Source organism: Coregonus lavaretus, assembly GCF_964263955.1.
Source record: "Coregonus lavaretus genome assembly, chromosome: 4".
NCBI classification, from domain to species: Eukaryota; Metazoa; Chordata; class Actinopteri; order Salmoniformes; family Salmonidae; genus Coregonus; species Coregonus lavaretus.
In genome coordinates this window covers 11,501,747-11,565,725 of record NC_139991.1, presented here as the reverse complement: position 1 = coordinate 11,565,725, position 63,979 = coordinate 11,501,747, and the positions used below count along the sequence as shown (strand labels likewise).

General features: G+C 41.4%; 2 protein-coding genes across 2 annotated transcripts; both read left to right on the top strand.

The window, feature by feature from the left end:
* Positions 1-17,326: 17,326 nt before the first annotated feature.
* On the top strand, positions 17,327-50,888 carry LOC311128575 (mucin-5B-like; the record flags this gene model as incomplete). The annotated part of the gene is made up of 29 exons (XM_084160761.1): positions 17,327-17,351; positions 18,376-18,637; positions 18,911-18,992; positions 19,333-19,423; positions 19,520-19,626; positions 21,374-21,590; positions 21,682-21,807; positions 22,157-22,160; positions 22,429-22,567; positions 23,110-23,220; positions 23,361-23,430; positions 23,889-24,053; positions 24,170-24,264; positions 24,495-24,621; positions 24,732-24,987; positions 25,225-25,277; positions 25,560-25,660; positions 26,470-26,621; positions 26,700-26,838; positions 27,184-27,294; positions 27,530-27,709; positions 27,842-28,081; positions 28,162-28,318; positions 28,435-28,563; positions 30,010-30,160; positions 48,190-48,286; positions 50,298-50,469; positions 50,709-50,830; positions 50,862-50,888. 29 exons carry the CDS (start codon positions 17,327-17,329, stop codon positions 50,886-50,888), a joined length of 3,708 nt encoding a protein of 1,235 aa, XP_084016887.1.
* Positions 50,889-50,917: 29 nt separating this feature from the next.
* LOC311127694 (intestinal mucin-like protein) lies at positions 50,918-56,209 on the top strand (the record flags this gene model as incomplete). Its single annotated transcript, XM_084159564.1, has 16 exons — positions 50,918-50,956; positions 51,162-51,345; positions 51,601-51,793; positions 51,989-52,167; positions 52,261-52,330; positions 52,420-52,550; positions 53,093-53,127; positions 53,427-53,595; positions 53,744-53,842; positions 53,941-53,981; positions 54,286-54,408; positions 54,638-54,736; positions 54,941-55,069; positions 55,376-55,415; positions 55,566-55,689; positions 56,002-56,209. The coding sequence occupies 16 exons, from the start codon at positions 50,918-50,920 to the stop codon at positions 56,207-56,209; spliced, it is 1,863 nt and encodes a 620-aa protein (XP_084015690.1).
* Between the last annotated feature and the right edge of the window lie 7,770 nt (positions 56,210-63,979).

The following is a 63,979-nucleotide window of genomic DNA, read 5'->3' as shown; positions in this document are numbered from 1 at the left end:
TTCTGTTGGACATTCTTGCAGTCAGCATGCCAATTGCACATGCCAATTGCACACAATTGCGGCGTTGTGTGACAAAACTGCACATTTTAGAGTGGCCTTTTATTGTCCCCAGCACAAGGTATGCTTCTTGATATGCCACACCTGTCAGGTGGATGGATTATCTTGACAAAGGAGAAATGCTCACTAACAGGGATGTATAAATTTGTGGCCAAAATATGATGGAAATAAGCTTTTTGTGCTTATGGAACATTTCTGGGATATTTTATTTCAGCTGATGAAACATGGGACCAACACTTGTTGCGTTTATATGTTGCGTTTATATTTTTGTTCAGTATAGGTAATCCACCTAATTTTCGAACGCTGGAAGCCAAACGCTGAAACTATGGATACAACTTTTTTCGCCAGTGGTGGAGGCTGCCATGCAAATTTTGCCCGCCTACAGAGGTCTCTATTGGTCCGCTAAGACAGGAATAGTAAAAGGCCCAGTGCACTACTTTTTTTTAAACTACATGTATTTGAGTGGTTACCAGCATTTGTAACTTGAGTCTGACAATTATCTGTACAAAACAATTAATCTAATAATATTTGTGGAATATAAAAATACTTGCATATGCAACTTATTTCTATATAAAACTGAAATGGTCTACTAATTCATTTTACATTTTAGAAGACGCTATAAAAGCCAATTTGTGCTTGTTCCGAAAATGTGGTCGGAGGCGCGGTATGGATGGTGTGACGCAATAGTGGAGCCCAAACCTAGCTCCATACCGCATCACACCACCCAAATGTTGTTACAATTCGGAGGGCTCTGTATAGCTCCACATTGAAATGTTTGGTTGACGGTAGGTGGAGGCGGGTGTCCAGTATAAACACAAACTCACTTCCTTGACAACAGCTATAGATTCTGCAGAGGCCATATCCCAGTAAATGCTGTACAGCAGGGTTCTTCAATTCCGGTCCTGGAGGGCCGAAACACTTCTGTTTTTTATTTCTACCTGGTAGTTAATTGCACTCACCTGGTGTCCCAGGTCTGAATTAGCCCCTGATTAGAAGGAGAGGATGAAAAACAGAGGTGTTTCGGCCCTCCAGGACCGGAATTGAACCCTGCTGTACAGCCACTGCAGACATCAGATTGACCACCTTTTATCCAAAGCAACTTACATCATATCATCACAAACCACTTGATGTGTCAGTGTACTCAATTACTGTATTGTGCATTGTTTTTCTTAATGGTGATGGAAAGTCTCCAGGTATAAACCTATTTGACCAGCCTATGTACTATACAGTAATGTACATTTACATTAAGTGTTTTGTAAGGATGGTAAATTAACACTGCACATAAAGTGGTTATTGTCCATGTTATTTGATCAATAAATATTTAATTTGATGTGGATGTTTTGGGTCTTTGCCCATAACTTCACACCTTTTGATGTACATTTTTGAGGACAGGGTTTTGTTCTTTCTGGATTCTATTAGAATGATGATTGCAGAGAAAGGGAGAGAGCAACAACTTTTAAATATCCATCTATTGAATCCTGCAAGATCCTGTTCTTAATTATACAACTACCTTTTTTGCCAAAGCAGAGATGCTCTGATTTAATTTTTTTTCCCACGCTACAGACATCTACATTGATCGGCTAATACGGGACTAGTATGTGTTTTATTTTATTTTTTACAATTCCTATTTTTGCAGCACCTTCAGCAGCCCCAGCTTTTGACCGGTTATTCAAATGACATAGGCATATGTCCTGTTTTGTTTCATGCCGAAATAACTGCATAGGCCAACAGCCTGGGCCTGATTTTGCAACGTTTGGATCAGTTTGGGTGTATTCTCGACAGTTTAGAAAGGTACATTAGCAGGCCACTCATATGGTGTAGGCCTATTTTTTTCAGGATGTAGCCCAGGGGTTAAGATAGGCTACTGTAGGAAAATATGGGCTTCTCCTTCCAACTCCCCGCCCATTAATGCAGTAGCCTATTTTACATTCAGCAAGCAAGCCTCCAATAGGCTATTGGTAGGCTTAAGAAAATTATTCAAAATAAGTGTCAATATTTCCTCAACTTTTTTTTTGAACTTAGGCTATAGGCTACATCTCGAGCCTGTCTATCTTCATTGTTCTGTTGCTAAAGGCTAAAGAAAATTATTCAAAATAAGTGTCCAACAAGATTTTGTTGTCTGGCTTTTCCTGGGATTCAAGATTTAAAAGGAATATCTGTGGCAGCGGAGAGGCCAAGTGCACAAGTGCGCAACAGACCAATGAAGACAGACAGGCTCGAGATGTAGCCTATAACCCAAGTTCGAAAAAAAAGTCATAGATAGCCTACACTATGTGCGCTCCGGAGGCTATGCTGATTGCACTCCCTCCCAGTCCATGGGTACACAGCTGGAAAAGCTACCCTATTGTTTCAGTTTTTAGGGACAACAAATGTATCCTACCTAGGCCTCAACAACACAATGTAATACAACTCTAGTCTAGGCTGTAAACTGCAGTGAATGTGTGAGCGGTTTTTCAAATTAGCCTACATCACTGCAGTTTACAATAATTGTGTATTCACTTGATAAAATAATACATTCCTCATTGCACTGTGTTGTTGTAGCCCAGGTTTAATAATTGTATTGTCTAAAAACGTAGGCCTAATCAATAGTGGAGCTTTGAGCGCAGCCTGGAGGAACACACTACAGATTTGCCATTTCATAATCTGTTAACTGTTATTTTTCTTGGACTTTGACAGATAAATGTTTAGCCTATAGCCCTAATATTTAGCTAATCAATGGCCTAATATCTAAATAATATTTAGCTTCTTACTTTGGCTACACATACAGTGGGGAAAAAAAGTATTTAGTCAGCCACCAATTGTGCAAGTTCTCCCACTTAAAAAGATGAGAGATGCCTGTAATTTTCATCATAGGTACACGTCAACTATGACAGACAAATTGAGAAAAAAAATTCCGGAAAATCCCATTGTAGGATTTTTAATGAATTTATTTGCAAATTATGGTGGAAAATAAGTATTTGGTCACCTACAAACAAGCAAGATTTCTTGCTCTCACAGACCTGTAACTTCTTCTTTAAGAGGCTCCTCTGTCCTCCACTCGCTACCTGTATTAATGGCACCTGTTTGAACTTGTTATCAGTATAAAAGACACCTGTCCACAAACTCAAACAGTCACACTCCATACTCCACTATGGCCAAGACCAAAGAGCTGTCAAAGGACACCAGAAACAAAATTGTAGACCTGCACCAGGCTGGGAAGACTGAATCTGCAATAGGTAAGCAGCTTGGTTTGAAGAAATCAACTGTGGGAGCAATTATTAGGAAATGGAAGACGTACAAGACCACTGATAATCTCCCTTGATCTGGGGCTCCACGCAAGATCTCACCCTGTGGGGTCAAAATGATCACAAGAACGGTGAGGAAAAATCCCAGAACCACACGGGGGGACCTAGTGAATGACCTGCAGAGAGCTGGGACCAAAGTAACAAAGCCTACCATCAGTAACACAGTACGCCGCCAGGGACTCAAATCCTGTGTCCCCCTGCTGAAGCCAGTACATGTCCAGGCCCGTCTGAAGTTTGCTAGAGTGCATTTGGATGATCCAGAAGAGGATTGGGAGAATGTCATATGGTCAGATGAAACCAAAATATAACTTTTTGGTAAAAACTCAACTCGTCGTGTTTGGAGGACAAAGAATGCTGAGTTGCATCCAAAGAACACCATACCTACTATGAAGCATGGGGGTGGAAACATCATGCTTTGGGGCTGTTTTTCTGCAAAGGGACCAGGACGACTGATCCGTGTAAAGGAAAGAATGAATGGGGCCATGTATTGTGAGATTTTGAGTGAAAACCTCCTTCCATCAGCAAGGGCATTGCAGATGAAACGTGGCTGTGTCTTTCAGCATGATAATGATCCCAAACACACCGCCCGGGCAACGAAGGAGTGGCTTCGTAAGATGCATTCAAGGTCCTGGAGTGGCCTAGCCAGTCTCCAGATCTCAACCCCATAGAAAATCTTTGGAGGGAGTTGAAAGTCTATGTTGCCCAGTGACAGCCCCAAAACATCACTGCTCTAGAGGAGATCTGCATGGAGGAATGGGCCAAAATACCAGCAACAGTGTGTGAAAACCTTGTGAAGACTTACAGAAAACGTTTGACCTGTGTCATTGCCAACAAAGGGTATATAACAAAGTATTGAGAAACTTTTGTTATTGACCAAATACTTATTTTCCACCATAATTTGCAAATAAATTCATAAAAAATCCTACAATGTGATTTTCTGGATTTTTTTTCCTCATTTTGTCTGTCATAGTTGACGTGTACCTATGGTGAAAATTACAGGCCTCTCTCATCTTTTTAAGTGGGAGAACTTGCACAATTGGTGGCTGACTAAATACTTTTTTTCCCCACTGTAACTAGCCTCTCTCTTCCAACTGCTCCCGTGCGCAATAGGCTATAGGCTGTGCAAGCCTTTCCGCAATAGGCATTCCTCTTCTCGTGAAATCCCAGGAAGAGCTATAGGCTACAAAAGCTATAGGACATTTATTTTGATAATGTTTTATACTAGGCCTAATGGCCTATTTGGGGAAAGAAGCATGCTTGCTCTTGCTAATTGCTGAATGTGGCCTAGAGCATAGAAAATGCATGTTGGGGAAAGTTAAGAAGAGAAAGTGCATTGGTGTGATCACTTTTGTCCAGTTATGATAACATTGTTGCACTGATGCATTGCAAATATACTGAACAAAAATACAAACGCAACATGTGAAGTGTTGGTCCCATGTTTCATGAGCTGAAATAAACGATCCCAGAAATTGAGCATTTCTCCTTTGCCAAGATAATCTATCCACCTGACAGGTGTGTCATATCAATAAGCTGATTAAACAGCATGATCATTACACAGGTGCACCTTGTGCTGGGGCCAATTAAAGGCCACTCTAAAATGCGCAGTTTTGTCACACAATACAATGCCACCGATGTCTCAAGTTTTGAGGGAGCCTGCAATTGGCATGCTGACTGCAGGAATGTCCACCAGAGCTGTTGGCAGTGAATTGAATTTTAAGTTCTCTACCATAAGCCGCCTCCAACGTTGTTTTAGATAATTTGGCAGTACGTCCAACCGGCCCCACAACTGCAGACCACAATTAACCACGCCAGCCCTCCACATCCGGCTTCTTCACCTGCGGGAACGTCTAAGACCAGCCACCCCAGACAGCTGATGAAACTGTAGGTTTGCACAACCAAATAATTTCCACACAAACTCTTAGAAACCGTCTCAGGGAAGCTCATCTTTGTGCTCGACGTCCTCACCAAGGTCTTGACCTGACTTCAGTTCGGCGTCATAACCGACTTGAGTGGGCAAATGTTCACCTTCGATGGCCACTGGCACGCTGGAGAAGTGTGCTCTTCACGAATGAATCCCAATTTCAACTGTACGGGGCAGATGGCAGCAAATGGCAGACAGCGTGTATGCGAGAGCGGTTTGCTGATGTCAATGTTGTGAACAGAGTGCCCCATGGTGGCGGTGGGGTTATGGTATGGGCAGGCATAAGCTACGGACAACGAACACAGTTGCATGTTATCAATGTCAATTTGAATGCACAGAGATACCGTGATGACATCCTGAGGCCCATTGTCATGCCATTCATCCACTGCCATCACCTCATATTTCAGCATGATAATGAACAGCCCCATGTCGCAAGGATCTGTACACAATTCCTGGAATCTGAAAATGTCCCAGTTCTTCCATGGCCTGCATACTCACCAGACATGTCACCCATAGAGCATGTTTGGGATGCTCTGGATCGACGTGTACAACAGCGTGTTCCAGTTTCCGCCAATAACCAGCAACTTCGCACAGCCATTGAAGAGTATTGGGACAACATTCCACAGGCCACAATCAACAGCCTGATCAACTCTATGTCCTACCTTTCTTTCACGGTATCTGTGACCAACAGATGCATATCTGTATTCCCAGTAATTTGAAATCCATAGATTAGGACCTAATTAATTTGTTACATGTTGTGTTTTACATTTTTGTTCAGTCTATAATTTCCAATGTCCAATATCACTTGGTTGAAGCAGGTTATCATTGTTTGGTAATGCTGTAACCTGATGTTGTTCCAACTGAGCTTGAGAGAGAAAATCCCAGCATGATGCAAATTCCACATTTCCAAGCATCATAGAAAATAGTTCATTGTAGCAATGAGACATCTTTGACTTTTGCAAAGAAAAAGCCATATCTCAGACTGCCCATCTTAATATTTTCTTTTTATTGGCCAGTCTGAGATATGGCTTTTTCTTTGCAACTCTGCCTAGAAGGTCAGCATCCCAGAGTCGCCTCTTCACTGTTGACGTTGATACTGGTGTTTTACGGGTACTATTTAATGAAGCTGCCAGTTGAGGACCTGTGAGGCGCCTGTTTCTCTAACTAGACACTAATGTTTTTGTCCTCTTGCTCAGTTGTGCACCGGGGCCTCCCACTCCTCTTTCTATTCTGGTAAGCGCCAATTTGCGCTGTTCTGTGAAGGGAGTAGTACACAGCGTTGTACGAGATCTTCAGTTTCTTGGCAATTTCTTGCATGGAATAGCCTTCATTTCTCAGAACAAGTATAGACTGACGAGTTTCAGAAGAAAGTTATTTGTTTCTGGCCATTTTGAGGCTGTTATCGAACCCACAATTGTTGATGCTCCAGATACTCAACTAGTCTCAAGAAGGCCAGTTTTCAGCTGTGCTAACGTAATTGCAAAATAGAGTAGCATTGGATGAAGTGGGAATGACCATTTAATGGCAATTTTTTCAAGTGATTAATAAACTATGGGATTATTAGATTGCCACACCATTAAATTAAGAGGTTAGGGCATCAGTGCAGAGTCCAATTTCTCCGGTCTTATATAGCTAGATGGGCTGACATTTCTTTCTTTCTTTCTGATGAAATTAAAATGTTGATATAATTTCAAGATGAATTGAAAGCTGCAATACAATACATACAGCAAGACATGAAGCAAGATAGGCTTTATTAAAGGGGAAGTTCAGGATTTTACAACTTGTTAGATGGTTCCTTATACTAAAAGTAGTCTGTGGGCCAGGAGAAACTGTAATCCATTCTCTAAACAGCCACTATAAATGTCAGCTAACTTTATCCACCGCTAGCAAAACATTTATGGAAGTGATGGGGGCATGTGTGCAATTATCAAAATGTCACGGTCAAATAAACTGAAATGAATGTCATATTTGGTTTGATGTTACTAAAAGGGGATTTGGCTCATATCGAGGCTCAAACCCAGGACCTCCTGACGGCCCTCCTGAAGTGCATTACCAATCGGCGCCAATGCGAAAAGCTAGCTATAATCTAGTGCAAGTGGGGACACTTCAGGCTGAGGAGTAAGTTTCACACATCCCCATGTGCCTCACACATGTCCCTTCCATTGATTGTTAGCTAGTGGTGGCTAAAGTTAGCTGAAGGTTGTAGTGGCTGTTTAAAGAAAACCGAAGAATGGATTACATTTTCTCCTGGCCCATAGACTACTTTCAGGGTGAGGAACAATCTAACATCAAGTTGTAAAATCCTGAACTTCCGATGTGCAGGTTTGGACAACCCTAGGTTGCACTATTGGGACTATTCCATTGGTTCCATTATAACAGGCAAGTTAATCTAGTGCACCTCAAGTATTTAACACATGTATTTGACCCAGGTCTGGTATTTTTGTTGCTTCAAATTTGACCCAACTACCTTTGATGTATGGTATATGTACAGTACTGGATATCTGTACCGATGTCCCAAAATTATCATTAAGTGAATTATTGGCCATAGGGATATACGGCATAGAGCTCTCTGGTTGTTGTGTCCAGGTGTGAATGGCTCTTCCAGTGTGTAGGCTCCATGGCACTGTGCGCAAATTACTAAAACCAATTATTTTGCAACATGTTATGGAGAAATAATTCATTATTCTTATTGTGGCGTTAACCATGAATACTGGTATAATATACAATATGATTTATTTGGTAACACTTTACTTTAAGGTAGGCTACACATACAGTATTAACCACTTATTTGTAGTTTATAAGTGTGTATATAAGTAGCTAAAAGGCCTTTATTGTGTCTTATTAGCAATATATTAGGGCTTGTTTAAGTGTTTTCCTATTCAAACATTATAAGTCATGTGTTAGCCATAATAAATACATTATTATTTAATAAAGAGCAAGTTACACAAGAAACATACTTTTTGTAGACCTTCTCCAATTCCTCTCTTCCCTCATCAACTCATCCCACCCCTCTGACTTCAAAATGGCCCGAGTTGCTCCCGTCCTCAAGAAACCAACACTCGACTCATCTGACGTCAAAAACTATAGAGCTGTATCCCTTCTTTCTTTTCTTTCCAAAACACATGACCATGCTGTCTCTGATCAACTTTCTCGTTATCTCTCTCAGAATAATCTTCTTGACCCTAACCAGTCAGGCTTCAAGACGGGTCACTCAACCGAGACTGCTCTTCTCTGTGTCACGGAGGCTCTCCGCATTGCCAAAGCTGACTCTCTCGCCTCTGTTCTCATCCTACTAGATCTATCCGCCAGAGGTGGGACAAAGTCATTGTTATGCAAGTCACAAGTAAGTCTCAAGTCTTTGCCCTCGAGTCCCGAGTCAAGTCGAGTCAAAGATGAGGCAAGTCCCAAGTCGAGTCAAAAGTCAAAGCCATCAAGTCTCAAGTCGAGTCCAAAGTCCTACCATTTTAGTTTTGAGTCATTTCAAGTCCTCTTACCACAGAAATAAAATGTATACAAATCATGTATGTCTGTAAGATTTGTATTTATTTAAACCTTTTTATACAATAACATTAATCAAATACAGCAAAAAACATAACATTTAATTTTCACAAAAAAAATGCTTGTATTTGAACAGCATATTGCACTAGAACAATGCAGAGAGAGAGAGAGAGCGAGAGAGAGAGAGAGAGAGAGAGAGAGAGAGAGAGAGAGAGAGAGAGAGAGAGAGAGAGAGAGAGAGAGAGAGAGAGAGAAAATGGTTTACGGGGAAGGACAAACACCAAAGCTCTGGAAGTAAAAACAGTGTGGGAACCTGCACTGCAAATGAACAGATCTTACTCCATGTGAAACTCCTACCACAGGAGAGAGAGAGCTGTGTGGACAGGTGATGAGCAGAGAGTGAGTGTGTGTGCGCGCATGCGTGCTGTGGACAGGTGGAGGGAGGCCCCTATACTGCATTGCATTTGCAAAAGATCAAATTGGCCAAAAGTCTGTCAGTCATTTGTGCACGATGGGGACGCAGAATGATGCCACCATGGCTGAAAACTCGCTCCACTGGAGCACTAGAAGCAGGCACTGCCAAGACTCGGATGGCTACTTGAAAGAGTGAAGGAAGAGTCTTACTGTTCAGTGCCCAGAACAAAAGGGCATTCTGTCCTTCTGCCATGTCAATGTAGTGACTTAGCTGTACTGCTGGTGGGGTCCCAACATCCCTTTTCTGCCTCTTATGGTATGCAGCAAACAGCCCTTCTCCTTCCATGTCCTCTAGTTCTTCTTCAGCAGGCACCGGCACAGGCTGCTCTGTCTCTGCAGCAGCTTGCAGGATCTATTCTAAAAATAAAAATAAAAACGTGTCACAACAGCAGAAACAAAAGAGCCCTTATTTCTGATGTTGATGATACTGTTCAAGACTGAATTTTTTTATTATTGTTAAAGTCAGATTAATATCACATTAGATCCTATATCAGATTAAGATCAAATTATTGTACGTTGCATTTAAGTTGCATTGCAAGTCAATAATATTTACCTTTAACTCGTTGTGCCACCTCTGCCTTGATGTCACGGTTGACCAGCACATGGGGCTCAATCCACAGCAGACAAAAGGCTGGATCCAAGGCAGCTGCTTTCAGGTAGACTGTGTCTGAAAAGGGGGCAGTGATCCCTTCTTGAGACTGGGCCATTTTTACATTAATGAAGATCCCAAGAAATCTTTTTTTCAGGGATGCCTGCAGACCTCTGACCAGGCCACTCAGGAAACGAACTTGAGGCTTCAGCTTCTCAAGATGGTGATTGAGGGACAAGATGGATGGAACAACTGCACTGATTGTAATGACTTTCTCCCCCTGTGTCAAATCAGTTGCTTCTCCGAACGGTTTTAAGATGTCCACCAACTCCTTCAGCAGATTCCACTCTCGTGGTGTGAATGACAGTTCTTTATGCCCGGCCTTCTCAAGAACTGCGCAGAGCTTTTGCTGATCACAATGAAGGACTGCTTTTACCTGCCGCAGTGTGGAATTCCACCTCGTGCTCACTGCAGCAGGGATGCCTCTGTGCTCCCCAAATTCACCATCGAAGATGTTTTTAAACGTTGTGCTTGTGTGGAGCAGGGAGCTAAGTTTTGATAACTTGGAGAGAGAAGGACATGCCGCTTTTGTTTCTTTCAAACCGTCTCCCACAACCAGCTGCAATGTGTGTGCAAAACACTGCAGGCGCTGTTTCTTTGCCATAGCAGCATCGACGGTTTGCTGGTCTTCTTGGGTTAAGTCATGCCATAGCTCAGGATCATCAAGATTATCTCCAGCATCTTCATCTTCCTCCTGTTCGCTGGGGAAGCAGACTGTAAATGCCTTGCGCATGTTAGCAGCATTGTCACTAATTATATAGTCCAATTTAGCTTTGATGTTGTATTCATCACATATTGCCTCAAATTGGTCACAGATTCGCTCTGCTGTGTGAGAGCCTTTGAAGCGGTTGCAGGCCAAGAGATTAGTCTTTAGCTGTACCCTCTCTGCATCTCGCTCCATCCAGTGCACAGTGACACCAAGGAATCCCCTCATCTTTCGATCAGACCAAATGTCCACAGTGACTGAAACATGGTCAGTGTTGCTCAATTGAGTTTTTAACTTTGACCGTCTCTCCTCAGCAAGGCTCTCTGTTTTTGTGGTCAGCGTTCGGCGACATACTGGGGTATACTTGCTGTCCAGCACAGCCAGAAAGTGACGAAAGCTCTTATTTTCCACAATAGACAGAGGGAAATTGCAATCAATAATCAAGTCAGACAGTATCGCATTGGAGATGGCCTTCTGCTGTGGGTGGGTCAGGCTGTAACGCCCTACACGAGTGTCAAGGAATTGTGAGATTGAAGGCTGTTGTGGTTCATCTACGATGATTTTGTTCATCTGGTATTCTTCATACCTGTAACAGAGAAGAATATGAAACAGATGTCAGAAAATCCTTTACAGCCATACATGTTGTATTTGAAACTACTCTTTACTCATATCAATGTTGTTGTGTTAATATTCATTGCCTATTGTACACTACGGTTTACGATAATACATTTCAGTGTCAGTGTATGCAATATTAAGAATATTTTCACTGCTTCAAAATTCATAAGAAAGCCCTTTCCCTCAAGAAACTGAAGTCATATGCTTTATAGCAGTGGTTTTCAAAGTGGGGACGGGGACCCTTGGGTGCCGCGAGGGGGTTCTAGGGGGGCCATGGCAAGTTGGCATGAAAAGTATAGAAAAACAAAATAATTGAATAAATTAAATAACTAAAGTAAACCAAATTAAACCAAAAATAAGCTAAACAATATTCCCATTAGTTAAGAACTGCACTATAATAATCTATTGCATCTCTGAACATTACTACTATAATCGTTATTATTTTATTATATACTGTATATATCCCAGTGGTGCGCTGCCTCACAGACCTACTGTAGACTACGGTAGCACTCTGTCCATGCGCTGTCTGCTGTTTGGGCATGATATGAAAAGGGAAGGCTAATGGTGGATCTACTGTGACTGTGTTATCATTTTCCTCTTTACAATGTATACGTCTTACTATGTTTCCTGTTGTACTTGGATGGGTTTAGGGATGCACCAACTACATCCGAGTTGTGAAAGGGGGTGCATTCATTGTTTAATTGTGATATTTTGTCTTCAGCGACAGTTCAGCTTAGTTGTGATTAACCAAAATTACATAAACGACCTCAATGAGGCAGCACACCAGCAACTCTGAAACTGAATTCTAAAACGCTTAACGTGAAAAACGCTTAACGTTGCTTAATGCTTAATATACTAAGACAGTAATATTATAAGACCAAACTCTGCAAATATCATATTAATAAAGCATACTATGTACAAAACATCAGATGAGCCCAGAATACATAGTAGCCTACATAAGACATGTTAAGCCTTTTCTTATAATGGTTTTCTATGGGAGGAAAACACTTAACGTGTTGTTAAACGTGTTTGCGTTCATATTCTGGCCTCATCTGATGTTTTGTACATTTAGTATACTTTATTAATATGATATTTATAGTTTGGTCTTTTAATATTACTGTCTCAGTATATTAAGACACGTTAAGCCTTTTCTTATAATAGTTTTCTATGGGAGGAAAACGCAACGTGTTATTAAACGTGTTTGCGTTCATATTCTGGGCTCATCTGATGTTTTGTACATAGTATACTTTATTAATATGATATTTACAGAGTTTGGTCTTTTAATAACACTGTCTTAGTACATTAAAGAACGTTAAGCGTTTTTCACGAAAGCGTTTTAGAATGTCCATATAATAGCAGTTCAAAAATCCATATTTTTGTAAGCATGAACCAGCAAGGGAGACGTGCGTTTGTCTCGTTGATACAGTAAATATGCAGCAGCTAGCTAGTAAGTTACGGTACATCCGATAAGGTGCGTAGCATTCGTTCAAAACTTACCTTTCTTTGTGCAACTTCAGGTGTCGAACAAAGTTGGACGTTGTGGCAGCTCCGTCTGTAATCTTCGATCCGCATGTTTTGCAGATTGCAACTCGTTTTTTGTCGACTACCTCGTAATTTTTATAGCCAAACCAAACTATCTTCGGTATCATTTTGACAACTGGCGCGTTGTTGCTTGATGTGCTTCATTGGTTGTCTTGCAATGTGCCTGCTTAGATGCTGTCGAATCAAAACAACGTGGGACTACAGTGATTGGATAACGTGCAGGCAGCGCGCGCTCTCTGTATGCATACAGGTGGATGGTGCACATTTTTTTCACAGATGCAGATAAACGGAGAGCGGCGCGGCCGTGTGAATTTTTTTTTCCCCAGTTTTCATGGGAAGTAGCAAGTCTTCTCGAGTCATAAGGCGCAAGTCCAAGTGAAGTCACGAGTCATTGATGTTAAAGTCCAAGTCGAGTTGCAAGTCTTTGTACATTTTGTCGAGTCGAGTCTGAAGTCATCAAATTCATGACTCGAGTCTGACTCGAGTCCAAGTCACATGACTCGAGTCCACACCTCTGCTATCCGCTGCCTTCGACACTGTGAACCATCAGATCCTCCTCTCCACCCTCTCAGGGCTGGGGGTCTCAGGCTCTGCAGACTCTTGAATTGCATCCTACCTGGCAGGCCGCTCCTACCAGTTGACGTGGAGAGGATCTGTGTCTGCTCCACGTACTCATACTACTGGTGTCCCCCAGGGCTCGGTTCTAAGCCCTCTCCTCTTCTCTCTATACAAAAAGTCCCTCGTCTCTCCTATCATTTCTACACAGATGACACTCAACTACTTTTCTCATTCCCCCTTCTGACACCCAGGTGGCAGCACACATCTCTGCTTGCCTGGCAGATATTTCAACTTGGATGTCGGCCCACCACCTCAAGCTCAACCTCGACAAGACGGAACTCCACAGTGTCGCCCTCTCAGAGTGCAAAGAACCTAGGCATGACCCTGGTTCTCTGCAAACATCAAAGCAGTGACCCGCTCCTGCAGGATCATGCTCTACAACATCCGTAGAGTACGACCCTACCTAAGACATGAAGTGGCGCAGGTCCTAATCCAGGCACTTGTCCTCTCCCGTCTGGACTGCTGCAACTCGCTGTTGGCAGGGCTCCACGCTTGTGCCATCAAACCCCTGCAACTTATCCAGAACACTGCAGCCCACCTGGTTTTCAACCTTCCCAAGATCTCTCATCACCCCGCTTTTCCGCACACTCCACTCGCTTCCAGTCAAAGCTTGCATCCACTACAAGACCATGGTGCTTACCTATGGAACAGCAAGAGGAACTTCCCCTCCCTACCTTCAGGCTATGCTCAAACCCTACACCCCAACCCGAGCACTCCGTTCTGCCACCTCAGGTCTCTTAGCCCTCCCACCCCTACGGGAGGGCAGCTCCCGCTCAGACCAGTCCACGCTCTTCTTTGTCCTGGCACCCCAATGGTGGAACCAGCTTCCCCCTGAAGCTACTGTAGGACAGTAGAGCCCCCCCCCTACTGATAGCTACGTTACTGAGGAAAAATGTACTTTCTATGCCTGTGATATGTGGTTGTCCCACCGAGCTATCTTAAGATAAGTGCACTAACTGTAAGTTGTTCTTGATAAGAGCGTCTGCTAAATCACTAAAATGTAAAAAAAATTAAAAATGTAGTAGCTGTCTCAATGTGGAACTAATAAAGACATAGTGTGCTACTTGCAGAAATGTTGTCCAGAAATGACCTCATTGGGCACATCAAATACATATGGAGAGCATCACTATCCAAATTCACATGGAGACCACTGTATTCTAGCAGAAAATGCTAATAATAATAATCTTGTCAAAGGTCTAGTTGGGGATACAGTTTGAGTAAAATCGTTCTAACCCTTGTGTGAAATTCATGAATAGCTCAGTGACAATTGCATTTTCAAATCATGAATCAAGTGATGCATTGCAATAGGAACACAGCTTTCAAAAATATATTCCATTCATTCACTGTTTTAATGGTGTGATGAGTGTGATAGAAGGAGTCAGGCGCAGGAGGGTAAATCACCGAATACAGAGTTTATTCCGTCGTACGCAATTGCGCTGGATAGCGACACACGAAAACAGGCACAGGGGAAACTATCTACCCTGGCAATACACGGTACGGGATACTCCAACAATATACAGGCACAGGGGAAATATCTATCCACCGAGCTACACTACTCTCACAATAAACAATCACCCACAAGGACAAGGGGGGCAGAGGGAACACGGACAAATGAGGGGGTAAGAACCAGGTGTGTGTAATTGACAAGACAAGACAAATGGAATGATGATATATGGAGCGGCAGTGGCTAGTAAGCCGGTGACGACGAACGCCGAAGCCTGCCCGAACAAGTCGTGACAAATGGCCGTATTTTGAAGCCAAAAAGGGGTTTTCATGCAAAAACACTCTCATTTTGAACCTCAGTTCTGGGTCGTTCCATTTGATTTCAATCACTTTTTGTCCGCACCCCTTTTAATTTGAACAAAACTTTTCATACATATTTGCCCATGGTAGAAGTGGTCAGAAAGTGGAGATAGAAGTGTTCAAAGTTGACCCATTTTGCATACCCCACCTTACCATGAGACATCCATGTCTTCATCACTGGAAAAGGTATGTTATAATTTAAAACCTTACCAACAGGGTTGTAAAACTATTTCAACTTAAATAGGAATCGCTATTCTATTATCTATATTTCTATGATTTCAATAGGTTTTGTGTGGAAGATTGACAAAATAATTAAAAACAACTGATGTTCCCATTCAAGTCAACATTATCTGATGTGTGGACCTCCAACCATCTTTGTGCTACCATTTGAAAGTAGAAATTTCAACTTTATCTGCCGTGACATGACACACCCTGTATTCAAGAGCATGCTGTGTATAAACCAATGTCAGTCACAACACAAACACCTCAGATGATCTAAAATAGGGTCTAAGCTACAACATACGAGAAGATGAAAAAAATTGGAGTTCATGCATTTTTTGATAATCGATATTATAGGTTAAAAAAATCATTTTCTTAAATGAAAATATTTTTTCAAATTATTATAATAAAATAGTTTGTTCTACCCTGTTTGCAAGCTTTTAAATGATATCAAACTAAACCGTTTATATTTTCCAGTGATGAAGACATGGATGTCTCATGGTAGGGTGGGGTATGCAAAATGGGTAAACTTTGAGCACCTCTATCTCCTAAATGTTTTGTCATTCAGGTCCAAAAAGTGACTTTCTGACTACTTCTAAGATGGGCAAATATCTATAGAAAGTTTAGTTCAAATTAAAATTGGTGCAGTCAAAAAGTGATTGAAATCAAATGGAATTATCCTTCTACAAGAATATTGATATAAGGACATGAGATGGTGGAGCTACATTCCACAGCACCACATAATCACATTGTGCATTGCAACAATACTAATGGCATTTAGAAAACGTTTTGTGTTTATAAAACAATTAATTAGTAATGTACCCAAGGGTTTTCCTTCATATCGAGTCATGAGCAATATTGCCATTGTGTGTAAAAACTCTTTGTGATAAGAGAAACAATAAGAAATCGTAGCCTCAGTGTAAGGACAAATAGAGTGAATCAGTAATCACTCTTGTGATAGAAACACACCTGCAGCGTGTTATGTTGGTCTATTGAATGAGTCATAAGAAGATAAACAAAACAAATAAACACAAACACTTTATGAACTGTTTTGGTGTTAGTCAGTCCATATATATATTTTAATAAATAAATAAAATATATCTAATAGATAACTAATGCAATAATAATGGTTATGGTCATTGTCTATGACAATGTCTCTTAGATGATGCGTCAGGGCTATATCCTCCTGGGTTGTGGCTCAACTCAACACTAGGTTGACACATAGGTTTGGTTTATTTGGTTGGTCTCAAGAAATACTTGGTCACAAGGTAAACACATCCAGGAACCACTTGTTGATGACACCTTTTTCTGTGCAATGAGAAAATGGGGTTTAAACCTCTCATACTGGTATGAGAGGGCCATGAAATCCTTGGGACGGAGCCAACCCTTCTGCCACACCTTCACGTCCAGAAGAACCTAAGACCTTCCCTTCACTCAGGTGGTATATAGCCAAGATCCAAGCTGAGTACCTTTCTCATACCACCTGTGTTCACTACCCAGAGGATCACCATGGGGACAACACAGACACCCACATGGGTATTAATATGGATGGCACTGGCGATTGGTTTAACTGCCTCTCAAAGTGGTAGGTAGAATCCATGATTTTGTTTTACATGAAACCTTGTACTTTAGTGTTGACAGGGCTAAACTGTATGTTACTGTATGTCATAGCGCTCTCACAATAGCTCCAATGTTTATCTAATTGGACAGCCTAACAATTAGGGAATATTTGACAAAGCTCAGTTCTAACTTTATGTGCCTTTAAGCATGAGTTATGGTTGATGAATAGGTAAATGTAGGATTGGCAAGAGAACTACATAACAGAGCCTGAAATACACAGGATTCCACAATGATTTACAGTAAAAGCTTCATGTAACTTATTAATATACACTTTGATTTCAGAGGATACATTAAAGGCCACAGTTAACATCATCCCCTCAATGTCAAGGATACCTGAGATTGCAGGTAAGCTTCATAATACATGTGCTATACAGATGTGTAAGCCCTGAGGATGATGACAATGGTTAACAATGTATGCTTACATATCCACAGACAATGGTGAAAGGACAATAACCATGATGGAGACAGTCATAGCAAGTAGTGCAACAGGTTTTGTGGATTAGCTGTTGTTGAAAAGCATGAAGTAGCCTAGCTAATTCATTTATTGTTCAAGTTCATAAACTTGATAGAGATTAGATGTACTTTGAAAAGTCTTGGTTTTTTAGTTGATCAAATATTGAATTTGGCGTTTACTACTATAGCCCATAGAAACACATTGAATAACACATTAATAAATGCAAAAAAATAAGTCATAAGGAATAAGGTTTTGAAGTGTCTGGAAATATTTTTGTTTTTTGGACACATATTTATCCCCTTTTTTTTTGTTGGCACAAAACTACCTCCATACTTCCATTCATTTGTATCGGTTAACTTCAGACAAGTCCTGTGACACTTGTGGGTGTCATAGACCAAATGGTTCAGACGCTACAGACAGAAGTTGGCACATCGGTGGTACTGACATCAGACAAGTCCCGTGACACAATAGAGTGGTCATATTAGTAGGTAGGCCAAATTGTTCGGACACTACAGACGTTTTCGTGAGAAGACTGATTTTCAGGATGTCCCCTGGTGTGACTAACCGCTCTGTAGCTCTGTCACTTTCAACCTCAGATGCAGATGGTCGACATAGGTGGATGCAGTGGATTGAGACGCAGCCCATGCAAAAAACTGATATCTTTAGTTAAACTGACAGATTTTGATGAGGATTCTTTTATGTTGTTAATTAGATTGACACGTGGGTGCTTCAGTAGACTCTTATGGTGAGTGAGTGAGGCCAATCTAGCAGTCAACCAATGGACTCCTAGTGAAAAGCAAATTTAGGTCTTACGAGGGGCAAAAATGGGAAATACTAATTTCTTTCTCTGTATCTAAAGATAAAACCTGCTGAATTGTATGCTATTATACCTGATTTGGTTGTCCTTTTCCCCAGGAGTGAGTCCTATACATAATGGCCAGGTCTGCAGTACGTGGGGTAACTACCACTTCAAGACCTTTGACGGAGACATCTTTCAGCTCCCCTCCACCTGCAACTATGTTGTGACCTCACTGTGCCATAGCAGTTATGAGGCTTTCAACATCCAGATGAGGCGGCAGGTGGTGGACAACCAGCCCACCATTAGCAAGATCACCATGAAAGTGGATGGCACAGTGGTGGAGCTATCCAAGGGTTCCGTTGTTGTTAATGGGAAGAAGTAAGGTCCTCCAGAATTTGTCATGTAGCTGTATTTCTCAATCAGTGCTCAGTGCTCAAGTAGTTGGATGTCATATTGTTCTGCCAGTGGCTTTGACATAAAATATGAGACCCCACCAATTGTGCTCAAGCACAAATTTACAGTGATTGAGATGAGAATGCTGTTTTTAAACTAACAATGAAAATGTCTTAAAATGAAGTCAATTGAGCTAATTGAAAATGGGTTGATCTAAGTTCTAGTTGAATCTAATGCTTTGTCTTCCTCTTCCTCCAGTGCCACCTTACCATTCAGCCAGTCTGGTGTTCTCATTGAAGAGACTCCCTTCTACATCAAGATCAAAGCAAAACTGGGATTGGTAGCCATATGGAACCAGGAGGATTCCTTCTTGGTAGTACAACAATTATGCATTTATGAATATTTCTGTTGTGGATGTCAGAGCTAGGTTTTTGCAGTGTGGTCAATGTCTGCATTTGATGGCCTGTGCTGTGGTGGGCACTTGGAATGACTTTGTTAACAGCAGTTAACATCATCTTAACAAGAGTTAAAGTAGTCCTAATCTGTAGTTATTTTAAGGAAAAGGTTGTCACTGCTGTTAAATGTTAGTTTTGTTAGAGTCATTCCCCGTTTTTGTTGAGTGTTGTGTGGTTATGGAGGTAATCTGTCACCCTAAAACTTCTAATGATCTGCTATTTCAGGTGGAGATGGACATCAAATTCAGAAACAAGACCTGTGGTCTATGTGGAGATTTTAATGGAGTTCAGCAATTCGATGAGTTCTATAGCCATGGTACATTTCACTGACACTATCAACATATCAACCTTAGCCTATTATTTGGAATACTGTTGACATTCAACAAACACTGGATTTATTTTTATGCCAAAGGTATGAAATTGTCCCCTGTCGACTTCGGAAACTTCTGGAAATTGGATGGTCCAACTGAAAGCTGTACTGAAAACACACTGCCTTCAAATAAGAAATTCCCCAATCTGGTAGGTTAATCTTTATGGCTTATGATAAAAATAGGGTTATTGGTTAGGCTGCTGTGTACTTAACAACATGTACAGTGGGGTCCGAAATGATTGACTCCCTTGATAAAGATTAGCAGAAATGAATATAATGCTACAGTATATTGTATGCTCCATTTCTTTTTAAATTATATTAATTTATAGAAATACAATTGCTCTGAAAAATAGATTTTGTTTAAATGTAATATTTTTTTTTCTCTCCAGGCAGGGGTCAAAATTATTGACACCCCTGTTTTCAATACCTTTCAATACCTCACCTTGCAAGAATAATGGCACTGAGCCTTTTTCTAAAATGTTTTATGAGTTGGAGAACACATTGTGAGGGATTTTAGACCATACCTCCATACAGAATGCTTCCAGATCCTTGATATCCTTTGTCTGTACTTATGGACTGCCCTTTTCAAATCAAACCACAGATTTTCAATGGGTGTGAAGTTCAGATGTGAAAATGCAAAATGTTGATTTTGTGGACAAATAAATATTTATTTATGTGTGCATGGGGTTATTGTCTTGCTGGAATATCCCCTTGCGTCCAAGTTTCAACCACCTGGCAGAGGCAACCAGGTTTTGGCAAAAATGTCCTGGTACTGGGTAAAATTCATGATAGCGTTGACCTTTACAAGAGCCCCAGGACCAGTGGAAGCAAAATAGCCCCATAACATCAAATATCCACCACCATATTTTACAGTAGCTATGGGGTTCTTTTCTTCTTATGCATTCTCATTTCGATGCCAAACCCACCACTGGTGTGCATGGCCAAATACCTATATTTTCATGTAATCTGACCAATGCACCAGTTCCACTCCAAGTGACAATGCCGTTTAGCAAACTCCAGACGTTAACATTTGTAGGATTAAATTAACATGGATCTCTTTGGCCGTTCACACCAGTGGTAGGTTTGCGTCGAAATGAGAATGCCTGAGCAGAAAATAACCCCATACTTACTGTAAAATATGGTGGGGGTTATTGGTGGGGGCTATATTGGTGTTGTGGTTCTGTTTTGCTTCCACTGGTCCTGGGTCCCTTGTTAAGGTCAACGGCATCATGAACTTTACACAATAGCAGGACCTTTTAGTCAAAAACCTGGTTGCCTCTGCCAGGACGCTGAAACTTGGCCTTAAGTGGATATTCCAGCAAGACAATAACCTCAAGCACACATCAAAATCCACAAAGAAATTGTTATTTGGTCACAAAATCAACATTTTGCAATGGCCATCTCAGTCTCTGGATTTGAAACCCATTGAAAACCTGTGGTTTGAATTAAAGAGTGCAGTCCATAAGAACGGATGAAGGATATCAAGGATATCAAGGAATATTCTGATGGAGGAATTGTCTAAGATCCCTCCTAATCACTGGAGGCTGCTGAGGAGAGGACGGCTCATAATAATGGCTGGAACGGAGTAAATGGAATGGCATCAAACACATGGAAACCATGTGTTTGATGTATTTGTGAAAACAGAGATGTCAATCATTTTGACCCCTACCTTTTTGAGATTTTTTTTAAATTACTTGTTAAACAAAATCTCTTTCTAGGAGCAATTGTATTAGTATCAAATAATATATTTTCCCAAATTTGTTTTGTATACAATATAGCTCAGTATTTGAATAATTTATTTTATTAATTTCTGCTCATCTTTATCAAGGGTGTCAATAATTTCAGACTCCACTGTATATGACCTAATTATAACATCTCTCTGTTTTTGTTTGATAGAAACCAATTTGTGAGCAGTTGCTCTCCGGTCCTGCCTTCAGCAGCTGTAAGGACTTGTTGGCCATCGACTCATTTGTTGAGGCCTGTGTATCTGACCTGTGCAACTGTGATAACAGCACCAAGTCCTTCTGCCTGTGCAACACCATCTCAGAGTACTCCCGCCAGTGTGTTCATGCAGGCGGGAAGCCCAAACAATGGAGGACTGAACAGTTCTGCTGTAAGCATGCCCTTATTCCCTGTATCAACAAATCGCACATTGGTTAGTTGCAACAGTATACTGACATTTTGAAATAACCTTATCTTTGCAGATAAGACATGCCCCTTCAACATGGAGTACCAGGAGTGTGGAAACCCCTGTGTTGACACCTGCTCCAACCCTGAGAGAGGCCAGCTGTGTGAGGAACACTGCTCAGATGGCTGCTTTTGTCCTCCAGGTAGGCAGACATATTTAAACGTTCTCTTCTTCAAAGAGATGTAATAAAAAATGCATTGGAATGTAGCAGACTATATACTGATAGAATGCAAAACAACTGATCCCATATTGTTGACTGGACTATGTTGCCCTACAAAGGCAACTACAAATGTAGTCAAAACTCTTTGATACGTTGTAATGGCTAGATACTGTATATTATCTGATTCACGTGGTATTTAGCCACAACAAGCCAGTTGATCAGAATGTATCATGGAGTTTCAGAAATTATTGTCTGTCGAGACAGAACAATACTTTGAAGTCAGATTTTGCAGTAAAAGAAAATACATAGTTACTGCGTTTTGCCTTTGTAGGGAGGTATGTTGGGAGGGAGACACATAATAAACACATGTACGCTCTCACCCAAAGGCACCGTTTTTGATGATGTCAACAAAAATGGTTGTATTGCCTTGAGTCAATGCTCCTGCCTCCACAATGGAAAAACCTACACACCAGGAGAGGCTTTTTCAAGCACTTGTAAAGATTGGTAAGAAACCCAGGCTAAGAATTCTGACTTGAGTCTAAAAGTTTATTCCAGGGGTGACAATTTGTAAGTTCCATTGAATAATTGATATTTTGCCCTTAGCTCCTGTGGTGGTGGTCAGTGGAAGTGTGCGGACAAGGACTGTCCTGGCACCTGCGCTGTGGAGGGAGGATCCCACATCAACACCTATGATGGAAAAGGCTACACCTTCCATGGGGACTGCTCTTATGTTCTGACCAAGGTCAATATGCAGTTTCCTCACCAAAGACCTGTGTGCATCAATCTCATTCACATAAAAAACATGTTAAAACTTCCCAACTTCTTTTGTAGTTATTATGTCTGTATTACAGATTTTTCTCCAGCTTCTTTACTTTTATTCTGACAAATCCAGTTTTTATGATGACAATTAAAATCAAACTATATAGAACAGGGCTCTCCAACTTTATTCCTGGAGTGCTACTGTCCTGTAGGTTTTCCTGTAATTTAGCGCACCTGCTTCTATTAATTAGCTGGTCGATGAGCTGAATCGGGTTAGTTAGTACTGGGGATGGAGCAAAAACCTACAGGAGAGTAGCTCTCCAGGAACAGAGTTGGAGAGCCCTCATATAGAACAACACTATTCATTTTGTATCCATATATTTATTTATAAAGAAATGTGGGTTGTTCATGTTTACTCTGTCTCTTGATTTATACTGAGATATTCATTTTTCAGAAAGATTCAGAAGGATATTTCCTGTTATTGATGCAAATATTTGAGACAACTTATTTATGTTTTTTTTTCAGGACTGTGATGGGATGCAATTCACTGTACTTGGTGATGTGGTGCAGTGTGGGCTTTCTGACAGTGAGACTTGTCTAAAGGCTGTTACCCTGTCCCTCTCAGAAGGAGCCACTGTAAGTATTATTTGACTGACATGCTCTCAGCCTTTGACTGCAGTAGATGTTTTTTCCCCAATGTTGTTAGGTTTTAGATTTGAATGTATTATTTGAATATCATGAATAAGCATATTGATACACAATGCCCCTCTATGCAGGTGATCAACATACAACCCAATGGAAAAGCCTTTGTAAATGGAATCTATTCTCAGCTGCCCTTTTCTGCTGGTAAGTTACAGTTGCACAATAAACATACAGGACTATCAATGTAGTCATGACTAGATATACATGAAACGTGTGTCCTACAGTTAAAGCACATAATTGTATGGGGAATACATAAGGATAATTGGGAATGTCGTAATGGTGATGTAGCTATATCATTCAACACTGACACATATTTTACTTAACGTCATAATGCTCCATCTTCCCACTTTGTTCCTTATAGCTGGAGTAACCATTTTCAGAGCCTCCTCATTTTTCATCATTGTCCAGACCACCTTTGGCCTCCAGTTGGAAATCCAACTCTCACCAATCATGCAGGTCTATATTGCTGCAAGCACCGTTTGGAAGCAGAGAACTTGTGGTATGTCTCATCATCTGTTGACCAACCACCACATTCCACTGAGGTGTTCATGTTCTGGGAATGATTTATTTTCCCTGTATATAAATACATGTTCATCCTACAGGTCTTTGTGGAAACTTTAACAACAACCAAGGAGATGATTTCAAGGTCCTGAGTGGAGTGACTGAGGGCACAGCCATTAGTTTTGCAAACACCTGGAAAACACGAGCCAGCTGCCCAGACATCAAGAGTAGCTTTGAAAGCCCCTGCAGTTTAAGTCTTGACAATGGTAGCTGCATGTTTTATTACCTTTCCATGTCAGTTTTAAATGTTATGGAGAATGGTGCAAGTGTTTCTTAAAGTCAGCCTAACTATTTCCTGTGGTTTATTTTTTCTCTATTTCAGAGAAATACGCCCAGCACTGGTGCTCTCAGCTGGCTGATCCTAAAGGGTTGTTTGCTCCGTGCCACGCAGCGATAAGCCCAGACATGTACAAAGAAGTGAGACCCTTTCACCATACTATTCATTTCTGACAATTTCCTTAGCATAGCTAATACACAAATGCATGTAACATGTAATGCCAGCTATTATGGGGCAATTGAGAATTACGTTGCTTGCTGTTAAATATTGTTTATCTGCAAAGTATTTGTGCATATTATGCACACACAATTGACACAAACTATTGTACAGTATAGTATGGATGCTGTTCTGACTGTGGTTCTCTATTCAGAACTGCATGTACGACAGCTGTAACTGTGAGAAGAGTGAGGACTGCATGTGTGCTGCCGTGTCCTCTTATGTCCACGCTTGTGCTGCCGAGGGCATCCAGCTCAGCGGCTGGAGAGACACTATCTGCAGTAAGTGACAATTCCACACCATAATACCTAAGAAGATGTGCAAATTGTGGGAGAATAAGATACAAATATTATAAATATTTACAACTAACACTAATTGTTGCCATCCCCAGCCAAATACTCCACCTCGTGCCCTAGCACCATGGTCTACGCCTACAGCATAAAAAGCAGTGATCGCTCCTGCCGCTGCTACAGCGACTCTGACTTTATCTGTTCAATCACCTTCGAGTCTGTGGATGGGTGTGTCTGTTCTGAGGGAACCTACCTGGATGATGAGGGCAAGTGTGTTCCACCAGCCAGCTGCCCTTGTTATTACAAGGGCTCAGTGGTGTCCCCTGGAGAGGTCATCAGCAAGGATGGAACCATGTGGTATGGACCGAGATATTTACCTACCTATACTCAAACTCTATATCAATGTATTTCACTATACAATGTAAAAAAACACTGAACTGTTGCTCGGTTGCTTGCTTTTCTGCTAATATTTAGTGAACACCTTTTATTGTATAGGCATATTTTTTCAAACTTTATGAACCAAGAGCTTTAGGCCTTGCTTTCCTGTAGTGAGTATAGGGACATTCAAGTACCATTAACATTATTTTATTTCAGCACCTGCAAGGAGGGCAAACTCCGCTGTATTGGAGATTCACCTGATCAGCCATGTAAGTCCATGTATATAAATTGTCAAAACAACTCACAATTTTCAGCTATTGTACTGTGACAGGCAACACTGCATTTGAATATAAGTCTGTTCTTTTAATGGCACTATGCCAAATCCTACATACATATATGGTGTGTGGTAATAGTATGCTATTGGCAACAGAACCAGGCTATGTGCATGTTGAAATATTATCTCTCCATCCTAGTACACACTTTACACAGCATATTGATTTTGTGAAAGACACAACAGAGTCATGATACATTAATTAACTTTATTTTCACAGCATGTGTTGCACCAATGGTTTTGTTCAACTGCTCCAATGCAAGCCCAGGAATAAGAGGGTTAGAGTGTCAGAAGAGCTGCAATATTCTGGATATGGCCTGTGTGAGTCCCCTATTCACCTTGTCTCCAGGCTATTACGCACAGTACATATAAACCTGTGTACAAAACATTAAGAACACCTTCCTAACATTGATATTAATACACAATCTGTCTCAAGGCTTAAAAATCCTTCTTTAACCTGTCTCCTCATCTTCATCTACACTGATTGAAGTGGATTTAACAAGTGACATGAATAAGGGATCAATGCTTGCACCTGGATTCACCTGGTCAGTCCATGTCATGGAAAGAGCATGTTCTTAATGTTTTGTACTCCCAGTCATCTAATTCCCATAGGATTGTGAATTAAAATCTAGTGTAAAATATAAACAATACGTTATTATTTTATTGTTACAGTTAACATATAGTTAACCTCGTCTCCAGGCTATTGCGCACAGCACATTTTAGCCTGGTACATCAAAGATTCAATTTTGGCCTTAATGGGAGTGACCATATAATTCTATGGGAGTGACCTTATTGAGTAAAGTATTTGTCATCATTTAATTTGAGCGAATCACATGACTGCAAGGCGTGGCTCTGTGCTTGTGGTGTGCTAGTGTATGGGGGAGGGCTAGGGGGATGTTGTTGTGGGAGATGATTGGTTGGTAGATTAAGCCAATTACGCCAACGCCTATATGCTTGGAGTTTCTCCCAGTCTTTCTGTATTGGATAATGGCTAACAAAGGCCCAGTTTGACCTTTCGGTCCACCAGACTCCTCACACATTTGGGCGGAACTTTCTGGAAACCAGATTAACATATAGTTAACACCATTTGTACACAGTAGATTTTCAAATCAATAATTTTTACTTTACAGATCAGCACAGAGTGCATATCAGGCTGTATGTGTCCCTCTGGACTGGTAGCCAATGGAAAAGGAGGATGCATCAAGCCAGACCTTTGTCCTTGTTCTCACAATGGAGCTACTTACCAACCAGGAGACAGCATCAAGGTCGACTGCAATACCTGGTAAGCTCATCTTGCCTTAGTTGGGGTTTTAAACCAATTAAGACTTCAGTCTGATATATCAGTTTTTGCCACTTTCAGCACATGTAAAGACAGAAAATGGCAGTGCACAACAAACCTGTGTCATGGAACCTGTGCCATTTATGGAGATGGACACTACATTACTTTTGATGGGAAACGATTCACTTTCGAAGGAGACTGTGAATACACTCTTACAAAGGTATGCTTGCAGGGTAACTTGATAGTCTAACTGATCAACACCAATATTATAATACTTTTTTTATTGGTCAAGTATTAATACATGCTGACCAATAAGGGTTTGTGTTTACTTTTTTAAGGTATGTACTGTAGGCGTTTCTGGGGAGTTTGAAAAGCAACATTTGAAACTGGACATTATCTACTGTTGCTTTGTGGAAGCTGCTATAGTATTCCCAACAAGCTGAACCTTTTCACTATTCCAATGATTGACTTACTGCATGTGTGGTTGGAGATAATGTACCATCCACCAAAATACTGTGTTGGCTGTTGTTAAATGTATGACTGAAATTGAGTCTACCTTAAACAGGACTACTGTGGTAACAACAATGCCAACGGCAGCTTCAGAGTCATCACTGAGAACGTCCCTTGTGGAACAACAGGCACCACCTGCTCCAAGGCCATCAAGCTCTTCCTGGGGGTAACTAGATTCCTGCTTCCTGCCTGGCACATACCATTACTGAAGCCAAGACTACTACTATTCATTCATTCATACATACAGTACATACATACATACTATAAAGCATACTAAACAGAATACATAAATCAAAGCTTCATGAGGCAAAGATATAGCATGAATTATAACATAAGGAGTAATTAGATGAATTAATATCTTAATAACTATACACTCAAACTATTTTTTAAATCTCTTTCAGAACAATGAATTAATCCTGACAGAAGGAAACTACCAAGTTGTTGAGAGAAATTCAGGGGAGGCGGTTCCCTACCAGATTCGCACAATGGGCATCTACCTTGTGATTGAAGCAAATAATGGTTTGATTCTCATGTGGGACAGGAAAACAAGCATGTTCATCAAACTTAACCCACAGTTCAAGGTACATTTGAACTTTGATTGAATGACATATTAGATTTGTAAATATGTTTCTAGTATTCCATCAAATGATATTCACAAGTCTGTTATGACTCCTTTTATCACTCAACTGAATCTAATGCTATGTCCTATTCAGGGACATGTCTGTGGTCTGTGTGGAAACTATGATGGCAACGCAAACAATGACTTCACCACCAGGAGCCAGGCAGTTGTTGTCAAGCCTCTAGACTTTGGAAACAGCTGGAAAGTCTCTGCAAGCTGCCCCGATGCAAAGACCAAAAGGAGCCCCTGTATTGCCAACCCTTACAGGCAGTCTTGGTCACAGAAACAGTGCAGCATCATACAGAGCAACGTTTTCACAGACTGCCATTCTAAAGTAAGTTAAGACTTTAGTTGTTCACTGAATGTTTTGGAATTTGATATGATCATGTCGACTAAATTCTGTTTTCCAATTAGGTGGACCCCTCTCCTTTCTACGATGCTTGTGTGACAGACTCATGTGCTTGTGACAGTGGTGGAGACTGTGAGTGTTTCTGTACCGCTGTGGCAGCTTATGCAGAGGCCTGTAATGAGGCTGGAGCCTGCATAGCCTGGAGAAGCCCACAAATCTGCCGTGAGTCTCTAAATGTTCAACTCATTTAAGTGCTGACATAAAAATAGACTTAATCCAGTCAGTTTAAACCGAATTGAAGATAATACTTACAGAGAGCTTTTGTCCACCACATACAGCACTGTTCTGTGATTACTACAACCCCCCTGGAGAATGTGAGTGGCACTACAAGGCATGTGGAGCTCAGTGTATGAAGACCTGCAGGAATCCCTCCGGGAGCTGCTCCACTCAGATACCACCTCTTGAAGGTACAGTAGACATTCATTTAGGATCTATTTTGGGAAACAACAATTTTCCATAACAAATCAAATCAAATGTTATTTGTCATATGCGCCGAATACAACACCGTGAAATGCTTACTTACAAGCCCTTAATCAAGAAATATAGTTAAGAAAATATTTGCTAATTAAGCTAAAGTAAAAAAAAAAAAAAAAAGTAACACGTTAAGATTGCATAACAATAACAAGGCTATATACAGGGGGTACCGGTACCGAGTCAATGTGTGGGGGTACAGGTTAGTCTAGGTAATTTTAACCACTGTAGGTAGGGGTAAATAGTCCGGGTGGCCATTTGATTAATTGTTCAGCAGTGTTATGGCTTGGGGGTAGAAGCTGTTAAGGAGCCTTTTGGACCTAGACTTGGCGCTCCGGTACCGCTTGCCATGCAGTAGCAGAGAGAACAGTCTATGACTTGGGTGGCTGGAGTCTTTGACAATTGTATGGGCATTCCTCTGACACCACCTAGTATATAGGTCCTGGATGGCAGGAAGCCTGGCCCCAGTGATGTATTGGGCCTTACGCACTACCCTCTGTAGGGGATGCCGAGCAGTTGCCAAACCAGGCTGTGATGCAACCGGTCAGGATGCTCTCGATGGTGCAGCTGTATAACTTTTTGAGGATCTGGGGACCCATGCCAAATCTTTTCCGTCTCCTGAGAGGGAAAAGGTGTTGTCGTGCCCTCTTCACGACTGTCTTGGTGTGTTTGGACCATGATAGTTTGTTGGTGATGTGGACACCAAGGAACTTGAAACTTTCGACCTGCTCCACTACAGCCCCGTCGATGTTAATGGGGGCCTGTTCGGCCCACCTTTTCCTGTAGTCCACGATCATCTCCTTTGTCTTGCTCACATTGAGGGAGAGGTTGTTGTCTTGGCACCACACTGCCAGGTCTCTGACCTCCTCCCTATAGGCTGTCTCATCATTGTTGGTGATCAGGCCTACCACTGTTGTGTCGTCAGCAAACTTAATGATGGTGTTGGAGTCGTGCTTGGCCATGCAGTCGTGGGTGAACAGGGAGTACAGGAGGGGACTAAGCACGCACTCCTGAGGGGCCCCGGTGTTGAGGATCAGCGTGGCAGATGTGTTGTTGCCTACCCTTACCACCTGGGGGCGGCCCATCAGGAAGTCCAGAATCCAGTTGCAGAGGGAGGTGTTTAGTCCCAGGGTCCTTAGCTTAGTGATGAGCTTTGTGGGCACTATGGTGTTGAACACTGAGCTGTAGTCAATGAACAGCATTCTCACATAGGTGTTCCAGTTTTACAATCATCAAATATTTAGAAGAATAACTGTCTGAGGTCATTTGAGATATTCTTTATTTTTCACTCAGTTTCTATTCCCTGTGTTTCTTCACCATATCCCTCTATCAATCAATTGCTTTTTGATCATTAATATTAATATATTTTTCTTCTTCTTTAGGTTGCTATCCAAAATGTCCTCCTGCTCAACCCCTATTTGATGAAGATACAATGCAATGTGTGGAGAAGGAGCAGTGTGGCTGCTATGGCAGAGATGGAAAACACTACAATAATGGAGAAAAAGTACCGACCACAGAAAACTGCCAGACATGGTATGCCTTTAGTAATACAGAGAATTTTGGTCTTCCCTAAAATTGTGAACACCGTAACTGTGTTTGAATGTCAAGAATGAAAGTACAATTGTAAATGTTTCTTTTTCCAAAGCTATTGTAATTCCGTGACAGTGGACTGCAAATACGATGAACAAGGTATGAATGGATCCTTCAACTAAAACAACAACACATAAATTATTTATTCACCATTCCAGTACCCTAAAATATATCTTACCCTTTCAGCTTGCACTTGTACCTACAATGGGAACAAATACCCCAATGGACATACCATCTATCACACCACAAATGGGCACGGCAGTTGTCTCACAGCCGTTTGTGGGAAGAATGGAACCATTCACAGGGACATTTACCCATGTTCAACTCCAGCTCCAGCTTCAACTCCATCTGTTCCTAACTCTACTCCATCCTCTACATTGACAACAACTGTCTTTACTTTCTCAACACCCACAACTGGTGGGTACCTGAGACTGAGACTTGAATGACTGTGAATTAGTTGTTGTATGAAGTTATGTGAAATGTAAAAACTACAGCAGGTATCTTTTGCGATAAAAATGGCTAAGAACATTGCTAATTATGCACCTAAATTACATGTTTTTACACAATTTAAAATGGTTTGTTTGTTTTAAACTGTTATGTAATCCCTGTCTCTATAGAACCAGCCACAACTTCAACAGAGACAACACCGTATCCAACATCCTTTACTACAACATGTGGCTATCCATGTGTATGGTCACAATGGTTTGATACCACATTCCCTACACTTGGAACTCCAGGAGGAGACTCTGAAACCTACAACAACATAAGAGCAGAGGGACACGATATATGTGAGAAGCCAAGCAAGATTCAATGCAGAGCCGAGAAGTACCCAAATGTTAGCATAAGCCAAGTGGGGCAAGTGGTTCTGTGTAATGTTGCAGAAGGTTTGACTTGCAGAAATGAAGACCAGTCAGGCCCATTCCCACTGTGCTTTAACTACCAAGTTCGAGTCCTCTGCTGTGATGAAAATCTTTGCACATCTAAGCCTACAACTATTGCACCAACAACTGCAAGGCCAACTTTTGCAACAAAAACAACTACAACAGAAACCACCTCCACTTTATCAACAACCACATTGACTACAAAAACCCCTAATTGCACAGTTTGTGAGTGGTCACCTTGGTATAATGTGGACTATCCTCAATTTGGTCCTGGGGGTGGCGACAATGAATCAATTAAAAAGATTATACAATCTGGAAAAGATATTTGTGAAAAACCAGTGGATGTCATGTGCCAAGCAGTGCGATATCCAGGGGTCCCATTGTCTAAATTAGGACAGAAGGTAGAATGTAATACAGAGGTTGGACTAATATGCCAGAACAAAGATCAAGGCATTCCTCCAATATGCCTTGACTATGAAATTAAGGTGAAGTGTTGTAAGACTGTGAAATGTCACACTACAACAACAGTACCTATAAGTACAGCTACTGTCACAACTACAACAATGTCAACATCCACATTACCTACAACAACAAGTAAACCAATGACAATCACAACTCGTCCAACCGCTCAACCTCCCACCACAACTACAACTCCTACCACTACTCCAACACACAATCCTACAATCTTAACATCGACTGCTCCACCTACCACATCAACAACTGTTTCTTATACCACTACTCCAACACCCACTACAAAGATCTCAACATCGACAGCTCCACCTACAACAACAACAACTCGGCCTTCCACCACTTCTACAACTCCAACCACTACTCCTACATCAACCTCAACAGGAGAATCAACTACTCAGAGCAGTTGTGAAGAAGGTTGTGGGTGGTCAGACTGGATCAATCTTGGTCAGCCAACCTCTGGCTCTGAAGGTGGAGATAATGAATCCATTAAGAACATCATTGCGTCTGGTTATCACATTTGCTCAGCTCCAGAGGCAGTTGAGTGTAGAGCAATGCAATACCCTGGACTTCAGATCTCTCAGCTTGGCCAAGACGTGACTTGCAATCCATCCGTTGGACTGATTTGTAACAACAATAAGCAAGGTCTTCAGCAAAAGTGCTTTGATTACGAGATTAGAGTGAAATGTTGTCAATGTGGACCCACAACTTATATCCCAACCACAACAACAACAACAACAACAACAACAGTTCATTACACGACTACTCCAACACCCACTACTACAATCTCAACATCGACAGCTCCATCTTCAACAAAAACAACAACTCGGCCTTCCACCCCTACTACAACTCCAACAACTACTCCTACATCAACCTCAAAAGGAGAATCAACTACCCAGTGCAGTGGTGTAGAAAGTTGTGTGTGGTCAGACTGGATCAACCTTGGTCAGCCAACCTCTGGATCTGAAGGTGGAGATAATGAATCCATTAAGAACATCATTGCTGCTGGTTATCACATTTGCTCAGCTCCAGAGGCAGTTGAGTGCAGAGCAATGCAATACCCTGGACTTCAGATCTCTCAGCTTGGCCAAGACGTGACTTGCAATCCATCCGTTGGACTGATTTGTAACAACAATAAGCAAGGTCTTCAGCAAAAGTGCTTTGATTACGAGATTAGAGTGAAATGTTGTCAATGTGGACCCACAACATACATCCCAACCACAACAACAACAACAACAATAGTTCCTTACCCCACTACTCCTACACCCACTACTACAATCTCAACATCGACAGCTTCATCTTCAACAAAAACAACAACTCTGCCTTCCACCCCTACTACAACTCCAACCACTACTCCTACATCAACCTCAACAGGAGAATCAACTACCCAGTGCAGTGGTGAAGCAAGTTGTGTGTGGTCAGACTGGATCAACCTTGGTCAGCCAACCTCTGGATCTGAAGGTGGAGATAATGAATCCATTAAGAACATCATTGCTGCTGGTTATCACATTTGCTCAGCTCCAGAGACAGTTGAGTGCAGAGCAATACAATACCCTGGACTTCAGATCTCTCAGCTTGGCCAAGACGTGACTTGCAATCGATCCGTTGGACTGATTTGTAACAACAATAAGCAAGGTCTTCAGCAAAAGTGCTTTGATTACGAGATCAGAGTGAAATGTTGTCAATGTGGACCCACAACATACATCCCAACCACAACAACAACAACAACAACAACAACAGTTCCTTACACCACTACTCCTACACCCACTACTACAATCTCAACATCGACAGCTCCATCTACAACAAAAACAACAACTCGGCCTTCCACACCTACTACAACTCCAACCACTACTCCTACATCAACCTCAATTGGAAAATCAACTACCCAGTGCAGTGGTGAAGAAACATGTGTGTGGTCAGACTGGATCAACCTTGGTCAGCCAACCTCTGGATCTGAAGGTGGAGATAATGAATCCATTAAGAACATCATTGCTGCTGGTTATCAAATTTGCTCAGCTCCAGAGGCAGTTGAGTGCAGAGCAATGCAATACCCTGGACTTCAGATCTCTCAGCTTGGCCAAGACGTGACTTGCAATCCATCCGTTGGACTGATTTGTAACAACAATAAGCAAGGTCTTCAGCAAAAGTGCTTTGATTACGAGATTAGAGTGAAATGTTGTCAATGTGGACCCACAACATACATCCCAACCACAACAACAACAACAACAATAGTTCCTTACCCCACTACTCCTACACCCACTACTACAATCTCAACATCGACAGCTCCATCTTCAACAAAAACAACAACTCTGCCTTCCACCCCTACTACAACTCCAACCACTACTCCTACATCAACCTCAACAGGAGAATCAACTACCCAGTGCAGTGGTGAAGCAAGTTGTGTGTGGTCAGACTGGATCAACCTTGGTCAGCCAACCTCTGGATCTGAAGGTGGAGATAATGAATCCATTAAGAACATCATTGCTGCTGGTTATCACATTTGCTCAGCTCCAGAGACAGTTGAGTGCAGAGCAATACAATACCCTGGACTTCAGATCTCTCAGCTTGGCCAAGACGTGACTTGCAATCGATCCGTTGGACTGATTTGTAACAACAATAAGCAAGGTCTTCAGCAAAAGTGCTTTGATTACGAGATCAGAGTGAAATGTTGTCAATGTGGACCCACAACATACATCCCAACCACAACAACAACAACAACAACAACAGTTCCTTACACCACTACTCCTACACCCACTACTACAATCTCAACATCGACAGCTCCATCTACAACAAAAACAACAACTCGGCCTTCCACACCTACTACAACTCCAACCACTACTCCTACATCAACCTCAATTGGAAAATCAACTACCCAGTGCAGTGGTGAAGAAACATGTGTGTGGTCAGACTGGATCAACCTTGGTCAGCCAACCTCTGGATCTGAAGGTGGAGATAATGAATCCATTAAGAACATCATTGCTGCTGGTTATCAAATTTGCTCAGCTCCAGAGGCAGTTGAGTGCAGAGCAATGCAATACCCTGGACTTCAGATCTCTCAGCTTGGCCAAGACGTGACTTGCAATCCATCCGTTGGACTGATTTGTAACAACAATAAGCAAGGTCTTCAGCAAAAGTGCTTTGATTACGAGATTAGAGTGAAATGTTGTCAATGTGGACCCACAACATACATCCCAACCACAACAACAACAACAACAATAGTTCCTTACCCCACTACTCCTACACCCACTACTACAATCTCAACATCGACAGCTCCATCTTCAACAAAAACAACAACTCTGCCTTCCACCCCTACTACAACTCCAACCACTACTCCTACATCAACCTCAACAGGAGAATCAACTACCCAGTGCAGTGGTGAAGAAAGTTGTGTGTGGTCAGACTGGATCAACCTTGGTCAGCCAACCTCTGGATCTGAAGGTGGAGATAATGAATCCATTAAGAACATCATTGCGTCTGGTTATCACATTTGCTCAGCTCCAGAGGCAGTTGAGTGTAGAGCAATGCAATACCCTGGACTTCAGATCTCTCAGCTTGGCCAAGACGTGACTTGCAATCCATCCGTTGGACTGATTTGTAACAACAATAAGCAAGGTCTTCAGCAAAAGTGCTTTGATTACGAGATTAGAGTGAAATGTTGTCAATGTGGACCCACAACATACATCCCAACCACAACAACAACAACAACAACAACAGTTCCTTACACCACTACTCCTACACCCACTACTACAATCTCAACATCGACAGCTCCATCTACAACAAAAACAACAACTCGGCCTTCCACACCTACTACAACTCCAACCACTACTCCTACATCAACCTCAATTGGAAAATCAACTACCCAGTGCAGTGGTGAAGAAACATGTGTGTGGTCAGACTGGATCAACCTTGGTCAGCCAACCTCTGGATCTGAAGGTGGAGATAATGAATCCATTAAGAACATCATTGCTGCTGGTTATCAAATTTGCTCAGCTCCAGAGGCAGTTGAGTGCAGAGCAATGCAATACCCTGGACTTCAGATCTCTCAGCTTGGCCAAGACGTGACTTGCAATCCATCCGTTGGACTGATTTGTAACAACAATAAGCAAGGTCTTCAGCAAAAGTGCTTTGATTACGAGATTAGAGTGAAATGTTGTCAATGTGGACCCACAACTTATATCCCAACCACAACAACAACAACAACAACAACAACAACAACAGTTCATTACACGACTACTCCAACACCCACTACTACAATCTCAACATCGACAGCTCCATCTTCAACAAAAACAACAACTCGGCCTTCCACCCCTACTACAACTCCAACAACTACTCCTACATCAACCTCAACAGGAGAATCAACTACCCAGTGCAGTGGTGAAGAAAGTTGTGTGTGGTCAGACTGGATCAACCTTGGTCAGCCAACCTCTGGATCTGAAGGTGGAGATAATGAATCCATTAAGAACATCATTGCTGCTGGTTATCACATTTGCTCAGCTCCAGAGGCAGTTGAGTGCAGAGCAATGCAATACCCTGGACTTCAGATCTCTCAGCTTGGCCAAGACGTGACTTGCAATCCATCCGTTGGACTGATTTGTAACAACAATAAGCAAGGTCTTCAGCAAAAGTGCTTTGATTACGAGATTAGAGTGAAATGTTGTCATTGTGGACCCACAACATACATCCCAACCACAACAACAACAACAACAATAGTTCCTTACCCCACTACTCCTACACCCACTACTACAATCTCAACATCGACAGCTCCATCTTCAACAAAAACAACAACTCTGCCTTCCACCCCTACTACAACTCCAACCACTACTCCTACATCAACCTCAACAGGAGAATCAACTACCCAGTGCAGTGGTGAAGCAAGTTGTGTGTGGTCAGACTGGATCAACCTTGGTCAGCCAACCTCTGGATCTGAAGGTGGAGATAATGAATCCATTAAGAACATCATTGCTGCTGGTTATCACATTTGCTCAGCTCCAGAGACAGTTGAGTGCAGAGCAATACAATACCCTGGACTTCAGATCTCTCAGCTTGGCCAAGACGTGACTTGCAATCCATCCGTTGGACTGATTTGTAACAACAATAAGCAAGGTCTTCAGCAAAAGTGCTTTGATTACGAGATTAGAGTGAAATGTTGTCAATGTGGACCCACAACATACATCCCAACCACAACAACAACAACAACAATAGTTCCTTACCCCACTACTCCTACACCCACTACTACAATCTCAACATCGACAGCTCCATCTTCAACAAAAACAACAACTCTGCCTTCCACCCCTACTACAACTCCAACCACTACTCCTACATCAACCTCAACAGGAGAATCAACTACCCAGTGCAGTGGTGAAGCAAGTTGTGTGTGGTCAGACTGGATCAACCTTGGTCAGCCAACCTCTGGATCTGAAGGTGGAGATAATGAATCCATTAAGAACATCATTGCTGCTGGTTATCACATTTGCTCAGCTCCAGAGACAGTTGAGTGCAGAGCAATACAATACCCTGGACTTCAGATCTCTCAGCTTGGCCAAGACGTGACTTGCAATCGATCCGTTGGACTGATTTGTAACAACAATAAGCAAGGTCTTCAGCAAAAGTGCTTTGATTACGAGATCAGAGTGAAATGTTGTCAATGTGGACCCACAACATACATCCCAACCACAACAACAACAACAACAACAACAGTTCCTTACACCACTACTCCTACACCCACTACTACAATCTCAACATCGACAGCTCCATCTACAACAAAAACAACAACTCGGCCTTCCACACCTACTACAACTCCAACCACTACTCCTACATCAACCTCAATTGGAAAATCAACTACCCAGTGCAGTGGTGAAGAAACATGTGTGTGGTCAGACTGGATCAACCTTGGTCAGCCAACCTCTGGATCTGAAGGTGGAGATAATGAATCCATTAAGAACATCATTGCTGCTGGTTATCAAATTTGCTCAGCTCCAGAGGCAGTTGAGTGCAGAGCAATGCAATACCCTGGACTTCAGATCTCTCAGCTTGGCCAAGACGTGACTTGCAATCCATCCGTTGGACTAATTTGTAACAACAATAAGCAAGGTCTTCAGCAAAAGTGCTTTGATTACGAGATTAGAGTGAAATGTTGTCAATGTGGACCCACAACATACATCCCAACCACAACAACAACAACAACAACAGTTCCTTACACCACTACTCATACACCCACTACTACAATCTCAACATCGACAGCTCCATCTTCAACAAAAACAACAACTCGGCCTTCCACCCCTACTACAACTCCAACCACTACTCCTACATCAACCTCAACAGGAGAATCAACTACCCACTGCAGTGGTGAAGAAAGTTGTGTGTGGTCAGACTGGATCAACCTTGGTCAGCCAACCTCTGGATCTGAAGGTGGAGATAATGAATCCATTAAGAACATCATTGCTGCTGGTTATCACATTTGCTCAGCTCCAGAGACAGTTGAGTGCAGAGCAATACAATACCCTGGACTTCAGATCTCTCAGCTTGGCCAAGACGTGACTTGCAATCCATCCGTTGGACTGATTTGTAACAACAATAAGCAAGGTCTTCAGCAAAAGTGCTTTGATTACGAGATCAGAGTGAAATGTTGTCAATGTGGACCCACAACATACATCCCAACCACAACAACAACAACAACAACAACAGTTCCTTACACCACTACTCCTACACCCACTACTACAATCTCAACATCGACAGCTCCATCTACAACAAAAACAACAACTCGGCCTTCCACTCCTACTACAACTCCAACCACTACTCCTACATCAACCTCAATTGGAAAATCAACTACCCAGTGCAGTGGTGAAGAAACATGTGTGTGGTCAGACTGGATCAACCTTGGTCAGCCAACCTCTGGATCTGAAGGTGGAGATAATGAATCCATTAAGAACATCATTGCTGCTGGTTATCAAATTTGCTCAGCTCCAGAGGCAGTTGAGTGCAGAGCAATGCAATACCCTGGACTTCAGATCTCTCAGCTTGGCCAAGACGTGACTTGCAATCCATCCGTTGGTCTAATTTGTAACAACAATAAGCAAGGTCTTCAGCAAAAGTGCTTTGATTACGAGATTAGAGTGAAATGTTGTCAATGTGGACCCACAACTTATATCCCAACCACAACAACAACAACAACAACAACAGTTAATTACACCACTACTCCAACACCCACTACTACAATCTCAACATCGACAGCTCCATCTTCAACAAAAACAACAACTCGGCCTTCCACCCCGTCTACAACTCCAACCACTACTCCTACATCAACCTCAATTGGAGAATCAACTACCCAGTGCAGTGGTGAAGAAAGTTGTGTGTGGTCAGACTGGATCAACCTTGGTCAGCCAACCTCTGGATCTGAAGGTGGAGATAATGAATCCATTAAGAACATCATTGCTGCTGGTTATCACATTTGCTCAGCTCCAGAGGCAGTTGAGTGCAGAGCAATACAATACCCTGGACTTCAGATCTCTCAGCTTGGCCAATACGTGACTTGCAATCCATCCGTTGGACTGATTTGTAACAACAATAAGCAAGGTATTCAGCAAAAGTGCTTTGATTACGAGATTAGAGTGAAATGTTGTCAATGTGGACCCACAACTTATATCCCAACCACAACAACAACAACAACAATAGTTCCTTACCCCACTACTCCTACACCCACTACTACAATCTCAACATCGACAGCTCCATCTTCAACAAAAACAACAACTCTGCCTTCCACCCCTACTACAACTCCAACCACTACTCCTACATCAACCTCAACAGGAGAATCAACTACCCAGTGCAGTGGTGAAGCAAGTTGTGTGTGGTCAGACTGGATCAACCTTGGTCAGCCAACCTCTGGATCTGAAGGTGGAGATAATGAATCCATTAAGAACATCATTGCTGCTGGTTATCACATTTGCTCAGCTCCAGAGACAGTTGAGTGCAGAGCAATACAATACCCTGGACTTCAGATCTCTCAGCTTGGCCAAGACGTGACTTGCAATCCATCCGTTGGACTGATTTGTAACAACAATAAGCAAGGTCTTCAGCAAAAGTGCTTTGATTACGAGATTAGAGTGAAATGTTGTCAATGTGGACCCACAACTTATATGCCAACCACAACAACAACAACAACAACAACAACAGTTCATTACACGACTACTCCAACACCCACTACTACAATCTCAACATCGACAGCTCCATCTTCAACAAAAACAACAACTCGGCCTTCCACCCCTACTTCAACTCCAACAACTACTCCTACATCAACCTCAACAGGAGAATCAACTACCCAGTGCAGTGGTGAAGAAAGTTGTGTGTGGTCAGACTGGATCAACCTTGGTCAGCCAACCTCTGGATCTGAAGGTGGAGATAATGAATCCATTAAGAACATCATTGCGTCTGGTTATCACATTTGCTCAGCTCCAGAGGCAGTTGAGTGCAGAGCAATGCAATACCCTGGACTTCAGATCTCTCAGCTTGGCCAAGACGTGACTTGCAATCCATCCGTTGGACTGATTTGTAACAACAATAAGCAAGGTCTTCAGCAAAAGTGCTTTGATTACGAGATTAGAGTGAAATGTTGTCAATGTGGACCCACAACATACATCCCAACCACAACAACAACAACAACAATAGTTCCTTACCCCACTACTCCTACACCCACTACTACAATCTCAACATCGACAGCTCCATCTTCAACAAAAACAACAACTCTGCCTTCCACCCCTACTACAACTCCAACCACTACTCCTACATCAACCTCAACAGGAGAATCAACTACCCAGTGCAGTGGTGAAGCAAGTTGTGTGTGGTCAGACTGGATCAACCTTGGTCAGCCAACCTCTGGATCTGAAGGTGGAGATAATGAATCCATTAAGAACATCATTGCTGCTGGTTATCACATTTGCTCAGCTCCAGAGACAGTTGAGTGCAGAGCAATACAATACCCTGGACTTCAGATCTCTCAGCTTGGCCAAGACGTGACTTGCAATCGATCCGTTGGACTGATTTGTAACAACAATAAGCAAGGTCTTCAGCAAAAGTGCTTTGATTACGAGATCAGAGTGAAATGTTGTCAATGTGGACCCACAACATACATCCCAACCACAACAACAACAACAACAACAACAGTTCCTTACACCACTACTCCTACACCCACTACTACAATCTCAACATCGACAGCTCCATCTACAACAAAAACAACAACTCGGCCTTCCACACCTACTACAACTCCAACCACTACTCCTACATCAACCTCAATTGGAAAATCAACTACCCAGTGCAGTGGTGAAGAAACATGTGTGTGGTCAGACTGGATCAACCTTGGTCAGCCAACCTCTGGATCTGAAGGTGGAGATAATGAATCCATTAAGAACATCATTGCTGCTGGTTATCAAATTTGCTCAGCTCCAGAGGCAGTTGAGTGCAGAGCAATGCAATACCCTGGACTTCAGATCTCTCAGCTTGGCCAAGACGTGACTTGCAATCCATCCGTTGGACTAATCTGTAACAACAATAAGCAAGGTCTTCAGCAAAAGTGCTTTGATTACGAGATTAGAGTGAAATGTTGTCAATGTGGACCCACAACATACATCCCAACCACAACAACAACAACAACAACAACAGTTCCTTACACCACTACTCCTACACCCACTACTACAATCTCAACATCGACAGCTCCATCTACAACAAAAACAACAACTCAGCCTTCCACTCCTACTACAACTCCAACCACTACTCCTACATCAACCTCAATTGGAAAATCAACTACCCAGTGCAGTGGTGAAGAAACATGTGTGTGGTCAGACTGGATCAACCTTGGTCAGCCAACCTCTGGATCTGAAGGTGGAGATAATGAATCCATTAAGAACATCATTGCTGCTGGTTATCACATTTGCTCAGCTCCAGAGGCAGTTGAGTGCAGAGCAATACAATACCCTGGACTTCAGATCTCTCAGCTTGGCCAATACGTGACTTGCAATCCATCCGTTGGACTGATTTGTAACAACAATAAGCAAGGTATTCAGCAAAAGTGCTTTGATTACGAGATTAGAGTGAAATGTTGTCAATGTGGACCCACAACTTATATCCCAACGACAACAACAACAACAACAACAACAGTTAATTACACCACTACTCCAACACCCACTACTACAATCTCAACATCGACAGCTCCATCTTCAACAAAAACAACAACTCGGCCTTCATCCCCGTCTACAACTCCAACCACTACTCCTACATCAACCTCAATTGGAGAATCAACTACCCAGTGCAGTGGTGAAGAAAGTTGTGTGTGGTCAGACTGGATCAACCTTGGTCAGCCAACCTCTGGATCTAAAGGTGGAGATAATGAATCCATTAAGAACATCATTGCTGCTGGTTATCACATTTGCTCAGCTCCAGAGGCAGTTGAGTGCAGAGCAATACAATACCCTGGACTTCAGATCTCTCAGCTTGGCCAATACGTGACTTGCAATCCATCCGTTGGACTGATTTGTAACAACAATAAGCAAGGTCTTCAGCAAAAGTGCTTTGATTACGAGATTAGAGTGAAATGTTGTCAATGTGGACCCACAACATACATCCCAACCACATCAACAACAACAACAACAACAGTTCCTTACACCACTACTCCTACACCCACTACTACAATCTCAACATCGACAGCTCCATCTACAACAAAAACAACAACTCGGCCTTCCACTCCTACTACAACTCCAACCACTACTCCTACATCAACCTCAACAGGAGAATCAACTACCCACTGCAGTGGTGAAGAAAGTTGTGAGTGGTCAGACTGGATCAACCTTGGTCAGCCAACCTCTGGATCTGAAGGTGGAGATAATGAATCCATTAAGAACATCATTGCTGCTGGTTATCACATTTGCTCAGCTCCAGAGGCAGTTGAGTGCAGAGCAATGCAATACCCTGGACTTCAGATCTCTCAGCTTGGCCAAGACGTGACTTGCAATCCATCCGTTGGACTAATTTGTAACAATAATAAGCAAGGTCTTCAGCAAAAGTGCTTTGATTACGAGATTAGAGTGAAATGTTGTCAATGTGGACCCACAACATACATCCCAACCACAACAACAACAACAACAACAGTTCCTTACACCACTACTCCTACACCCACTACTACAATCTCAACATCGACAGCTCCATCTACAACAAAAACAACAACTCGGCCTTCCACTCCTACTACAACTCCAACCACTACTCCTACATCAACCTCAACAGGAGAATCAACTACCCACTGCAGTGGTGAAGAAAGTTGTGTGTGGTCAGACTGGATCAACCTTGGTAAGCCAACCTCTGGATCTGAAGGTGGAGATAATGAATCCATTAAGAACATCATTGCTGCTGGTTATCACATTTGCTCAGCTCCAGAGGCAGTTGAGTGCAGAGCAATGCAATACCCTGGACTTCAGATCTCTCAGCTTGGCCAAGACGTGACTTGCAATCCATCCGTTGGACTGATTTGTAACAACAATAAGCAAGGTCTTCAGCAAAAGTGCTTTGATTACGAGATTAGAGTGAAATGTTGTCAATGTGGACCCACAACTTATATCCCAACCACAACAACAACAACAACAACAACAGTTCATTACACCACTACTCCTACACCCACTACTACAATCTCAACATCGACAGCTCCATCTTCAACAAAAACAACAACTCGGCCTTCCACCCCTACTACAACTCCAACCACTACTCCTACATCAACCTCAACAGGAGAATCAACTACCCAGTGCAGTGGTGAAGAAAGTTGTGTGTGGTCAGACTGGATCAACCTTGGTCAGCCAACCTCTGGATCTGAAGGTGGAGATAATGAATCCATTAAGAACATCATTGCTGCTGGTTATCACATTTGCTCAGCTCCAGAGACAGTTGAGTGCAGAGCAATACAATACCCTGGACTTCAGATCTCTCAGCTTGGCCAAGACGTGACTTGCAATCCATCCGTTGGACTAATTTGTAACAATAATAAGCAAGGTCTTCAGCAAAAGTGCTTTGATTACGAGATTAGAGTAAAATGTTGTCAATGTGGACCCACAACTTATATCCCAACCACAACAACAACAACAACAACAACAACAGTTCATTACACCACTACTCCAACACCCACTACTACAATCTCAACATCGACAGCTCCATCTTCAACAAAAACAACAACTCGGCCTTCCACCCCTTCTACAACTCCAACCACTACTCCTACATCAACCTCAATTGGAGAATCAACTACCCAGTGCAGTGGTGAAGAAAGTTGTGTGTGGTCAGACTGGATCAACCTTGGTCAGCCAACCTCTGGATCTGAAGGTGGAGATAATGAATCCATTAAGAACATCATTGCTGCTGGTTATCACATTTGCTCAGCTCCAGAGGCAGTTGAGTGCAGAGCAATGCAATACCCTGGACTTCAGATCTCTCAGCTTGGCCAAGACGTGACTTGCAATCCATCCGTTGGACTAATTTGTAACAACAATAAGCAAGGTCTTCAGCAAAAGTGCTTTGATTACGAGATTAGAGTGAAATGTTGTCAATGTGGACCCACAACATACATCCCAACCACAACAACAACAACAACAACAGTTCCTTACACCACCACTCCTACACCCACTACTACAATCTCAACATCGACAGCTCCATCTTCAACAAAAACAACAACTCGGCCTTCCACCCCTACTACAACTCCAACCACTACTCCTACATCAACCTCAACAGGAGAATCAACTACCCAGTGCAGTGGTGAAGAAACATGTGTGTGGTCAGACTGGATCAACCTTGGTCAGCCAACCTCTGGATCTGAAGGTGGAGATAATGAATCCATTAAGAACATCATTGCTGCTGGTTATCACATTTGCTCAGCTCCAGAGGCAGTTGAGTGTAGAGCAATGCAATACCCTGGACTTCAGATCTCTCAGCTTGGCCAAGACGTGACATGCAATCCATCCGTTGGACTGATTTGTAACAATAATAAGCAAGGTCTTCAGCAAAAGTGCTTTGATTACGAGATTAGAGTGAAATGTTGTCAATGTGGACCCACAACATACATCCCAACCACAACAACAACAACAACAACAGTTCCTTACACCACTACTCCTACACCCACTACTACAATCTCAACATCGACAGCTCCATCTTCAACAAAAACAACAACTCGGCCTTCCACCCCTACTACAACTCCAACCACTACTCCTACATCAACCTCAACAGGAGTAACAACTACCCAGTGCAGTGGTGAAGAAAGTTGTGTGTGGTCAGACTGGATCAACCTTGGTCAGCCAACCTCTGGATCTGAAGGTGGAGATAATGAATCCATTAAGAACATCATTGCTGCTGGTTATCACATTTGCTCAGCTCCAGAGACAGTTGAGTGCAGAGCAATACAATACCCTGGACTTCAGATCTCTCAGCTTGGCCAAGACGTGACTTGCAATCGATCCGTTGGACTGATTTGTAACAACAATAAGCAAGGTCTTCAGCAAAAGTGCTTTGATTATGAGATTAGAGTGAAATGTTGTCAATGTGGACCCACAACATACATCCCAACCACAACAACAACAACAACAACAACAGTTCCTTACACCACTACTCCTACACCCACTACTACAATCTCAACATCGACAGCTCCATCTACAACAAAAACAACAACTCGGCCTTCCACTCCTACTACAACTCCAACCACTACTCCTACATCAACGTCAACAGGAGAATCAACTACCCAGTGCAGTGGTGAAGAAAGTTGTGTGTGGTCTGACTGGATCAACCTTGGTCAGCCAACCTCTGGATCTGAAGGTGGAGATAATGAATCCATTAAGAACATCATTGCTGCTGGTTATCACATTTGCTCAGCTCCAGAGGCAGTTGAGTGCAGAGCAATGCAATACCCTGGACTTCAGATCTCTCAGCTTGGCCAAGACGTGACTTGCAATCCATCCGTTGGACTAATTTGTAACAATAATAAGCAAGGTCTTCAGCAAAAGTGCTTTGATTACGAGATTAGAGTGAAATGTTGTCAATGTGGACCCACAACTTATATCCCAACCACAACAACAACAACAACAACAACAACAACAGTTCATTACACCACTACTCCAACACCCACTACTACAATCTCAACATCGACAGCTCCATCTTCAACAAAAACAACAACTCGGCCTTCCACCCCTTCTATAACTCCAACCACTACTCCTACATCAACCTCAATTGGAGAATCAACTACCCAGTGCAGTGGTGATGAAAGTTGTGTGTGGTCAGACTGGATCAACCTTGGTCAGCCAACCTCTGGATCTGAAGGTGGAGATAATGAATCCATTAAGAACATCATTGCTGCTGGTTATCACATTTGCTCAGCTCCAGAGGCAGTTGAGTGCAGAGCAATGCAATACCCTGGACTTCAGATCTCTCAGCTTGGCCAAGACGTGACTTGCAATCCATCCGTTGGACTAATTTGTAACAACAATAAGCAAGGTCTTCAGCAAAAGTGCTTTGATTACGAGATTAGAGTGAAATGTTGTCAATGTGGACCCACAACATACATCCCAACCACAACAACAACAACAACAACAGTTCCTTACACCACCACTCCTACACCCACTACTACAATCTCAACATCGACAGCTCCATCTTCAACAAAAACAACAACTCGGCCTTCCACCCCTACTACAACTCCAACCACTACTCCTACATCAACCTCAACAGGAGAATCAACTACCCAGTGCAGTGGTGAAGAAACATGTGTGTGGTCAGACTGGATCAACCTTGGTCAGCCAACCTCTGGATCTGAAGGTGGAGATAATGAATCCATTAAGAACATCATTGCTGCTGGTTATCACATTTGCTCAGCTCCAGAGGCAGTTGAGTGTAGAGCAATGCAATACCCTGGACTTCAGATCTCTCAGCTTGGCCAAGACGTGACTTGCAATCGATCCGTTGGACTGATTTGTAACAACAATAAGCAAGGTCTTCAGCAAAAGTGCTTTGATTACGAGATTAGAGTGAAATGTTGTCAATGTGGACCCACAACATACATCCCAACCACAACAACAACAACAACAACAACAGTTCCTTACACCACTACTCCTACACCCACTACTACAATCTCAACATCGACAGCTCCATCTACAACAAAAACAACAACTCGGCCTTCCACTCCTACTACAACTCCAACCACTACTCCTACATCAACCTCAACAGGAGAATCAACTACCCACTGCAGTGGTGTAGAAAGTTGTGTGTGGTCTGACTGGATCAACCTTGGTCAGCCAACCTCTGGATCTGAAGGTGGAGATAATGAATCCATTAAGAACATCATTGCTGCTGGTTATCACATTTGCTCAGCTCCAGAGGCAGTTGAGTGCAGAGCAATGCAATACCCTGGACTTCAGATCTCTCAGCTTGGCCAAGACGTGACTTGCAATCCATCCGTTGGACTAATTTGTAACAATAATAAGCAAGGTCTTCAGCAAAAGTGCTTTGATTACGAGATTAGAGTGAAATGTTGTCAATGTGGACCCACAACTTATATCCCAACCACAACAACAACAACAACAACAACAGTTCATTACACCACTACTCCAACACCCACTACTACAATCTCAACATCGACAGCTCCATCTTCAACAAAAACAACAACTCGGCCTTCCACCCCTTCTATAACTCCAACCACTACTCCTACATCAACCTCAATTGGAGAATCAACTACCCAGTGCAGTGGTGATGAAAGTTGTGTGTGGTCAGACTGGATCAACCTTGGTCAGCCAACCTCTGGATCTGAAGGTGGAGATAATGAATCCATTAAGAACATCATTGCTGCTGGTTATCACATTTGCTCAGCTCCAGAGGCAGTTGAGTGCAGAGCAATGCAATACCCTGGACTTCAGATCTCTCAGCTTGGCCAAGACGTGACTTGCAATCCATCCGTTGGACTAATTTGTAACAACAATAAGCAAGGTCTTCAGCAAAAGTGCTTTGATTACGAGATTAGAGTGAAATGTTGTCAATGTGGACCCACAACATACATCCCAACCACAACAACAACAACAACAACAGTTCCTTACACCACCACTCCTACACCCACTACTACAATCTCAACATCGACAGCTCCATCTTCAACAAAAACAACAACTCGGCCTTCCACCCCTACTACAACTCCAACCACTACTCCTACATCAACCTCAACAGGAGAATCAACTACCCAGTGCAGTGGTGAAGAAACATGTGTGTGGTCAGACTGGATCAACCTTGGTCAGCCAACCTCTGGATCTGAAGGTGGAGATAATGAATCCATTAAGAACATCATTGCTGCTGGTTATCACATTTGCTCAGCTCCAGAGGCAGTTGAGTGTAGAGCAATGCAATACCCTGGACTTCAGATCTCTCAGCTTGGCCAAGACGTGACATGCAATCCATCCATTGGACTGATTTGTAACAATAATAAGCAAGGTCTTCAGCAAAAGTGCTTTGATTACGAGATTAGAGTGAAATGTTGTCAATGTGGACCCACAACATACATCCCAACCACAACAACAACAACAACAACAGTTCCTTACACCACTACTCCTACACCCACTACTACAATCTCAACATCGACAGCTCCATCTTCAACAAAACCAACAACTCGGCCTTCCACCCCTACTACAACTCCAACCACTACTCCTACATCAACCTCAACAGGAGAATCAACTACCCAGTGCAGTGGTGAAGAAAGTTGTGTGTGGTCAGACTGGATCAACCTTGGTCAGCCAACCTCTGGATCTGAAGGTGGAGATAATGAATCCATTAAGAACATCATTGCTGCTGGTTATCAAATTTGCTCAGCTCCAGAGACAGTTGAGTGCAGAGCAATACAATACCCTGGACTTCAGATCTCTCAGCTTGGCCAAGACGTGACTTGCAATCGATCCGTTGGACTGATTTGTAACAACAATAAGCAAGGTCTTCAGCAAAAGTGCTTTGATTACGAGATTAGAGTGAAATGTTGTCAATGTGGACCCACAACATACATCCCAACCACAACAACAACAACAACAACAACAGTTCCTTACACCACTACTCCTACACCCACTACTACAATCTCAACATCGACAGCTCCATCTACAACAAAAACAACAACTCGGCCTTCCACTCCTACTACAACTCCAACCACTACTCCTACATCAACCTCAATTGGAAAATCAACTACCCAGTGCAGTGGTGAAGAAACATGTGTGTGGTCAGACTGGATCAACCTTGGTCAGCCAACCTCTGGATCTGAAGGTGGAGATAATGAATCCATTAAGAACATCATTGCTTCTGGTTATCACATTTGCTCAGCTCCAGAGGCAGTTGAGTGTAGAGCAATGCAATACCCTGGACTTCAGATCTCTCAGCTTGGCCAAGACGTGACTTGCAATCCATCCGTTGGACTGATTTGTAACAATAATAAGCAAGGTCTTCAGCAAAAGTGCTTTGATTACGAGATTAGAGTGAAATGTTGTCAATGTGGACCCACAACTTTTATCCCAACCACAACAACAACAACAACAGTTCATTACACCACTACTCCTACACCCACTACTACAATCTCAACATTGACAGCTCCATCTACAACAAAAACAACAACTCTGCCTTCCACCCCTACTACAACTCCAACCACTACTCCTACATCAACCTCAACAGGAGAATCAACTACCCAGTGCAGTGGTGAAGAAAGTTGTGTGTGGTCAGACTGGATCAACCTTGGTCAGCCAACCTCTGGATCTGAAGGTGGAGATAATGAATCCATTAAGAACATCATTGCTGCTGGTTATCACATTTGCTCAGCTCCAGAGGCAGTTGAGTGCAGAGCAATGCAATACCCTGGACTTCAGATCTCTCAGCTTGGCCAAGACGTGACTTGCAATCCATCCGTTGGACTGATTTGTAACAACAATAAGCAAAGTCTTCAGCAAAAGTGCTTTGATTATGAGATTCGAGTGAAATGTTGTCAATGTGGAACCACAACACACATCCCAACGACCACAACATTGGCTCCCACAACAACAATGACAACAACTCAGCCACCCTTCACTAGTGTTATTCCTACAACCTCAATTTTTGTAATAACTGGTGGAACAACCAAACCAGTGACTCCATCCAAACCAGTGACTCCATCCAAATGTCCTTGCCATTTCAATCATACTGATTTCCCCATAGGTACGTTTTTATTTTCCCCCTTTCCAAGTTTGAAACCTTTTGTACGTTACCATTAATTTAGCCATTATTAATGTTCAATTTGTATGGCATTACACACGTTAAATTGGAAATCTTTTAATGCTCCTAAAATACTTTCAGGCTCAATTGTTTACAATGTCTCTGACCATGATGGATGGTGCTACATTGCTTTCTGCAACAAGAATTGTGAAGTAGAAACACATGCTACCAGATGTAATACATCAACTACTCCAGTTCCTCCTACTACACCAACCACTACACACCTTCCAACAACAACAGAAAGACCAACCACCACCCCAAAAAAACCAGCTTTAATAAAAAACTGTGACTATGAACATCCTCCAAGACAGGTATTTACTCTGCTATAGATAATAACTTTTGGTGAATCATTTATTTACTAAATTTATTTGTAAAATCATCCTATTTACAAAAGGATGATTTTATTACAAAAATAATTGTTTTATTTCATAGATATTTCCTGTAAGCCTAATATTTTTCTGTGTTTGTAGAACGGTGAAAGCTGGATACATAACCAGTGCATCAATGGAACATGCGCCAACGGGAACGTTAGTTATGAGTATGTACATTGTGAGACTCCGAAGCCTATAGCATGTGAAAATAACTATCCTCCAATCCAAGTGTATGACGAATCTGGATGCTGTTTCCACTATGAGTGTCAATGTAAGTTCACAAAAAAAGTTTTTTCTTTGTGTCACAAAATCCACTTTAGCTATTGATTTAGTTCAAAATCGGAAAAATTATCCTTACTCTTGACTGGTTTCGAGTTATCTAATAGTTACCAGCAGTAAATGTATATGAATGTCTAACAAGGGAAACACATCATCACAGCACTATTAATTCAGCATAAAACATTCCACATCCGTGTGCTTTTAAATGATAATTGTTCTCTTCTTACAAAGGTATTTGCTATGGTTGGGGAGACCCTCACTATGTCACCTTTGATGGAACATACTATGGCTTCCAAGGAAATTGTTCTTACGTCTTGGTCAAAGAAATCCTGCCAAAGTACAACTTCAGTGTTGTAATCGACAATTACTATTGTGATGCCCCAGATGGACTTTCCTGTCCTCAGTCTCTGACAATTTATTATCAATCTTACGAGATATTCATGACCAAGAAGGACGTTGATGGAGTTTTCACAAGTCTGGTAATTAAAATATCTCAAATACTGAATGTTCAAGACATTTTCATTCATTTTTCATTTAAGAGGAATTAGCTTTTTGATTAGCTTAGATATAAATTAGCTTTCATTTAAGATGGATATACTTCCTCTATGTATTAGATAAAGGAGACAGTTGTAGAATACTATTGGGCATACAAATATTGAATTGTTGTAACCATTTTTGTCTTAGATTGATGTAAACCAGCAACGCATCATCCCAGCATATGAGACCAAGGACTTCCGCATCACAGACAACGGAATTGAGACCCTTTTAGTCATACCAGCAATTAATGCCAAGGTGTCTTTCACTGGTCTTATGTTTAGCATATACCTGCCCTGGGCCAAGTTCAGTGGCAACACTGAGGGACAGTGTGGTGAGTACAGGTGTTTTACGATATAATAATAATAATAATATATGCCATTTAGCAGACGCTTTTATCCAAAGCGACTTACAGTCATGCGTGCATAAATGTTTACGTATGGGTGGTCCCGGGGATCGAACCCACTACCCTGGCGTTACAAGCGCCATGCTCTACCAATTGAGCTACAGAGGACCACACGAATCACTCTGTTACCATGATTACCCCATGATGTCTCATTATCTAAGAATGGTATTCAATATTATTCAGGGACATGTGACAACAACCGGACAGATGACTGTCGCTTGCCAAATGGGACTATCGATTCATCTTGTCCTGACATGGCACACCAATGGCATGTTGCTGACCACAATAACAGTCAGTGCACGCCACCACCACCAGAGCCGACACCAACACAACCACCAGGCTGCGATCCACCCATTTGTCATCTCATTCAAAGCGAGTAAGTAGCAATTCGTATTTACAAGAAACCTATCTCCTCTGTAGGATCGATAACCTTTCAATCAGAATCATCTCAGTGCCAACAGCAACTTGACATACTAAAACATGGCAATCATTTGAAAAAGCCTTATGACAGTACGAAGTGAATTATCATGTTTAAGTATCTACTCTAACTGAAGCGTGGCATCTTTTTAAGGGTCTTTGAGAGTTGCCATAAGGTAATCCCCTACGAACCATTCCTTGTGGCATGCATCTTTGATGTGTGTCATATGAGTGAGGTCAAAATTGGCTGCACCAGCATGCAGACCTATGCTGATGCATGTGCACAAGCAGGAGTCTGTATTGAGTGGAGAAATTATACAAATGGACAATGTGGTAAGTAGATCACTCCTCAAGACCATAAAACTCAGACAGCCTCTCTATGATGTAGCTTATTAGTTATTAACCTTTTTCTCTCACCCTCTACAGACTTCACATGCGAGAAACCCAAGGTTTATAATGCCTGCGGCCCACAAGTTGAACCAACCTGTAATGCCAGGTATGTATAATGCTGTTGTTGTTCAGTGGATGGGCATAATGATGGGGAAAAGTCTCTCAGGTATTGACACTTTTTAAATATCTCTGCAGGTACAATTTCAAATTCATCCAGACTCAAAATGAGTTCAGTGTCATGGGAGATATACAAATGGAGGGATGTTATTGCCCCAATGGTACCATTCTGATGAGTTCCACTTCAAACTACTGTATCCCCAGCTGTGGTAAGGATTGTTCAATAACAGCATTGTATGATGACGGTGTGGTGACTTAATAATAATAATAATAATAATAATAATATGCCATTTAGCAGACGCTTTTATCCAAAGCGACTTACAGTCATGCGTGCATACATGTTTGTGTATGGGTGGTCCCGGGGATCGAACCCACTACCTTGGCGTTACAAGCGCCGTGCTCTACCAGCTGAGCTACAGAGGACGACATACAGTATTGTGCTGTGATAGTAGCTACATCATGCTGATCTTCACTTTGGGAAGCACAAAGTGTTAATTGTTCATTGCTACTGTAATTGTCTTTTGAAAGCTGGTTCAGCTTTTTGTAAAAAAACAACAAACAAAAAAACTGTTTAACCACAGCATTTTTCACAGATACATCAATGGTGTTGGTTTTGGTTTATATTGATTTATATTGATTTTATCAAGTGCTTCCGGTACATACAGTACATTATCAAAACTAAGTAGTGGAATGTACTGTATTTCAATAACTTATTTTTTTTAAATGTATTATTTTCTCTTTGGTTCATCAGATATTTGCCCATTGCCAAATGGAGAATGGAAAGAGGTAAAATTGTGGTTGAATTTCTCTCACAGGTTTTAGCAGAGAACAGAAACAATTTGTTTCTGATATACACATTAAAATCATGTGGGTAGTTCACTTTTGACAATCATGTATAATAATGTATGCAATAGTAATAATAATAATAATAACAATAATAATAATAATGTATTACATTTCTATAGTGCTTTTCTTAGAACCTCAAAGCGCTTCAGTAATGCATGATTCGACACACTGAATGATTGAACTTTGTGCTGGTAGTGTCAATACAAACCTTGATGTGCTTAAATTGTTCCTCATTGCAGGCAAATGAGACCTGGGTGAGCAACTGCCAGGATTGTGTGTGTGACCCGTACAGTCTGGGAATCCAATGCCAGCCTGTGGCATGCCAACATCAGCCTCCTCTCACCTGTGATCAGGAGGGCCAAGTTAAGGTCGTAGAAACTGTTGACTGTTGTCAAAAGGACAAATGCGGTGAGTGACTTGTTAGGATAATGTGCTCTATATGTGGGCTTTCTAACATCTCAGTTTAAACATTAAAATTTTTGGTGACTACCTAATATATCCAACCAATGTGGCCATTTTCATAGTTTTTACAACAGTAGTTGTTTCTTTCTAACAGAGTGTGATGTCAAACGATGCTCTACTTCCAAGATAACTTGTCCAGTCGGATTCGAGACAGAGGCAACTATGGGAGTCTGTTGCCCAACTTATCAATGCTGTGAGTATGCGTCTGCATGTGCTTGAGTGTGCATACCATAGATATCCCAACATGTTAGTTGCTGTATTGAGTGGTTATCCATGTTCTTTGCCCCACAGTGCCAATGGATGTCTGTGTATTTAACAACACTGAATATCAGGTGAGAATGCATTCTATGCAATGTTCATTTTAGCCAGTCCCACCACTTCTACACTATCAACAATTTTGAATTGAACTTATTAAAAGAGGACAATGTTATTTTACTTGCATACATTAATAACAAATGAAGTTAAACTAAACAAATTAAAACCCTCCATAAAGCAATTAGAGGCCTCTTTTAGGGTGCCAACAATATGTATTGGTCAATCCTTTCATGAGATTAGACAAACATTAGATTAGATAAAACACAAAAAGTGTCTCAATTTATACATTTTCCATTGAAATGTTGCATTTTCTCATTCCAGCCTGGTGCCAATGTTCCTGAGGACAAGTGTAAGAATTGTGTGTGTGGTGACAGGGTGGATCCCCAAACCCATCTACATATCATTGAGTGTCAACCTACTGAATGTGACACTCACTGCCAGCAGGTAAGTGATCTCCATTGACACGTCTACACCCTTTGGCCTCATATGTAATTCAACCAACTTAGTGTAATATTTGCCAAGTTCTTATCCATGTCAAAATATTATAATAACCCTGATTGATCTGTGTCCACTATTAGGCTACTACTGAATAAGTGTAATTACTAGTGAATTTCCAGGATCACACATTGGTATGAGAGAGATAATGTGCACATCATATACTTCTTCCTTACAGGGCTATGATCATCAAGCCGTTCCTGGGCAGTGTTGTGGAAAGTGTGTACAGACAAGCTGTGTGGTTATGCTGCCAGATAACACCACACACACTATTCAGGTAAAATAGCATCAGGCAGCATTACTATTTACAATTCGTAAAACATATCAGTCCTACTTCGCTTGATTATTTAAAAACACCAAAATGTAGTTGTACTGTAGCACTAAAGTGTTATGCAAAATAACTATCATACCAATGATACAGTATATCTTAAATCATTTGAAGAATCTCCTGTTGATATCTTTCACATTCTCACCTCTACAGCCTGGTTCCGTCTGGATACCATCTGGAGACAAGTGTCTCAAGTTTGAGTGCGTAAAGATTATGGACCAACTCATCACAATGGAGGCTAAAACTGTGTGCCCTGACTTCTACCCAGAAGACTGCATACCCGTGAGTTACAATAACCATCTGTCAAATTATCTGTAGTCCGGGATGCTGGCCCATTTAAAAACAACTGGACAATGTGTAATATCATACTTGTGAAATTTAGGTTAAACATGCCCAGTCGCTCAGACCAAGTCCTGTTGCTTAATATAGTAAACCTACTGTGTATTTATGTGAGGTTATAGACACCTGCTGCTTAAAGTGAACCATGCAAGAGCACTGCACTGAAAAACATGTGGAGCCAGTTTGGTAAACGTTACGTCAGTGACATCAAAATGTTCTTGCTTTTTCTTCCATGTTCTTGTTTTTAAGGGAACTGAAGTCATTGCTCCAGATGGTTGCTGCCATGTCTGTGAGTGTCTTTTTAACACCATCCTTTTTGATGGACATTTGTAAATCATTCTTGTCCTTTATCATGCATTGAAAAAATAATTTTAGCTATTGCCATGGTCCTCAGAATGGTTAACATTAATTTGTTCGAAAATTTCACTTTTGTGTGCAGGTATTCCAATAAATAAGCCATGCAACGTGACAAAGGGCAAAGTGTATCTGGACAGCAATGGCTGCAAGTCTGCAAACGAGGTGGAAGTGACAACATGTGGTGGATCATGTAGCACCTATGCCATGTGAGTATTTTGATCATTCCTGAAATATTTCAGGAACACTAACACATTAATCCTCCCAATAAAGCAGAATTGGGCTGCCTGTCTGAATACAAACTACAATTATATTTTCAGTAATATGTTATGTTACAATGGCTGTGTTTGCAAAGGAAGCCCAATTCTGATATTTTGCCCAATTATTGGCAAAAGAGCTCATCTGATTGGTCAAAACATCAGAATTAGGCTGCCTGTGTAAACTCAGTCAATGTTGTATAATTACAACTGCTACCATCACTACTTCCACATAATGACATGGCCTCTTGTTTCTGTTTTCAGGTATTCTCTTGAGGCCAACATGATGGAGCGCTCTTGTACCTGCTGTCGGGAAGTATCCACCACCAAGAAGGAAGTGGAGATGATCTGCCCAGACGGGTCAAAGTACAACCACTCCTACATCCACATCAATAAATGTGGCTGCCAGAGGACAGAGTGCGTGACCCCGGAGGAGACCCAGGTCACAAGGTCACGACGCAGGAGAAGATGAATGACTCGCCACTACCATCCCTTTACTGCTTAGATTAGTTCTCTATTTATGTTCAACTTGTTCACTTTCCTGCAAAGTAGGAGAAATAGTTTTAGCTTTTTTGTCTAATTTTGTTTTGTTTTAGCCATTCAAAACACATAAATAAAGTTGGCAATAGGCTATGCATATATACCATGTTCTTGTTTTCATTCCTTTTGAAATTCTGTTGAGAAATATTTGATTGCAGACATCCAGTTCAACAGTGACTTATCCTCTTCCAGACAAACAACCACAATTAAAAGTGTCAAAACACTTATTTAAATTTGAGAAGGTGTTAGGTTAGAGAAACTGATCAGTAATCAGAATCAGATCCCTGGCACCACTTCCTACTGTTGTCTTTGAGCAACACACTTATCTAACCTCTACATAGCTCCAGGGGCAGCACTGTGGCTGACCCTGTGCTCCTGCCTATACAGCACTAAAGACACATTTCCGTCTTTGATGGACTAATCATGTAATAAAGTACTTATCCTAACTCATCCCTCATATTAAATAAAGTTATAAACATAAAAACCAAGAAGGAGCAGATCACTTCATTTTAACTGTACAAAGTGTACAAAGTACAACATTTACAAAATGCAAAGGGAAGTACATGGGGCATGTGTGATTATATATAACAAACTGGGTATTGTGCATTGTGCACTTAAACAATTTCTTTCAAATGTTTTTGATAGAGTTTGTCAAACTGTGTGAACAGAAATGGGAAGGTTCCCACCTTAGTTGGAGGGAATTATACAACTATTTTGCTATTTGTTTGCTATTATAACCAGTCCTCTGTTACAGATGACTTACCTTACTGATGTTGTAGCCTCACAACAATCAGACAAAATGTGTAATCAATAGACATTCAAATGAAAACTAATATTGCAGAAAAGAGCACTCTGCCTGCTTTATAACATGATCATGTTATACTAACTTGTTTACACCTGGCACAACAAGTGTTGGTGTCCAAAGGAACATTTTGCTGGCATCTTTTGGTTAGTTGAGGCTTCAATGGCTCTTTAAAATGAGAAATACTCTCTACAGTTTCTTGAAACACCTTACCTGAAACAGAATGATGGAAAATTGAATAATGGGCCATTCAATAGATCACCACAGTCAAGGCATTTGACAAACATAACATCAATTTCAATCAAAGTCAGTTTAGTGCCAATTGCTATGGATAGGACATTACGGATATTTAGAAGATTATGCCTTGAAGTGCCATAGTGTCAGAGTGGATTAAATACACACTACCGGTCCAAAGTTTTAGAACAGCTACTCATTCAAGGGATTTTATTTTTTCTACTATTTTCTACATTGTAGAATTATAGTGAAGACATCAAAACTACAAAATACAGAAAATAGCCCTATTTGGTAAAAAAACAGGTCCATATTATGGCAAGAAAATATCAAATAAGCAAAAAGAAATGACAGTCCAGCATTCATTTAAGACATGAAGGTCAGTCAATCTGGAACATTTCTTCAAGTGCAGTCGCAAAAACAATCAAGCTCTATGATGAAACTGGCTCTCATGAGGACCGCCACAGGAATGGAAGACCCAGAGTTACCTCTGCGGCAGAGGATAAGTTCATTAGAGTTACCAGCCTCAGAAATTGCAGCCAAATAAATGCTTCACAGAGTTCAAGTAACAGACACATCTCAACGTCAACTGTTCAGAGGAGACTGTGTGAATCAGGCCTTCGCGGTTGAATTGCTGCAAAGAAACCACTACTAAATGACACCAATAAGAAGAAGAGACTTGCTTGGGCCAAGAAACACGAGCGATGGACATTAGACCGGTGGAAATTTGTCCTTTGGTCTGGAGTCCAAATTTGAGATTTTTGGTTTCAGCCGCTGTGTCTTTGTGAGACGCAGAGTAGGTGAACGGATGATCTCTGCATGTGTGGTTCCCACTATGAAGCATGGAGGAGGAGGTGTGATGGTGTGGGGATGCTTTGCTGGTGACACTGTCTGTGATTTATTTAGAATTCAAGGCACACTTTACCAGCATGGCCACAACAGCATTTTGCAGCGATACGCCATCCCATCTGGTTTGCGCTTAGTGGGACTATCATTTGTTTTTCAACAGGACAATGACCCAACACACCTTCAGGCTGTGTAAGGGCTATTTGACCAAGAAGGAGAGTGATGTAGTGCTGCATCAGATGACCTGGCCTCCACAATCACCCGACCTCAACCCAATTGAGATGGTTTGGGATGAGTTGGACTGCAGAATGAAGGAAAAGCAGCCAACAAGTGCTCAGCATATGTGGGAACTCCTTCAAGACAGTTGGAAAAGCATTCCAGGTGAAAATGGTTGAGAGAATGCCAAGAGTGTGCGAAGCTGTCATCAAGGCAAAGGGTGGCTACTTTGAAGAATCTCAAGTATAAAATATATTTTGATTTGTTTAAAACTTTTTTGGTTACTACATGGTTTCATTTATGTTATTTCATAGTTTTGATGTCTTCACTATTATTCTACAATGTAGAAAATAGTAGAAATAAAGAAAATCCATTGAATGAGTAGGTGTTCTAAAACTTTAGACCGTTAGTGTACATTTAAATGATAATTAGATTAATTATTGTATTGATTCTGAATCAACATTGAAAGACCCACCTAAACAGGAAAACAACATTCCTGTGAGATTAAAAGTGTGCAGTAGAACAGGTTGGGTCAATTTAAAAGGGACCCCATTGCCCAAAGGCCTTAATACTAGGACTGTTTATTAGTTTTACCCAGCTCCAGGCACTGTATACTTGCTGCCTAGTCATCAAAGAAGGAACTCTGAGCTCACAGAAAGTGGGTCATATGTATAACATAATTAGACCAGGAACAGTAAAATACCCATAAACAATATAATGGTCAAATAAGTAAGCTAATGTAATTTTTTATATGTAAACATTTATCAAACATGGTGTTGTTGGGGAACTTCTCTTTACTAGCCTATATAGCCGATAAAACAGAAAACATATGTTGCTCAACTGTGTGCTCCACACTGGATAGTTACTCCTGAGTCATTTCTCCCACTCTATTCAAAATAAATATATGTTATGCTTTCTTTTACATAAAGGTTCCTGTATCAACCTACCTCAATCTAACCTTTAGTTACACTTAACATTAAGCTGTCGCCCATAAATCGTCACAGTTTGTTTGAGTTATTCAGAGAGCTCATCAACTTGCACTGTATAATATTACTTCTGTATGCTGAATTGAGTTTACGCTCAACCTCAATCTATTTACCCAGAGCTTGTGTAATAATGGTTCTGTACAAAAACCAAGTATAGCTATGACGATAGAACAGCCAAATACGCAACCCAGAGCTGCTAATATCATCAAACATTGTTGAAGCCTTTGGGTAAGGTGGAACCGCACACAGCCTCTGGCAAGACCTAGGTGGGGATGGGTGGGGAAAGATGGATAGGCTATTCATTCAGTGAAGGCTTTGTTTGGAAAGAAACAACCTGGGGTGTAGACACAAGAGCATATACCATAGCCTAGGCAGTGTGAAAGACATTTAAAGGCTGGGCCAATTATCAGTCATAAATCAGTCAATTGTAATAACATTTGGGTAATGAGGTTTGTGGTCTGTCTTAATTCCAGATTGACCACTATACATATTCCATTGTCCAATGTAAAGATGAGTCAAATACTACAAGTACTAACCTGCAAACCTGCAACAGATTCTACCCTATAGCAGATGAATGTAGACATGATCATTTGCAGATATGATAATTTCACACAGAGGTCATCTCTGTCAGCAATGGATCATAAAATCCCTGAGGCAAGTTAGATGATTGACTTAATAAAAAAAAAGGCAATTCTTTAACAAATGTTGATCAACTGACATCACAATATTTCATGTAATGTGTTACATTCATAGCAGGAAAACCACTGAAACCAAGCAAGATTTGGTTTGATTAGAACACAGAGCTGCCAAAATGAAGGAAACACCAACATAAAGTGTCTTAATAGGGCAATGGCCCACCATGAGCTGCCAGAACCGCTTCAATGCACCTTGGCATAGATTCTACAAGTGTCTGGAACTCTATTGGAGGGATGCAACAACATATCTATCATGACAAATCCCATAATTTAGTGTTTTGTTGATGGTGGTTGAAAGCACTGTCTCAGGCTCCGCTCTAGAATCTCCCACAAGTGTTCAATTGGGTTGATTTCTGTTGGCTGACACCCACACACATACACACGACCCTAAACATGGTGGAATGTTAATTGCTTCATTAACTCAGGAACCACATCTGTGTAGAAGCAGTTGCTTTCAATATACTTTATATCCCTCATTTACTGAGGTTTTTCCCTTATTTTGGCAGTTACCTGTACAATGGTGGTAAATAAATGAGTGTCAATTTAAAATGAAATATAGAAAGGCATGCAGGTATAGCAAACTTTTAGTAAAATGTTTACTTTTAGGTCATTTAGTGTGATATTTATGTTTTGTAAAAAAAATTGAGCATATTTACAGTATGATGAGACTAAAGTGAAGGTTTGAAGGTGTGTCTAACCTTAACAATAACCATACGCCTTAAAATGACAACCATCAATTGAACAGGGAAGGTTTGACAAAACAATTAATATGTTACATTTTCAAACATGAATTTGGAAAACAGTGATTAACATTATATTAGTTATAATAGTTGTGAAGAAATGCACACCAGTGTGTCCAAATTATTTTCAAAACAATAATGGATGATCTTTCGTTTTTTAAATCAGGATGCAGTTCCTGGATCAGGACACCAGGAAGAGTGTCTGCTGCTTTCGGGATAATGGTGATCCTAATAAAACACCAAATCCCAAATGCTCAAACCACTGGAGTGGAGATGCTGCCTGAGATAAATAGATAATGAATGAGGAAGGAAGGCACCTCTCTATGTAAATAAGGAAATCACATAAGACTACTAAGTAACTTCTCTTATGCAATATGAACCCCCTGAGTTTATGATAAAAATAGGGGTACACAGATAATCCCAATAATATAATACTTAATGAAAATAGCTAAATCTGTATGTAAGTGCTCATGATTATTGGACTGAAGAACCCTCATAAGACAGAACATCGGAGTCTTAAAGTCGTCATTGAGTCATGTTTAACCTTTGGCCCCACCTCTGTGTTAACCTTTAAGGTCCCTCCTCAAATACAGGTGGTTATAAAGACCTGATCCATCCTAAGCACCTCTCTCATATCACCTGTGGAGGACCTGTTCACTACCCACAGGATCACCATGGGGACAACCAAGGATATACAGATATGGACGCTGATATGCCTGGCACTACTGATCAGATCAACACAAACAGGTTGGCAGAATATTAATTAACTTGCATAAATCAGAAACTGTTCTGATTATTATTATAATATCATTATTATACATTTTTAAAAGTCTGACAAATCTGTAAAATCGATGTATTATTTCATAAATCAGACTGATTGTTAATTACAAATAGTAAGTATTCAGGACAACACCAAATTATTATGATTATTGACACATGGAATGTATGTATGGAAGAATGTAATCAACAAACAAATCTATGTTAATTCAGCAGGTCTATAGGTTTAAAAGCTGTAACCACAAGTTTAGTTTACAAATATACCCTCAATATATAATTAGGTGACTTTCAGATTTGATAATATACAGTATATATATCTTATGTAAAATCTCATTATTAATAAATAAATATGTATTAGCTATCAGAAAGGTACTAACACACAGAACATTGATTACATGTATTATACATGCATTTTGAAGAATTTGACAGTAGGCATACAGTAGCAGTTTTTACACAATCAGTAATAACTTTTTTCCTGTTTTCTGCTTCAGGGCAGCATACACATTTACTATGATCATATGATTACATTATTCATTTAAGTTTTCATCCTATTTCTGTTTCTTATACACATTTGTTTATGTTATTGTTTCTGTCTAAATTTGAAAATGTTACACATTTGTGGTGAAAAATCTGTAACCTTATAGAAATCGTTATCATTAGTGATTGTTATCATGAGTGGTTGTAGCATAGTTTATAGTGTTATAAATACATAAAGCACTCCCCCCACTGAGTGTGTGTTAGTACCTTTCAACAAAAATTCAGATCGGGAACGAAAACAAGAACAGAATACAGACAAAACTCAAATGTCTATCGTTAAAATAACAGTTGTGGTAAGTATGTCTGATATTACTCAAATAATACTGACAGGAAACATCAGATGCCTAAATATGTAAAATAGGAACTGAACTGTCATCGGAATTCAATGCATTTAGTTTACAAAGCAGATTACACTTGATTAAGGAATCTTTAGGTCCGTTGTATGTGTCGGATGACCTGTCAGCCAGGCCTGAGCTTTCCAAAAGCTTTGACCCCACCTATGCGATTCATAGAACATAAAAGTACTGTAGTTCAGGCACAGAAGACTCCGCGAACGCAGGAACATTCCCTTTAAAATTCAATTGCACAATAGCGCTGAACTTCGGCGATACGGATCGAATGGAGCCTTAGGTTCGCTATTGATATTGAATGGGTCACATCATGCCTCAAATGTCCCTTCATCTGGAACATACTGCTGTGCAAATCAAATATACTTCTAAAAGTGCAGTGCGACAATCTATATCTGCAGTGATTGAATTTAATCCGTAATGTACATATAATATTGTAAAATACTCATGAATTGCTTTTATTTCAGTGAGCCCCACCACAACTGTAACAATCATCCCGACAATGACCACGAAAATACCCACGTTTTCAGGTAAATGTCTGACAGAATGCGCACCAAATAAATGACTGGGTATCCATCAATAAGCTAACAAGGAACTGACATTTGTATTCCTTGTCCCTCAGGAGTGAATGCCTCACACAATGACCAGGTCTGCAGCACATGGGGTAACTACCATTTCAAGACCTTCGACGGGGACTTTTTCCAGCTCCCCTCCACCTGCAACCATGTTGTTACCTCACTGTGTAAGAGCAGCTATGAGGCTTTCAACATCCAGATGAGGAGGCAGGTGGTGGACAACCAGCCCACCATTAGCAAGATCACCATGAAAGTGGATGGCACAGTGGTGGAGCTATCCAAGGGTGTTGTTGTGGTCAATGGGCAGACGTGAGTTTCCCTGTCATTTGACTGATACACCATTCTGCAAGCACCTCTCTTGAGGATTTAATTTTTTACATTCTGGAATTTAATAAAAATGTATAGGATGACCTTTAAGCATCTTCTTCCTCCTGAAGGGTGACCCTGCCATTCAGCTTGTCTGGAGTCAGCATCGTGAAGACTACATCCAATGTGAAGGTCATAGCCAAACTGGGGCTGGTTGCCATTTGGAACAAGGATGACTCCCTAATGGTAAAATACCTGCTTTTCTAATACTTAATAATGTTAAATTTTTCTTTAGATTAAAAGCATATCATCTTTGTCATCAATGGCAATGATCAGCAGTTGATCGGGAGTGAGAGACACCTATTTTTGGCTGCACCTTGTCTCATGTTGGTTGAAGCACTGTCTACTCACCTCCTGATATGTTAACATTAAAAGGCAGAATTACCTGAAGAACGAGGATGAATTAAACAGGATCTGTGAAGATCTATAGGCTATACACACACAGGCTGATACTCCAGTGTTTATTTGATGAAGTGTTTGCAAATATTTGTAGATTTGAATGAGATTTTCTGTCACTCCCTAATACAAAGACCAATAAAAAGAAAGGTTATAAACACGGAGGATAGCCAAGACTGAACATGTGA